General features: G+C 36.7%; 1 protein-coding gene and 1 pseudogene across 2 annotated transcripts; both read right to left on the minus strand.

Moving 5' to 3' along the window:
* Positions 1-2,973: 2,973 nt before the first annotated feature.
* PI15 (peptidase inhibitor 15) lies at positions 2,974-32,914 on the minus strand. Its single transcript, XM_011937175.1, has 6 exons — positions 32,782-32,914; positions 31,928-32,240; positions 13,724-13,842; positions 12,585-12,717; positions 12,348-12,463; positions 2,974-8,927 (listed from the first exon to the last, which is right to left on the minus strand). Exons 2-6 carry the CDS (start codon positions 32,198-32,200, stop codon positions 8,792-8,794), a joined length of 777 nt encoding a protein of 258 aa, XP_011792565.1. The 5' UTR covers positions 32,201-32,240; positions 32,782-32,914; the 3' UTR covers positions 2,974-8,791.
* A 24,827-nt stretch (positions 32,915-57,741) lies between these two features.
* Positions 57,742-58,161, minus strand: LOC105508312 (annotated as a pseudogene). Its single transcript, XR_001001240.1, has one exon. The product of XR_001001240.1 is annotated as a 60S ribosomal protein L34 pseudogene (transcript).
* Positions 58,162-72,089: the final 13,928 nt, after the last annotated feature.

Here is a 72,089-nt window from a genome sequence, read left to right on the forward strand (position 1 = left end):
AACATGAAGTCAATGACTATGTGAGGCACATTCACGAGTCTGAGTGGTCAGGGACTAAACAGTGGATAAGACAGTGGCTGTTTTGTGTATGCTCTTCTGGGCTTGGAAGAAGAGTAAATCTACCAGAGAAAGAAAAGATGATTGACAGAGCAAGATCCTAATGAAGGTGACTTCTCTGCCTCTTTACAGTCTATTTTAAGCATGGTGAAAATAGTGATCCTTCTGAAATGTGTCAAATCATGGCACTTTTCTGCATAAAACTCTCAAAGACTTTCTGTTTCACTCAGAATAAAAGTCAAAGTCCTTACAATAATCAAGTCCACACAGTATTTTGTGACCTCCCTGTCCTCATTTTCTTCTTTTTTTTAATTGACACATAAGTGTACATTTTTGGGGGCACACAGTGAGGTTTTTTGATACATGTAATATATTGTGATCAGATCAGGATAATGATCTCAAACATCAGTGTTGGCAATATTCAATATCTTCCTTGTAGTTATTTGAAACTCTATATTATCGTTAACCATGGTAATCCTATGGTGGTATAGAACATAAAACTTATTCCTATTACCTAGCCATAATTCTGCATCCTTTAAGAAATCTCTGGCCCCTTTTCTTTTTTCTTCTTTTTTTATTTTTAATTTTTTAATTTTTTACTTGTTTGTTTTTGTTTTTGAGACAGAGTTTGACTCTGTCGCCCGGGCTGGCGTGCAATGGCGCGATCTTGGCTCACTGCAACCTCCGCCTCCAGAGTTCAAGCGATTCTCCTGCCTTAGTCTCCCAAGTAGCCAAGATTACAGGCACCCACCACCACATCTGGCTAATTTCTTGTATTTTTAGTAGAGACAGGGTTTCACCATGTTGACCAGGGTGGTCTCGAACTCTGGACCTCAGGTGATCCACCCAACTTGGCCTCCAAAAGTGCTGGAATTACAGGCGTGAGCCACTGTACCTGGCCCCCCTTTTTAATACTATTTTATTCTCCCCCTCTGCTGCATACCTGCGGACCAGATAGGCAAGGTCCTGCCACAAGGCCTTTGCCCTCCATCTTCCACTGCCTGGAAACTTCTTCCCCAGAAATCCACATGGTAGGTGCCCAGGGGTAATTGCCACATGGCTATCTATCTCCAGCAAATCTTTCATATCTTTGTTGAAGTGTTACTTTCATTAGGGCTTTCCTGACTCCTTAGGTAAAATTAAGCATCCTCCTTCCCTGTTCTTCCTCTGCCTCATCCTGCCTTATGTTTTCTCCATAGTGTTGATTACCCTCTGACATATTCCATGTCTTACTTTGTGTCTCTTGTCAACCTCTCCCTGTCTAGAAGAGATGTTTTGCTAACACTATTACAAATAGTTACAAATCATGCTATAATGATTCACATTGCACACATATCATTTCATATTTTGCCAGTGTATCTCTGGAATGGATGTGTAGAAGAGCAATTGCTGAGTTAAAGCATAAATGCATACACAATTTTGCAGGATACTGATGGATTCTAGAGCCTGTAGAATTTTCACATACCTTTTCGCTTTTAGAATGAAGTATAGTTATACCATTTTCATGTGCGTATTTTCAGTAAAAAAATCATTTTTCAAATAATTAACTACATTGTTCAATGTGTTATGTAGAAAGTCACAGGATGAATTTCTGTCTGCCCTTAAGTTTGGTAAAATCCATGTGTTCCTTCATAAGCTGGCATGTTTCCTTCAATTATTAGACTATCAATGAAGGAAACATGCCAGGACTTCACTTGTCCTTCATCAAAGGAGAAAGTTTGGGTCACACATATTCAACTGAGGATGTGTGCCACCTCTCCATTTTGCTAAGACAGGACCAGGCAGGACCAATCACTCCTGCAAAATGTAAGCACGGCCCAAGAGAGAGTCAGTGCTCTGTGGGACCACAGTGCCAAGGTTGCTGTCTCAGAAGGACCTAGGGCAGAGTCAAATGACAGCAGAAATAGGTGTTGCTCATAAGAGCACAGTAATGCTGTATCTGGGAAAGCCAGTGTCTGCCTTGTCAGGGGGCATTGGCTCTCATGAGAGCATAGGCTAATTAGTGCTCACCAGTGGGTAAGACTGAATGGGGTCATCACCCCCCGCCCCATTTCTTCACCTTCAGAGCTATCCAAGAATAGAAGGATGAGATTTTGCTAGCATCAGTCAGGCCTCTGTGGGGCTAGAAGTTGCGGCACACACACCTCACACACCTGCACATGCATGCATGCACATACACACACACCGATCAGTGAATGGAACTCCACCGCCTCTGGAAATGACAGAACTTTGCAAAATTGTGAGTGGAAAACCAGAGGCTTCAAATAGGAGGAAGTGAAGTGAGCAAGGACAATTAGCAAGAGAAAGAGAAGCTGAGAGAGCTACAGGATTGGGGGGAGATGCTCTTTGAAAAGGCTTCAGTTTGTGAGGCTCTTAAGGAAAAATTTAAATGAAGTCCTAGATTCTGGTCTTTCTCAGCTGGCCTGTGAGATCAACCATCTCATTAGAGATGAAGGAGTTACCCCTCTACAAGAAAGAGCCACCCTGGGAGTCTCCAGCCTTGGGCAGATTGGTGGTCTGAGATGGTGCCACTCCCTTAGAGAGGCTTAGAAGCCCTCTCTAGGAAGGAACAAAAAAATATTCATGGTCAACTGCTGCAGTTTTCCTGAGTCAGGACTTCTTGATGTTCTTTTCCTCTCCCTCCATGGAAATATCTTTTATAATGATACCTCAAAATATTTTGGGGGATTTAGTGGCAAAAGAAGGAAAGAAGGAGGGAAGAAAATAGGAAAGGGAAGGAAGAAAGAAAAATAGAAAAGTTGGTGTTCAGTGATGCATTAAAGATACAATCACTGTTGCTTTAGAAAAGTGAATTATCTCTCATCAAAACTGGTAGATGGTCCATCCAACAGGCTAGTTCATCTAGTGTCTAATCTACTTTAAAATTATGAAAATAAAGAAAACAATTAGATATACTTCAAAAACAACACAATTAATTATACTCTTTTATTGAAAGAAAAGTAATACAATGGAGTTTAAAAAGCTACATTTGTTATGGTTCATAAGGACAGAGGTTTACACAGGTTTTATATATGTACACACTCACAACACTATATCACAACATCAGAGGCACCGTTTTTGCCAAAGCATTAGGTAATGAATACAACTCCAAATTAATCTGTTTAAAAAAATATCTAAAATGATACAGTATATTTGAGGATTATATAAATATATGAGACATATTTAGATATTTTTTAAAAATAGTGTTTACATATGCATCACAATCATCTCTAATTCTCAAAATATTATGGTACCAAAATTCTGTTTGTCAAATAAAACATAAGATGCTGCAGTGTGTATCCAAGCACCAGTTTAGCACAGTATTTAATTCTCCTCCAAACTAAAAGGCTGCTAACATGTACAAACTGAACTGAGTATTTCAAACAACCGTTGGAATAATTTAGGCCCTCAAAAATTTTTTTTTTCATTAGCTGATTGTTCTTACAGAAAAAAGAGGGAGCTAAACCATTTAGATTAATGTTGCTCTGTGTAGTAGAATCAATCCTAGGGCTCAGAGAAGAATATTCCTAGGCACTGGAGAAGGTGCGGGGAATAAGTAAGTCCATTTTATGTATGCTGCAAGTTGGAGTTTTGCATGGGATTTAGTTCATAAAAAAGGTTCTACTGCTTTAAAATAAGTTTGGAAATATCAATTTGGAAAGTGCTTCAAGGTAAATCTTACTTGAGGATGCTAACATAATTTCAGAAATCTGTCAAAACAGATTACAAAAGAGATTACACCCAGATCACAAAAGAGATACACCCAATTATGTACCTAAACTGAAGGTTTACAGGAAAGTATTCTCTATATTAATTACAGATGATATAATCCTAAGCTTTTACATACATTTTTCAATCTAGGAGGACTTTGAATGGAATAATACATTAGTTCAATAATATGACCAAATAACATTGTCAAATTATAAGCCAATAATCAAAGGTGGGGAAATAATCCTTCTATATATGAAATTGATTATTTTTCTATATGTTTTTTATCTTATGAACTGTGCTAAATAAAAATAAATGATCACTTCTGAAAGTGAGACAATTATAATTCTGTTAATTAAATGTAATTATAATTGTATTTATAAAGCTAACTAAATTCAAAAATATATTTTAGCAATACCTAATTCAGAAAAAAAAAAGGGGGGGGCACTTTAATAAGTGCCTCAGACCTGGAAAATCATGGAAGACATTAATTAGGAAAATGGGTGCCAGAATATATTAACTCTCCTTTCCTCTTAGATACATGTTAATATTATCAAACATTTTTAGGTGCTGTCAGATTTAGGAAATATATGAGAATTCTAATATCGTGCAACAAATTTTTATGGAACAGAAATGGCTTTTGCTGTCAAGTAGCCATTAAGAATTTGTCCTCATAACCACCAGAGGGCGCCAGTGCCTGCAACATTATTAGTTGCAGACAATCTAACCAGTTTAGGTGATACGTGACTTTGGACATTTCCAAGCTATCAAAAGATTTTAAAAAGAAAATCAATAACTCCCAAAGAAATATATTTACATTCTGTAACATCTAAATAATTTTGGACTGTTGAATTAAAACAACAGAGTTAACTTGCCTATTTTTGGTAAAGATTAATTTAACAGAGGATTTTATTAATATTTCTGAATCAGGAATCGAATGGATAACACTTTTAACAATGCATAAAAGGAGCATTACTAAAGCCATCAACACTAACAATTCATTTAGCACCATATATTTAGCACCAGAATAGACACTGACAGTTCACACTGAATAAAAAAACTTTAATTGCTAAGAAACTTCAAAACTGATAGCAAGGATATGTGGTGATTGTAATGTGTTTTCAGCACCATTAATCAGGGAAGTGTTAAACCTTCTAAGTTTTTTACCGATCTCCCATAAGTCAAATTTAAACAATAACATCATCTTAAAAATTGTTTTGCGTGTGTTCAAATGATTGGACGTGATTATATGTTTCACCAACACAAATAATGACAAATTTTTATGAAACATAAAAGCAAAGATAATGTTAGACGTTAAGACAAATGTAACTTTAGTCTCCCTAATCACTTTGGTAGGTAAGGGCTTCCATCTATGTCAAGATTGGCATCATTTGATACTGCAGAGCCTGGGTATATGGCTACACAGGAAGAACCAACACCAAAGTCTAAGCATTATTTTTCCTTCATAGTCCCAATCAAATTATATGTTTAGCTTGTGCATGTATTTCACAAGCACAGCATCAACACAGAACAAGTAAACTGGCTTAAATATGTATTCGATTTCATTATGTAGATAAGTTGGTTTCACACAAGTGCATATTATGAGAAAAATATCTATTGTTTCAATTCAAATATTCTGTGTAAATTGAACTTGCCCTAGTGTTTGGTCAACTCTGTGCTAAAGTTACATGAAACTTTCAAATGAATGTTTCCATGAACTTTTCAAATGAATGTTATGGCGCTGCCAAATGAAATTTGTAGGGCAACTCTGTTGGGTGATGGGCCACAGAAAGGATGATGCTTAGACAACTGAACAGAAGCAAAAACAATAAGAACAATAAGGACTTCATCCACATTTTTTGAGCAAACTTATCTATCATAACCAGAAACATTAAGACAGTGCCTACACAACTCACAGATAATTCTATAATGAAATCCATCAGTTTAATCATAAAATTATAATTTTTCAGCCTCTTGATGATATGGAAGCCCCAGAACCTGTATTGTGAGAATATTAAAATTTTTCTACTGGTCATATAAAAAAATCAACACCATAGGGAGGATCGATGCTATGAAATATGTATGCCAATTACTATTTTTTTTTTAATGATACCTTTCCACATGAAAACCTTAATACTGACAATTTAAAGCTGCGCTTATGAAATAGCTTATAGCCAGACCCTTTCTGCCTTTGGCAATTACAGTGAGAAATAGTTATCTTAGCACCATTGTTGCATGCTGTGAAAAATATGGCAGGCTGTGTTGATACTAGCAAACTTTCATTTGCTTTAGCCTGGAAAATAAAATATTTTACATGGCCACTTTATATTATTAACTTTAAAAAATAGAGTTAGAATAACAAATATACCCGTTATATTTTCAGCTGAGTTGTTAAATTATAAATAAACTTGTAGTTCTTGTCATGGTTTGGAAAGGACTGTTGCCTAAGTGTGTAGACGCTAGTCTTAATCTGATATATTTGATGATTTATCTGGATTTTTGATACAATCAAAACTTTGTATTTAAGACATTTTTGTCTTAAGCATGGAAAGATGGGATTTCTGTAAATTGTTGCCATTCTTGGCTTTTTAGTTAACTCTAAAAATCCATTCATATAAGCATTTATTAAACATTTATTATGTTACAGCCACCATTTAAGAAGCTGGGATAAATACAAAGAATTAAACAGAGTTCCTGCCAAAGAGGGGCTTGTGAAAAATTTAATTTAATCTCAAATAAATGTTTCATAATATCAATGAAAATTTTAATATTCATGAATTTTTATTAATCTGATAAATTTACCTTCATAAGAACTCCTGTGAAATATGTAGCAAATATTATTCTTCCTTAGAACTGAAAAGTGAACTCACAGAAGCAATTCAGCAACAAAACTGGAACTTAGTGTAGCCATCTTCTGTTTAATAGTACTTATTGCTGTTTCTGTAGAATGAATATAGCAAAATCGAAGAAGGAAAAACTTTCTAGATAAAATCAAGCAAATATCCAATGAATGAGCTTCCCCTACAATTGTCCAGATATATTAGAAAAAAGTTGTATTAAGACCTAAATAATGTAATTACTTCTAGTCTCCATTTTAATCTCAAAAATATTTATTTTTAGTAGCGTCTACTTATGTGCCCACAGAGGCAGAGTGGTATGATATCAAAGCATTTGGTCACCATATTCAATTTATAAGAATAATTGGGCCAGTCATTTGTTAAGAAGTAGACTCAATCTCCAGATGGTGTATTTCTTCACCATTGAATGGATTTAACGATCTGTTATCTTTCAAAGTATTCAACCCAAGAAACTGCAAATGTGTATGGAATTTTAAACAAGTAGCTTCCTTCTGTTATTTGCACTCTAGAACTAACCATATTTAATTGTTCTGTAATTCTATGGAAGCATTGCACAACCTGAATGAAACACACACACACGTACTTGAAGTGCAATATGTTAAATGTCTGGACCAAAATGTTGTATTCTCCTCTCTGAAAGAGATTTCATGATAGGAAAATGCTGCATTTCCAAATTGCATGAGGAAAATTTTCATAGTGACTTTGAATGGATTTCCATGATCAGACTCAGCGAAGAACTGAAAATGTCTCTTCTACAGAAACACAAAAATAAAGTTGGTAACTAGCCCTTAGAAAAGCATCTGAAGAAGGCTACTTTAACAAAATCATGACTGCGTGTGGTGTGCACGAAGGATCTTTTGTACAATACTCAAAGACCCAAGAAGATACATAGATTGATTCAATGACAGGCTAAACAACAAAGAGATAGAGGTGGCCTCAGCACCTCCACATCTCTTTCTGAAATCCTTCACCTCCTGCTGACAGGCCTCAAGATGTACTAGACCCTAAGGACAGCCCATTCTGAAGCTCTCCATCTGGTAGTTAGGTGCAATTACACTTTTCATACCTGTCCCCTGAATTTTATTTCTCTTGAACTTCATTAGTTTTCTGACGGTCTTACTTTCTCTTTTCCAAAGTCACAGCTCTAGAATCTGCTCCAGAAATCCTGGCATTTGTTAATTCTTCCCTTCCCCTTCTCATTCCAAGCACCGTAACTAAATTTCCATGAGAAGCAGAAGCCTTATGTATATATTGCACTGCATGGCTTATTACTTGCTCCACCTACAGGTAAATACTGTTGTGTCTGCTTCCTCCAAAAATAATTTCATAGCAAAATCACCAGTCAGCGTTATTTCCTGAATATTTTGTGAGCTTCTTGAGGGCAGGAACCATGTCTAATTATCTCTGCATTATCAGAACATAACCAGCAGAGTGTCTTGCTTGTAGTAAACGCTCAACTCATGATGACTGATTCAATAAAATGAGACTAAGAGGAAGGCGTGATTGGGGAACTTACATAAGATATACGTTGGCATTATCCTTTGGCAGACTCAAATAAGAAAATACATCTCCAGAATGAAATTCATGGTTACTTAATTAAGTTATTATTTCCAGATATCACTAAGTGCTATTTTACAAGTTAACATTTTGTGGGTATTATAGAAATGGGTGCTAAAGAAGTCCCATCACCTCATGTATATCTGAAAATAGCTTTTTAAAAATTTCCATCAAGTTGACTACTGAATCATATTACTATCTACGTGTAACATCACATATTATATGTCTGTGTGCATATATAAATCCATACATATATATGTATATGTATACGCACACACACTTACAGGTCAAATATATACTTATTCCTTAGGAACATAATGATATAATTCCTTTGGAATGTAAATTTTAGGATTGGATGCATCAAGTATGTCATCATTACATATACAATATCTTAATTTAGGCTTAGAGGTCAGAAAATAGAAATTGATGTTTCAGATATCTCAAAGGATTAAACAAACATGCTAGACAAATACTAATTTATACAAAGGAATACTAAAAGGAAAACAAGATTAGCACAAAATATGTATAATATGTGCCAAATTCAATATATATATATACACACATGCCCATGTTCCCAGAAATCATTATATTTCGTGGAGGATAAAGTAAGCTTATTTAAACCAGTACAGGTAGTTTGACGTAACTCCTGGAAAACACAGATTGTCAGTACAAGATCCCCCATAACTTGGAGGACAAGACGAACATGGTACCCCTACTTTATATGGTGCTTCTCCAATCCAGTTGCCTCTAGAAGGGAAAAGAAAAAAGATAGCCTGAATACAACCCATCCATGTTTTAAAAGTAGATTGTCCTTAAGCCATATGTTCATATGTATTAACACGTGATGACCTGTTTGAGAAGTTGCTTTAGAAAGTCACTGAAAGTTATAATCATTTCTTATTTCAATAGTAACTTATTCTGTATATCTTGCTTTTAAAATATAATCTGAGTATTGTTGATGATATGTTAATTTACAGATCAGAAGTTACTCCCTGCAATGCCTGATGACACGGAGTCCTGGGACACCAGGCTCATTCCACTCAAATCGCTCTCCTTCTACAGCAGATTTCTGGAGCATATACTCAGGCCATATTCCCTTAAACTTACTCCTTTTAAACTCATACTAATGCTCATCTAAGGATGATTCAAAAAAACAAGCTAGTATTTTTTTGGGAGACTTAAAAGTAATGGAATGAGTAACAAGTTATCATATACACAAAATATATATAATCATAAACAAAAGGAGATTTGCTTCTAAAGCTGTAAAGTATTTTAGATTCCCAATCTTCATAAAATGAGATGTGAAAAACTTCATATATGGTATAATGGTATAAACCAATATACCATTATTCTCATATTAAGAGAATAATGTCTCTCAGGAACAATTAAAAGTGATTTCAAAAGTTTTATTTCATATGCAAATTCATAGCTACTAATTGTTTTAAATTAGTGCTATTAGATTTTTGATAATACTGAGCCTATTTAGTTGAATTACTTTGTGTTATCAATATTTTTCCTTCACTGTGTTGATGACCATTATCATAACAATAAACCAAAATCTCCACTTTACAGAGTTAAAAACAGCCGTGATGTCATACTGTTATTTTGCTCTTTTAATTATAAAGGAAAAGTTAATAAATGTGTTTTCAGTAGCGTGGTAATAAGTAACTAGAATACTAAGAAATAGCAATATAGACAGCAATGTGAAGACAATTGAATAGTCGGGAGAAAATTTATTTATCGGTGGTAAAAAGTCAGGGTTGAAGATAAGACAACAATAGGTAAGAGGCTAAAACGTAAAACAGGTGGTCCTCATCTTCCTGAAGACCCAACTAAGACCCAGCAATGACTCATAAAGTCTGTAAGACATGAAAATATTTTGATCAACCAGTCAGTTAAAAATTCAGACTTTTATCTATAAAAAATCTATACAGGAAAATCGATCTTTAAAATGGAAAACTTTTATTCATATTACAAAATGAGATGGGATTTTAAGACTGCCCACCTCTATTAAATTTTTTCTACACTATGCTCTAAGGATAAGCTTCCTCATGCATACTTTTGATGCCATCACAGGCTTGCTCAAAAAGGTTCAAGGGGAACCCATTATCTTATGAGTGTAGCTCACTCTCTTATTCTAATCCTGTACCATTCACAATCTTATTTCCCTCTATTTTTTTTTTGTTTGTTTGCTTTGTTTTGTTTTTTGAGACAGCATTTTGCTCTTGTTGCCCAGGTTGGAGTGCAATGGTGCAATCTCAGTTCACTGCAACCTCCACCACCCAGGCTCAAGCAATTCTCCTGCCTCAGCCTCCTGAGTAACTGGGATTACAGACACACACCACCACACCAAGCTAATTTTGTATTTTTAGTAGAGAAAGGGTTTCACCATGTTGGTCAGACTGGTCTCGAACTCCTGACCTCAGGTGATCACCCACCTCGGCCTCCCAAAGTGCTGGGATTATAGGAGTGAGCCATTGCACCCGGCCCTCCCTCTATGCATTTACCAAAAGCTATAAAAGTATATGGGCCAAGCCAATGCTATCTTAATTTCATCTTTTTGTCGATTTGTTTTTCACACATTTTTGGAGCACATATTTTTAGAAACAGAAGCTTGGAAATAAAATTGTATTATAAGTAAAATTATTACATATTTTATATGATAAACTTTTACATAAATGTCAGATTTTATTGAGTAGAGGGTAATTATATTCAAAACAGTGAATCAGCCAATTTATACACTTATACTATTCATTCTTTTGTTTTATGCTATTCTAACTAAATTCTTTCTCTTTCTCTCTCTCTTTCACTTATCTCTTTGCCTCCTTCCATTCCTCCTTCTCTCTCTCTCTCTCTCTCTCTCTCTTTCTCTCTCTCCCTCTTTCTTTTTCCCACTGAATAACAGTTAGACTTGACATAATTTCATATTAGGTTTCAAAGAATTATTCAGCTACCAATCAGGATTTGAAAACCTTCTTCATTACTTAGTTTTCAGAAAAATTGTTCTTTATTACAACTGAAATGTAGCATGTTAATGTAATATCTTAATCTCTTGGACCTATAAAGCAATAATATATCTCACCGATAACATTAGAAAATTATAACTATGGGCAAAAAATGAATAGTTACATAAATGAAACAAAAATCTCTTAGACTATTTGAGTACCAATTGGCTTATTTATGTCAGGGAGAAAGGGTAAAGGTGTCACAGGAAAATGCAATGTGTAAAAGTAAAACTTTCATACAAATGTACAATTTTAATGCTTTTTTTAATAATGCAGACACAGTCTACTTTCCGAATCTTCCTATTCTAATAATTATGAAGAGGGGAACATAGGGAGAATCACTATTTTTCTGACTTTGTAAAAACACTGCCACTGGCATACTACCATATAAATGAGTAATGCAGTTATTTGTGAAACATTTTCTCATTCCCTCCCCATGCTGGAATAGCTGGAGAAAATCTTTGTTTGAGACTTACTTTGGAAGACACTAGCAATGTCATAAATCCTTTGCACATTTTGGTATTTATTCCAAATGGGAACAGAATTGTGTATAAATATTGGAACATTTTATCATCTGAAGAGCTATTGTAATCAAGAGGCATTTTACCAAATGCTGATAAATGTTTATCCTCATAAAGAATGTTCATGAATATGGCTATATCTTATAATGTCTGATAAATTTCCATAATCCATTTTATGTATGCCCTAGGATTAAATTATGAATTTTTTAAATATAAAAAATAAGAGAAGGAAGAAGGAATTGACTTCCAATGCTTTGCTAAAAAGGTGAGCCAACATTTTTGTACTGATAGATGAGCATATCATGGAAGATTCTTCATTTATTTTATATAGTTATTAAAAGCTTGTGTGGTACAGTGTTTATTTTACAATTGCCATAATTAAGACCTATGGTGAGGAGAATTTAGCGAGCCCCAGCATTTCAAATTGCTTTGCCTACAATTTTAGACTAGAATCCCCGTCTTTGTGAAAAGTAATCTTTCAGCTAATCTTTTTTTCGGAAATATTGGAAGGATGGTGGATTTGAAGATTAGAGGCCATTATAGCTAAGTCTTACTCGCTTACCTGTCACAGATACCTATCAGCCTAGGGATATTTACCATCTTTAAAGGATCCAGGAAACAGAATCCAACCTGGTACTTACTTTGGGGCATAGTTGCATACCAAGTAAACTGCTCGTCGCCAGACAGATCCCCAAACATTCATGTTTTGGCAAGTATGGATTGCACATCCTATCCGATTGGAAGTGGCCCAAACCATCTGTGAAAATAAACCAATATACTATTACAGACGTCAGAGCTAAGACAATGCATGTCCACCAAAATAGTATTAGCATATTTTAAAAGTATGACTCAAAAATTAACAAGGTCATTGAAATAACCTGCGTATAATGTGTGCACATGGGACCAAAACATCTCATAGGACATCTGGGGTTGCAATCCTGGGGATACGGAAAAGCATAATCTTTCACTTCATCATACCATGGCTTGACCAACTGGAGAATAGAGCGATATCTGCATATCAAGAAAATAAAGAAATCAGAGTGCAGCAGTGGTAATATATAAGGGACTCATGTTACACTGTAAATTGATTATTCTTTTTGCAGATTATTGATGATGATCCAAGAGCACATCCACCCCTCACAATCACCATCACCACCTAGTCAGGTCCCCTATTCCTCCAAGTAGGGCCAAGCATGGAAATGGCCAGGGCTGGAGTAAGTGATTCTGTATTTGTCTAAATATGTGTCTGGTCATTCCATAAAGAAAATGCAAATAATTTCAGGAATCATCAATGTCTTATTTAATCCATGTCGAAAACTTCCTCCATCAGAATTTTATAAGCAATTCAGAATTAGATGTATAAAAGTAGTCACAATATTAGAACCCAGTGCATTTTTTTCACTTCAGTTTGAATTCCCTTAGTTTTAATAATAGCACAGTTGATTTTCCTTCCTTATTTGGGGGAAATGGGTCTTCGAAATGTTGGATAATGACATTGCACAGTGGTAGAAAAATTATCCTAGCAAATTGGAATAGCTTTTCCCATAGCTGCATATACCTGCATGTATATGTGTGTATAAATATATGTAAATGCATGCATTTTTATTGTATACATTTATGTATATGCAGGTATATGCAACTATGGGAAAGTTTCATGCATGTACATATGCACACACATACACACACACAGCCTCTGCACAGTCATGGGGCTTTTTTCTGAGATGGAGGGGGCAAGATACAGCACAGGCATAACCCTTTCTAAGATTCTGTGAGCTCAAAGAAAAATCCAGGCTAAGGGAAGGTGTTCCAAGGGTGAAAAGGGGAACTGGCCCTTTAACCCAATTAAATAATTCTGGATGACATCTAAAATATTCATAGACCAAGCATTAGTACCTGACACATAGTGAGCATTCAATAGGTATTTGTTGATATTATTTGAAACTGATGTAATTCCCTCCTAGAGTCCATAATTAATAAAGCCATATGGATGAACTGCATCAGTGAAACTACTTCCTACCTTCCAGTGCGTACAGATAGATTTTGGCCCAAAAATCTCAGTAAGTAAGAAGGTCCATGGTCCCAAATGCAAGTAGCGGCCCAAGCCTCTGCCGATTTCGCAAGATTTTCATCCCAAACCTGTAGAGGCAAAAAATCTTCAGCATTACGGGATTTGCTAATAATAAACAAAAAGTAAGATGAAATAAATCGTGTTACTATTTCCTAGAGTGTTTTTTCTTTTTTCTTTTCTTTTCTTTTCTTTTTTTTTCCCCCCGGGCTGGAGTGGAGCACAATGGTGCAAACTTGGCTCACTGAAACCTCTGCCTTCTGGGCTCAAGCAATTCTCCTGTCTCAGTCTCCTGAGTAGCTAGGATTACAGGCGCACACCACCATGCCCAGCTAATTTTTGTATTTTTCTTAGTGATGGGGTTTCACCATGTTGGCCAGGCCAGTCTTGAACTCCTAGCCTCAAGTGATCCACCCACCTCCACCTCCCAAATTGCTGGGATTACAGATGCGCGCTACCACACCCGGCTAATTTTTGTGATTTTTAGTAGAGACAGGGCTTCACCAAGTTGGTCAGGCTGGTCTGGAACTCCTGACCTCAAGTGATCAGCCTGCCTCAGCCTCCCAAAGTGTAGGGATTACAGGCATGAGCCACCGCTCCAGGCCTCCTAGAGTTCTTTTAATTCTGATTCCTGAGACTGCTGCAACTAAAATAAAGCAAATTCAGGCCACTGTTATTCAAAGTTCTGTAATGCAATATGGTTATACTACAAAAAATTCCTACCTTTTCAGTGTCATCTAGATCCAACATTCATACATCAGTTTCAGTAAAGAAAAAGTTAACAAAAATACCGTAACTAGTTGTAACTTGGGGACAGCTCATCTTGACTACTGAAGTTTGAATCCAACAAAGTCCATTGGTTTTCCTAGAGATAATTTTCACAGCCATCGGGAGCCATTATATTAATATATTTAAAGAAACAAAGATGATCCAATTTATTCAAACTGATTTTACCAAAATTAACAATGTCTAATTTTATATTGCAGCTTTTAAGGTCATACTCTATTATGATATAATAAACCCCGTAGAGTCTACATACATAATTTGAATCATTAGTGGTAATAACAATAATACTATGAGAATTTACATTTTTGTTCGCGTAAACTAGAAACAAACTAATACAAGTAACACTGCTACATAGTGTTATAAAAACATGGTACTTCATGGTTCAATTAAATGAATTAAGAGAAATAGCAACTGTTGCTTTCCTTTATAGAGGAAGCTAAGTTAATAAGGATGTTAGTGATGTATGGTAAATTTTCTTTAATTGAAAACTATTGTAGGACAAAATTTGAATGAGCCATGGATTTAGCATACATTCATATTAGTTACCATGTGGATTGGCATACTCATTTCCATAGCCGCAAGACGAAACCAAGTCGAGCATTTGCGGACCTGCCAGTAATAAATCAGCTCTGAAATAGTCATCTATTTTCCAGCAAGTCATAAGGTACAAAAATACAGAATAGAGAATATTTATAATTCTATACATATTATAGAAAAAGAAGTTTAAAAATTTTCTCTTTTAACATAATTTAGTGATGTATTTACCTGTTGAGAATAATTATTTTAAAATTGGTTTCATAGTTCAATGTCATGGCATTATATCCTAAACTATTTATAATATTTATATATTATTATACCTGGAAAAATAGTATTCACATTGTGAATAGACAGTGGTTAGCAGTATATTCTAGAAATTGAGACCTTGTGTGAAGAAGGAAGCAACAGTTTTATAATCATTTATATTTACATGGAGCTTATATGAGGAGGTATGTAAATGTCCTATTGATCTTTTTGTCCTATTTTTCTTCCATCAGATTGTGTTCAGCTAAGCAAGGATTAGTAGCTATGCATTCACTGTAAGTTACAAGCTTTCAAGCAAACTCATGGGAATGCTTGACCATATCACTGAAAAGGCTTCATTTCCCTCAAGGATAATGGATTGCATAGATTTATTTAATAAAACAACATATTTAATGGAAAAAAACTAATTTAGTGATTTTAAACAAAATAAGAAAAAAAAAGATGAACTCTTCAAGAGACCCTGTTACCTCAGGAGGCCTACTTTCAAAAGACATTTGTTAGTTACTCAGAAATAGTTTTAAATTAGGAAAAACAAAGTCATCTTACACATATTGACCTAGGATGGCATAAAATAAACTCACTCACAGAGTTCATATAAAAGTTATAGCACTCTGGGGCTGAAATGAACTTTAAAAAACATTTCATTTGGTTGAAAATTGATTTATCAAATATTTTTTCTTCTGACCAAATATTAACAAAATATGGATTCATAAAATATTGATTGCAGTTCACCACAAAACAAAACACTACAATTAATTTATAAAGGCATTTCAGATGGAGTAGCTTCAACAAATTATGTCCCCTAAAAGGTCATTAACTAATTGTAGTTACTTGGGAAAAAGTACATGTATCCATTCTGTACATATGGGACTAGAGTGCACACTCAGATCTATAACTGCTAAAATCACTTCCTTATAATCCTACGCTGAAATACTAGCACACCATGCACACGTAGTGCTGACCTGGATCAGTGACTAATCAAGGATCCTGTGCTCTAACCCTAATTCCACTGCTAAGGTCATCTGCGACTGAGGCCATGTCAATTATGATCTCCCAGTTAACTCATCTGTAAAATGAGATTGAATGAGGTCATCTCCAGGGTCCCTTTCATCTTTAACTTTTTGTAATTTCGATACACTTGAGTAGCCCTAGCGTCAGAGCCAGGAAGATCTATGTTCTATTGGCCTGGGACTTCCTCAGTTCTAGTGTTTTCCATATCATGGAGAAAGCAAATCTAGATTACTTTCAAAATAACTAAAAATATTCAAGACATTTCTTTTTCCTTATCTCACTCTATGTATATTGAAACATCACATTGTGTACCTTAAATATGTACAATAAAAAATAAGTAATAAGAAATTAAGGCATTTAACAATTTTAAAAGTAATTTACCATATGTAATCCTATCTTTATACTCATTCATATATTTAAAAGCTAAATATTGAGTATGTCAAAAAGATAAACTAAAAAGTTCATGCCTGAAAAATATCTTACAAGACCATCCTTTGTTAACTATTATAGGGAATTCTGATATGAAGAAAATGTGTTCACTGACGTCCGTGCTTTTAGATATTTCTATGTACAAATATTGTATATTGGAGAAGGTAGTTACAGGGAAGAAGGGATAATTGCTTTCTCTCACTGTGTTTGCTTTTAGGAAACTGGGAGGGTTTCTACCTGTCTCCATGTCCCTAAAGGAAGATTCTGGAAAGTCTGGCAGGTACTGTCAGACTCCCACATGGAGACAAGACTGACCTACCCTCTGATGCTCACTGCGGGGGAAGTCAGAGGGCCCATGCTCTTTCTTGCCTGTCTGTCTCCAGGCAGAACTCACATCTACTCGAGAGAGAGGGAAGATCTGGCTTAAGCAGTGAGCTCTAAAATTTGGGAATTACATCATATCCTGTGGTAAAACTGAGACCTACATTTACTTTCTCTGTCTTTCTCCACTGGTTACAATTCCCAGGGAAAGATCGGTAAGTGAGTTATCCCCTTAGTCTCCAGTTATTTAAATTTATTAATATGAGTTTTATTATTAATATTAGTTATTAATATTAATAATTAAGTTTGAAACTGACAAGCAATGATAACTTTATTTAATAACTATCAGAACCACATGAAGAGAAGTTGATTAATGGGTACAAATATAGAGTTTGATAGAAAAAATAAGACCCAGTGCTTGATAGGTAAGTAGACTATAGTTTACAATAATCTAGTGTATATTTCAAAGTAAATAGAAGAGAGTTATTCAAATGTTTCTAGCATAAAGAAAAGACACAAATTTAAGGTGATGGTTATCCCAATTACACTGATTTGATCTTTACACATTATATGAATGTATTAAGTTATCATATGTACCCTAAAATATTTCTATCAATTATGTATCAATAAAAAATTTAAAAAATTAAGAAACAAAAAATATAGAAATTTTCAACAAAAATATGGGGTCTGTAAGAACCTATGATTAATTCTCTCCTATCTGGAAGCTTCAAGTTGTAATGAATGTTGCCACTGTAATTATGGGAAATATTTAACAACTTATGAAAGTTCAGAAAATGAAGATGTAAATTATTTAAACATTTCACTTTATTAATTTCCAGATGCTTAATAGGCAGCCTATCTGACAAATTTCTCTGAGTGTCTGCAGCATTTATTTAAAATGATTTTAATATACTCTACAGATGTATCAGTGGAAGAAAGAAGGGCACAGGTGTGTACTTATTTCTACGAAATGCCTAGTAAATATGCAACATATTGTTATCTATTCTTGAAAAAACTAAACACCTAATATATACGGAGCTCTTATTAAACAAGATTCAACATTCCGAGGTCTTAGTCCTTATCCCTCTAAATAGATAAGGTATTTTCACAGATAATTTGCTTGTAAACACTTAAAATATTTCAACTTAAAAATGAGGCAAAATTAAGAATATTATGCGTAAATGTGCAAAAATATTTACAAGACCCGCTAGAAGTTATATATTATGATTAAATTAGATAAATCAGATAAATTTTAATTCATAAAATGGTTCAAATGGTGTCAGACTATGCATATGCTTGTAGGATGCTTTATTGCTTCCAAGCAGTTTTCTTCCATTCTTTTTTATTAAGAGACATTCAGTTGGTCAGTTCATACATTGGTTGATTTAGCTTTGGACTAAAATATTCACCATAAGCTATTGTGCTTATAAATAAAATTAGAGAGTTTGAGGTAGACACAGTACCTTGTCTGAGAAGCACAGGAAGTTGAAACCACATAGTCAAACTAAGACATGACACATATCCAGAATTCACACTGAAGTCATTTATCTAAAAGAGTAGTGATGCCAAGAGATAGAAGGAATATGAAAAGAATGCAAGATTCTCATCAAGTTCAGAGATCTTTATAACTTGAGCTGTATACAAAATTGAGTAAAAAATGTTGCTGCATGGGCAAAGGTTGCTGACTTCCATTAGTAGACAGAAAAATTTGATGATACTGATCCAAACCAGATATGAGGCTGTCTTATCAATTGTTTTTCTAAGTTTTGGGATCCTCAACATAGTGGCAGCCAGGACCCTGAAGCCCACTGACATCTGAAGATGTTGTCCTAAATCCCAGCCACTATCTCTGGCTAATAAAAGCAATAAGAAATGGAAGGCAACCGCCAAAATTACTTGGGACTCTATTCCTAAACCTGATTGAGATGATTTCTTTTCCTTTTTAATTGGGTAAGATCCTTTAACTCCAAATATAAAAATTAAATGTAGAGATGTTTAAAATGATAAAATTTAAGGTAAAAATCCAAATAATGCCCATTCTCACTTATAAGTGGGAGCTAAACATTGAGTACACATAGACACAAAGATGCAAAAAATAGACACTGGGGACTACTTGAGAGGGGTGGGAGGAAGGTGGGAACAGTAGAAAAACTGTTGGGTCTTATGCTCACTACCTGTGTGATGGGATCAATTTACTCCAAACCTCAGCATCATGAAATATACCCAGGTAACAAACCTGCCCATATACCCCCTAAAATATGAAAGTTGAAATTACGTTTTAAAAAACATTAAAAAGAATGGGTTTTTAGGGTAAGGAATCTGATCTTATTTGATATTACTAATATATGTAATGGTCACAAAAATGCCCTATTACAGTAACATGTTAGTCTTACATTTTCAATTTAAATATATATGCATATAAATACTTGAATTTATGATTTTACATTGAAAATGATAAGAAAATCTGTTAATTTTTTCTACAGTTTTGCAAAATTTAGGTGAATTGAATCACTACATTTCTTAGAATTATATAACTTACCTAACTATATGGAAAGTATTACTATCAATAAATATATTGAAATACTAAAAAAGAAAATCAAATCTATTAAACCTGTACATGCAGTTTAAGAAATTTAATTTGCAAGTGGTAACAAACATTAAATAAATGTGATTGTCAAAACTTGCTATACTTATGAAAAGAACAAAAATTTATAAAGTTAAAATGTTAAGGAAAAAACAAGAATATTAATTTTGAAAATTAAAGTGACCTTTGAGAAGTCTATTCTACATATGGAAACCATTTTCAAATACACAAAATGCTAAAAATAAAAACATCAGACTTTGAATTTTGGGGAACAGATATATAGTTATTTTCTGGATGCCATACCAATGGCATTGGAGATAGTATGGCATGTCCTATAGACATTTATTTTTTCTTGGATGTTTATGTGTCATTTCACATATATAATATAAAAAGCAAAAACATCTTACATAGACAAGTTTTTATTTTTAAAATAATTTAGCTAGGGCTATTTGATCTTTTTCTTAGATTGAGAAAAAAGTGCTAACCTATAGAAGTGGGGAAAAAAAAGCCATTAAAAATTAAGTGATGCCATAATTATTTTCCTTTAGGGCAGCCAAAGGCTTAAAAACACTTCATAGGCATGATTGTGGTTCTGTTTTAAAATTAGTGGATTTATCCTCATTAGATAGAAATGCTTGTGAAATGGCCAATAAGGGAAGCTGACAGCTGAATACACAAGAACTTGTGTTAAACCAGACAGGAGGGCAGTACTGAGCCTTGTTAGGCCAGGGAAGGAGAGGGTGGCGCAGAGGATGAGAAAGGGCTTTCATAGGAGAATTTGAGAGTGGTGATTAGATTAATTAGATGATATTAAAATAGTTCTTTGTAAGAGTAGAAGAGGATTAAAGAAATTTGATTTAAAAAGCATTCCCTTCAACCTCAAAAATAACTACAAAATATGACACTATATTATGTATATCAAAAAATATAAAGGTGAGATCCAAAGGATTTTTGTAATGTTTGAAAAAAGATAATGAATTCTTTCCTTAAATAAGATGAGTATTATCTTTCATGTAAATTTCTTTATCTATAAAGATATGATGCAAGTTGCACTATTTTTAGGGGCTCTGAACTGAATCATTGCCAGTAACATAAATATCTTAAAAGCACATAGATAATTGTAAAAATCCTCTCTTGAACCCTTTTCCTATTCCAACTGCTATGCCATTCTTCTCCTTTCTTTTACAACAAAATTCCTTGAGAGAGTTGTCTTCACTGGGAATTTCCAGTTTTGCTTTCCCCATTCTCTCTTGAGCCCACCCAAGGCAGATTTTCCACCCTATCCCCACTCCACCCAAGCAGCTGTCTTCAAGGTCATCAAAGGTCATCTCCTGGTCATCACCTTCCTTGGTCTATCAGCAGCTTTTGGCATGCCTGACCACTTTCTCTTTCTGTACACACTTTCATCCCTTGGTTTCATGACTCTACACTTACCTTTTTTTCTCTGGCTGCTTCTTCTCTATCCCTTTGCTGATTCCTCCTTATCTCCACAACCTCTGTGTGCTGGAAAGTTCCCAGGCCTCAGCCCAAGTCCCCATATCCACTTCTCTTTTTTTTTCCAACCTTCTTTCATTTATATTCACTGCCCAGATAAACTCATCCAGTCTCATGGATTGAAGCACCAATTATATGCTGCTGGTATTATTCCAAATTATATTTCTAGACTCTCAGTTGAATTTCAGACTAATTTATTCAACTACCTACTTTTCCAAAATTGAACTCCAAATATTCATAACCTTAACCCCATCCCTCCAAACCAACTATTCCTGGTGTCTTCCTGGTATCCGTGAATGACAATGCCCTTTCTCTAGTCCGGGAATCAGCTAACTATGATGGACAGGTCACATCACCTCCACTGCCTGTGACATGTTGTCTATCATGTTTTCCTGCTACAGAGGCAGAGTTGGGTAGTTGCAACATAAACCATAAGACCTGCAAAGCTGAACATATTTACTATCAGGCCCTTTACAGAAAAAGTTTACTAGTTGCTGTTCTTTATTGCTCAGGCCAAAAATCTAGTCATCTACTCTATTTTTTTAGTCTATATCTGCTCAGCGAGCAAATCTTTTTTTTTTTTTTTTTGAGACAAAGTCTCGCTCTGTCGCCCAGGTTGGAGTGCAGTGGCCACGTCTCAGCTCACTGCAAGCTCTGCCTCCCGGGTTCACGCCATTCTCCTGCCTCAGCCTCCCGAGTAGCTGGGACTACAGGCGCCCGCCACTTCGCCCGGCTAGTTTTTTGGGGTTTTTTTGTATTTTTTAGTAGAGACAGGTTTCACCAGGTTAGCCAAAATGGTCTTGATCTCCTGACCTCATGATCTGCCCGTCTGGGCCTCCCAAAGTGCTGGGATTACAGGCTTGAGCCACCGTGCCCGGCCTCAGCGAGCAAATCTTGTTGACCCTATCTTCAAAATACTGTATATCTGGACTATAACCACTGATCACCACCATCACTGAATATCTGGAGCTCAATTTTGGAAAAGTACATAGGTGAATAAATTAGTCTGAAATTCAACTGAGAGGTCTCTAAATACAATTTGAAATATCATCAGCATGTAAGTGGTATTTCAATCAGTAAGACTGGATGAGTTTACAGCAGTAGTGAATATAAATGAAACAAAGATGAAAAACAATGAATCCCTTTCCATTATAACAACATCATCTGCATTTAAAACACACATTTATTTGACCTACAAGCAGCTTAGTTCATAAGAATGTGAATCATCAGGAGAACGTGCCCACTGAGTCTGCCAAGTTAGCTTTAGGATACCTCCACAAAAGTAGAGCAATTGGAGAGTAATTTGTCACATAAATTCTAGACATCTCACAGTCAGAAGAACACACACATGTTGTAACCCAACCAGAAAGTGCAACCCGTGATGGGAATTCCTTGCTCAGGGCTGCATGGCTTCCAGGTCCCAAGATGATCTCACTGTCACTATTCATTCGTGCATATGTAGAGTAAGAGGCAGGTGAGGAGTGCCTTGACTTTCCATTTCCTTAATTATAAACTTCTTACCTTTTCCAGGATCTTCAGAAATCCACTGTCTTTGTGTAGCCTCCCCTGACAGCTTATATTGGCAACATCTGAATGGAAACGATTGTGTGTGTAGGTGTTTAATACAAAGGGTCTTGAGGCTAAGAAGGGTTTTGTGACAGGATCCACTGAGTCAAGGATCTATGACATAGAGGTTCTCTTCCCCCTTAATATCCATTCTGAGACTGTATGCTCTGGCCTGTGAGTTTTTCTGGCCTGTGAGATTTCCAAGGGTATATATAGTACAAAGAGAAATATTTGATTCCACAAGAAGAAATTCTTCCTAATATTCAGCAATGCCCTCAGATGAAATGCCTATAGGGAAATTCTCTATCCAAAGGGCTCAGAAACAGGAGAGATGAACATGGGAAGAGGAACAGGTACTTTATATTACTATTTAAAGCAGCACTCCCCAATGTTTTTGGCACGAGGGACAAGTTTTGTGGAAGAAAATTCTTCCAGGGAGGAATGCGGGGAAGGATGATTTTGGGAAGAAACAGCTCCATCTCCGATCATCAGGCTTTAGAGCATTAGATTCTGATAAGAAGTGCACAACCTGGATCCTTCTCATGCACAGTTCACAATAGGGTTGGCACTCCTACGAAAATCTAATCCTGCTACTGATCTGACAGGAGGTGGAGCTCAGGCAGCAATGCTCACTCATCTGCTGCTGTGTAGCCCAGTTCTTAACAGGCCACAGATGGGCACTGGTCTGCAGCCTGGGAACTGGGGAGACCCCCGATTGAAAGCATGCGCTTGTCAGATAGAATTGTGTTCTTAACATTTTTCTTTACTTGCTCTATGACCTTGGGAAAGTTACTTATGCTCTCCAAACTTAAGATTCTCTATCTCCAAAGGAGGAAAATGTTCTCATCTCGCAAGACTTGAGAGGGTTAGGTGAGACAGTGACTGAAGCGTATTCAGCATAGCTCTAGCAGGGCAAAGGTATATTTAATGGTAGCTATTATTGTTGTTGGAGATTTGGGAATGGTGGTAGAGTCGGTCACCTAAAATGAAAAGCAGTGAGGTGCACTTTTGATCACATTATCTGGCAGTCTGAAGTTTAAGAGACATTAAGAATTAATCTCAACTAAGCAGGCAATCAGCTAAAGTGAAAATGGATAAACCCTGAAGCAACTAAATAATCAGAAACAGAATTGTAAGGAGATTCTAAGGAGCTTGCTTACAGGTAAAAGAAGCTGAAAATTAGAGAACATTTTAGATGTTTTAAAACACATTAATTCACCTCCTTAGATCCTTCTTTAACATATGTTTTATCTTTACATTTTAATACCACTTGTTGATAGAGTCTAACAATCATCCTACTCTCCAGGGAAATATAATACCCACCGGCTATCATTTAATATTAAAATTATAAGACAGGAGATTTATACATGTGTTTGTTTTCACCAACTCAATATTATATTTTAATAACTAATTTCCAGATTGTTGAGCTCTCCTGTGATACTCTTGCAAACCTCATATCTTGCCATTGCCCACTTGGTCAGAAGGATTCAAATGCCTTTCCGCCTACCTACGGCCTGCTGAAAACATGATCTCTCTGGAATGCAGAGAGACAGATTTGATAGAATGTTCATAGTTAACTAAATTATGGAAAGTAAATTCGATGCACTTTTTACTAGAAAACAATATTGTGTCCTTAAGTAACATTTTTGGACTACTTCAGTTTGGAGTATGTGGTGTGAAATTTTAAGAGATTTTATGAAAAGTTTAGTCTAAAAACACAACTTGTTGGGCATTCTTCCATATGTGTGTCAAGAAAAATGATTGGCACCTGATTTCAGATGCTATGGATAACATAGACTGGAAGAATTCAAATCCCATCCCTCCAAGCCTCAGTCTAGGTTGCATTTTATGCCAAACATCTTTCTTGACCATTTTAAACTGTTACTTTATTTCTTCTGTGCCCACTTCATAGTATTTTTCAGAAATTCTTATAGAGAAGTAAATACCTCAAGTTCATAGCTATTTAAGGGTAAATGGTTTTCATAAATACTAAATTCATGACACCATTTAAAAAACAGAAGGGGGTATTTTCTTGCATATTTGTTGAGTAGATTCCCAGGTATAAAATAATGCATCTATGCTGTCTCCATGACACTACCCAACCTCTATTATGCAAAGTGATTCATTTTGACTACCAAAGGATATACCCATCCAAAATTCTTTAGTAGAAGAATGCTCCTTCCCCCACACTAGCTACTTTTTTCAACCTCCAAAGGTATGTATCCTGGGTGATAAACCTGCAGCCACTAATGGCTTCCAGAATTCTGCTCTTTATTTTGTGTTCTCTAACTCAGAGGAACTTAATTGTCTTTGTCAAAAATGGAGGCGTCCTCCTTTGCTGCCTCATCATATAAATCTTCATTCTATTTCATCATGTAAACCACTTACTCCTATGGACTTGTACCTTACATATTTCACGGCTCTAATTTATGTTTTTTTAAAAATATCCTTATTGCCTTAAATGTAGCTGAGGCTACCTAGACTATCCTAAGAGCCTCTTGACTGCATCTTTTCTTCACTTCTTTGATTACATAACTTCCCTGCTTAAAACCTTCAATGATTACCCTGGATCTTAAAATGAAATTCAAACAAATTTCTGTGTGCCTTCTTCAACCTCATCAAACATCAGTCTTTCTTCTCTACACTAATCCAAGCCTCACTGAATTTTTATCCATGTCTCCAGTGTACTACATACCCTCTTAGAACATCCTCCTATACCCACTACAGATCCCTCTTTCCTTAACTCACGCCTGTATAACTTTATTTATTTTGTATATTTCCTATTTAAAATCATTCCTTCTGGAAGCCTTCCCTACCTTCTTACTCCCACTCCACATCTGAACTAGGTCTTCGCATGGGATTCCAAAGCACCCTGTATCTATCCTAGTTCAGCATTTAGCATGCTGCCTTGCACCTGACTTGTCTGTTCACAGTACTTCCTCCCAAAGAGAGTCCCTTTGCTCCCCACTGACTCCCTCAGCACACAGTGCCAGACACATGAGTAAAAATTATGGAGTGAGTGATTGAATGTTGTACCACTCTTGCCCCTCAGAGCACCACAGTTACACTCTAAAAAGAAGAAGTTAAAGGACCTCATTTAATTGTTCCACAAATAGTTACTGAGTAGTTACTGCATATTCTCTGTGGAGCCGACATGATGCTAGGCTCCATAAACATTCAGGAGAAACACAGTAAAATTATTTTTCTACACTGTTGCATTTGGTCAAATATCATTTTCCACCAAAAAACTGTGTCCAATATTGGGAAGGACAGTCACCACCTATGTGATTCACAACTTTTCTGCCTGCCTCCTGATGCCGAGGTTTCAAATCACATCCTGTTACTGCTTTTACATTTGCATGTTTTAGAGCTTATATTGAAAATGGTGACAAACAAAATGTTCTCACCTTCATCGGCTGGCTCCCTATGGAGAGAGCAGAACAAAAGGAAAGAACCTTTAAGGTTACTACCTTCTTCAGGCGTATCCAAGTGATACTAAGCAACATGCACCTTGGAAGAAAATTCCTACAAAATGTGCCCAGTCTCTTTCTGAAGCCAAGACATTGAAAAGGTTTTGCATCCAGGAGAGCAGGAATGCAGAGTTCTGAATGTGCTGGAGAAATGCCTCCTGCCAGCAATTGTTCTCAGTACATTGCCTGCTGGCAGAGGCTCTCAGGAGGCCTTCTAGTGGTCATGAAAGCATGCATTGGAGAAGTTTACATTATACGCATTAAAATTCTCATGTTTACAGCAAGAAAATTGAGTTATTCTTCCCAAATGACAGGAAGTGTGCCATGTGGGATGGTATATGGCTTTGTTAAAAAATAGATATATACATGTATATATAAAGATAGACACTACAAGTGTTCAACTACCGAAGAAAGAAAAACAAAAAGTAGTTTACCTTATCCACATTCTCTTCCACATGAAGCCCAAATAAACAAAATCAGCATTTTTCTTTATTCCCGAGTCATAAATTATCATCCTAGGCAAATAGTTCACGGACTCTTTTCAAACATGGATTAATATGTTCTCCATTCATTCATTTAAGTCATGCTTTCTGTAACTTTACTACCTGCTCTGATTTGGTATCCAGTATTTTTCTTTTTTCCAAAACACTGTAGGAAACCTTATATCTATAGCTCTGCAAATAATATTTGTGGGCACCAAATAAATAAAATAGATACTGTATTGTCAATATAGTTATTTTGGCTTCTTAAAATTACATTACATATTTTTTTTTTTCAGTTTTAAAGTGATCAGTTCATTTCCATCATTATATTCACATTGCCCCTCATCTGCCTTTCCACCACTCCATACCATCTGTGAAGGCTGCCATCTCACCCATGACACTTCAGGGAGTAGTCTCTTTATGTTCATATTATTCAAAAATGAATAAATATAGACACAGCACCCGGAAAGCTCAAAATTAAAGTTTGCAAGAAATACAAAAGTAATGGTAAGTCACATATGCCTACTGCTTTATGTTGGTGCAGCTGTGTGGTTCTTCCTTACCTTTGGCTGAAGGATTGGCATTGCTTACTCAGGAGTCATCACCTCTCTGGTCACTTTCACTGCCAATATCAGCTCCATCAACTGCCAGGATCATCTTTCTAAAATGCATCCCTAATCCTTCTCTAAAACCTTCACAGTCTTCCTAATTGCCTTTGGAGTAAGGAATCCTCAACCTTTTCTCAAACTCCTCAAAAATACAGCTCAAGTGTCATGGTTTTTCTCTGCTGGAGATTTTGTTCATGCATTGCTTTGCCTGCTGTAACAGCCAACCCTGACCCTTCCTGGGCATCTATTTCACATGCCCCTCCTCCAAGGAGCCTTTCATGATCTGCCAACTAGAGATTATCACTCCCTTCTTCAACTCCTCCATAGTATTTGTCTCTACCTCTTTTATTACATCAGTCTTATACAGCAGTATATTATACTGAATTATATCCTTAGTGGATTTTTTTTCCATTTGTTTTGTTTTTATCACATTGTTTAGACTCTAAAGACAAAAATTTTGGTTTTCTTTGGATCTCTTTCTCTCATGCAGGGACCTCAAAGTTTTTCAAATTAATTTATTCAATTGACTTGAATTCAGAGAACATCCTACAAATTTTACTCTACGTGTGGGTCTTGCAATTTTATTCTTTTGGAGATAATTCTTATTCTAAGAAACTAGTGTGGTTTGTGGTTTAGAGTCATGGTTTAAGCTACCCTCAGGAAGAATAAAAAACAGCTGGTGTCCAAGGAGCTCTGGAAATTAGTCAATAAACTAATTGTAGAACAGAAGCCAAGAGTTAAAAAGTTTTACTTGCAAATTTTAAGTTCAATCTATATGTTTTGTTTTTAGAATTTAAGAAAAAGTTTTTAATTCAGGTGTGGAATCAAATATATTATAAATGATGAGAAAAACTCTATTAAAGCATTTATAATATCAAAATCGATGCTAATTATAAACATATAACAATTCACAAGGATTTCAACTAAATTCAACAGATAATGGTTGATCACTTTCCATACACAATAAATTGCCCAAGAAAACACAGACACAAAAATGAATAAATATAGACACAGCACCCAGAAAGCTCAAAATTAAAGTTTGCAAGAAATACACAAAGTAACGGTATGTCACTTCATGAGAGCAAGACATGATGAAAGTAGACATGAAGGGCTACCCCAGCTCAAAACTAGGAGAAATCATCTGTGGTCATGGATATTAGAAGCATTCTGACATCAAAAGCTTGAAGGGTAGTATTATAAATAAAGGAATAAACTAAGGAAGAGACTTTAGAGGGAGAGAAAATGGAGTGGCAAAAGGCTCAAAGAGTTGTAGGTGAAAGGAATTACAAACCAGGCTGGTGCAATTCAAAGCCCTGAGCCAAAGACCATCTTTTATTAAGTTCCCTTGGGTGATATCACTCACTGAGGAGAATTTGCCAACACATGGCTGGTGATCAGAGCACATATATTTGTGAAATATCAAGTGAGGGGTGTCCTAAGTTTCTGAGGTACATAGAACAGGTTAGGAACTCTACTATCTTTCACATGTTCACAATCCGAATCAATGTTGAACAAGTATAACTAAAGGAAATAGTGTCTAACTAAGATCCGCATTTTCTCTCTAGCCTAGAGAATTCAAGTCACTTACAGTCCCTACTTCAATCTCCAAGCTACCTACTATACTGTACTTCCCTCCAAGTTCCTCTGGGTCTTCATGGGGGATTTAGATGAACTCTTTCCAGTGATCAATTTACTCAAAGAGTCCTTCTAACTTATGATTTCACTCAATTGAGCACATTTTTCTAACTGAACTGATGGATGTTCTCCCACCTCCAGGCCTTTGTCCAAGACTCCTCACTCTGTCTCTCTTCCCTCATCTTTGAGAGTGGCTCACTCCCTCGCCTGCCTCCAGGCCCTTTCAGTGAGCTCCTCCTTGACCACTTATTAAAAATCAAACCCTCACCACAAACCACTTTATTTTTCTTCATAACCTCATCATCTTACATCCTATGTAACTAACTTATTTATTTACCTGGCTTATTGTCTGATTTTCCCCCATCCCCCAAGGAGCCAAAGATGTCTGTTTTACTCATGATTGTATCCCCAATTATGTAGCCTAACATATAGTCAATGCTCAATGAATATTAAATATTTAATAAACATTAAATTAACAAATACAGGTGTGAATGAAATGTAGCCACAGTATTTACATGAGTATTTGAAACAAACCCTATTTTAATTTCTTGCACTTACTGTTCTCATCACTCTTACCGAATTAATGAGGATTTACAAAGCATCTACTATGTAATCAGCATTGGAACTAGTTCTTACAAAATAAATAATAAGAAGAATGGAATAATAAATAGAGTATGAATATTATAGGACTTCAGCTGGCATTTTAAAGAAGGAAAGAAAGATACCTTGACATCTTCAGGGGTCCCACCATGGGGCATTTCCTCAATGCAGCAAATGAGAAGATGCTCCCCAATAGAAGCATGGGCTTTGAAAGTACACAGATCTAAATTCTAATTCCAGCAGTGCCATTCATTATCCTTACCACCTTGGCCTAGTCGTTAGCATCTCTGGGTCTTAGTGATTTCATTTGTAAAATGAAGATCACAATGTTAACCTCACACGGAGAATGTGAGCTATCAGATGAGATCATCTATGGAAACAATTAGTCAAGTTATTGGCATACGGAAGCAATTAAATAAATGCATGTGGAATGAATTAATTCTTGATAAGTGAGGGAAAATTGAGCTAGAAAAAAATGTGGCTTTTTTCAACCTACTTATACTGTGTTTACCTAACTATGCCTTTCCTCACGGTGAACCCTCTGACCTCAATATGATAAAAATAGTGAATTGCATTCTTTGGTTGGTTATTACATGTACTGTTATTCTCATTTTACAGATAAATAAATTGGGTGTTAGACACATTAAATAACTTGTGCAAGGCCACAAAGTAAGCAGCAGAGTTAGGATTTGAACCCAGATGAGCTTGCCTTTAAAGCTGGCTGGGCAGTCTTGGTTCTCACTTTAGAGTCATGTGATTGCTACAAATTCTCTAAACTCATAGTTGGGATATTACACCTTTCTGAGCTTGCGTGGTATCTTAGGCATATTTATTTCATCATTTTAGTGATTTTAAAAACGTATTTGTTCCTCTACTTTTTACATATTTACATCACCTTCTAAAAACATCTCTTCTGTACGGGTAACTTTTTGTCTTTAGATCTCGAATGAGTTTTCACTGGGCACCTTTTACAAGAAGTTCAAAGAAACCATCAAAACTAATGTTTGTTGAACATCGAGTTAGTGACAGGCTCTGGTCCGATTACTCCCCAACTCATACACTTATCACAACAACGCTATGTGGCAGATGCCACCTTTATCTTCATGTTAGAGATGATGAAAATGAAGCAGTGTGGTAATGAGTTCATTCAGCATATATTTCAGGACTAGGATTCAAACCCAAGCATTTAGATTACATAGCCCATATTCTCAATTATGAGACTATACTATCACACCAGGACTGATTACATCTTCTCTTTCTTTATTAATTTTTTTTTTGTATTTTTTAGTAGAGACGGGGTTTCACCGTGTCAGCCAGGATATGCATTTTTATGGAGTCTAAATTGTACTTCTATGAACTATGACTCTCTTACATCATTTAGCAAGTCTTTAGTTTTCCTGTGACATTGGCATCTGCAACTAGCCAAACTTTTTAATATAAAATGTATTTATATAAAACAAGTAAATCTAGAATATGATAAAAATCCCAAATTTTAATTCAGCACATATAAAACCGTTAGTGGTACCCCCTCCCCTCATCCCAATTTGGAAATACCATATTGATGGTCTTCATTGCCTTAAACAGGCTCCAAGTTGTACTCTTGTAAGACGCTGGACTTTAAATCGTAACCTTGCATAAATTCAAAGCCAAATACAAGCTTTAACAAGACTTTTTCCTTTCAATACTAACTTTCTTTTTTCCTTTTTAAGTAAAATGATTTAAACATTGTCTATTTTTAAGAGAGAGCAAAGAATGTGTTCACAGCAAGTTGGAATAGTGTGGAAGTGAACTGGCTTCACTGTTATCTGGACGGCAAAGCATGAAATCACAAGGAGAGAAAAGTCAGCATGTTCTCTAGAATACAAATAGATTAGCGTCGGTAAGAGCTTTGCCCAAGAAAGGGAAAAGACACCTACCCAGAGAATACATCATGAACATGAAACCTATAAATTAAAGAAGTATTTTCAAGAAATGTTATAGCTGATAATATGACTATGAGATAAAGAAAGCACAGAAAAAAGTTCATATGACTTTTCTTTTAAGTGGACCTTCCAAATTTGATCAGTCAACATACCCCAGTTTTTATCTATGATTCTTACATAAGATACAATTCACCAGTAGCTATGGAACTCACAGAAGAAAGTCTATGTAGACTCTCTCTCTCTCTCTCTCTCTCTCTCTGTCTCTCTGATTCTATGATGCAACAATACTCAACATTATTAGGCACATAAGAACCTTAGGTTAAAATATGTAAAAAGTCCATATACCCGGACATAGAAACACTCGTGGTCGTTTGATATTCTGCTAATGTACAATATAAAACTTTCTCCCTCAGAACGTAAAAAAGAAAAAAAAAGAATTCTTCTTACCATATATTCCATATTTGCTGCCGGTGGGAACACTTTGCCCCGAACTTGATTATGATAATCAAGAATGGCGATCATGTCATTCTGCGAAATGTAGCGCTTCCGCCTGGCTTTGGGAATATCCGCCGAATCTAGTTGTGCTTTCAGAGCTGCTTCAATATCAGTGAAATTATTGGTTGGCGGGGATGAGTCAGTGGAATTGAGTAGGACGACGGTACTTGCTTCACAGAGAAGGGAGAACAGGAGTGCACTGCTGACGGCAGAGATTGCTATCATTTTGAGGGGTGGAGAAGAAGAGGCCACCGAGTTTACTTTGCTTTAAAGCAGAAAGGTAGAGTTAGGGTCTATGAAAAAAAAAATAGGGCCAGAGGGTATGAATTTACAAAGTCATCATTTGGGAGCATTGCTTGATTTGACTTTCTCCAAAAATCCAAACAAATGTTGAACTCAAGCTTAGAAGATAACTTACAGTAGAATCTCTATTCATTTTGTGTAGTGTCATGAGGCAGACCCCTAAGAGGAACTTTGCACAGCAGAGAAAAATAAACAGCATGACCACTAACCCTAAAATGAATGTGAACCATTTGTCCCAAATGTCTGAACCACAAAATGCATTACTACATATTTATTTTCAGTGGGAAATTTTCAGAAATGAAATTCACCTTGAGAGTGAAGAATAAATGAATCACAGGTAACAACAGAGAATGTGCTGAAAATGTCTGCCAGACATACAGACACACCAAGTGATAGAACACATACAAAAAGTCATAGTACTCCAATCTCATTTCTTTAAAAGAAATGTGAGCTACTTTAAAATCAATGCATGCAATATAAACTTGTTGAGCTAAATAGCTTACCTCTGCACAATGCCAAAATGAATATATGGTTCTTCCAAAAATTTAAGGTTCTTTGCTATGTTGTAGCATGAACTCTTGTAAGAGGAGTGTGTCTTATTACAAACTCTCTGACAGCAAAGCTCTGCAAAGTTTGAATGCTGCTGGCTACAGGAGCAGCTAACAGCTTTTATATGTCACAGTTTGCAACGTCCAGAAAGGGCAGTCTTTCTAAGGGTCTCTCTTAGCCAAAATCAAAGGGGAGGGGTTTTGGGTAGAAAAAAAACAGTGATTGGGTGGCAACCTTTTTATGTGGGTGGTGAGGAAATTGAGTCACACCCACAGCTTACAAAGTACAAGCCATAAAAGACAAACCCCTTTTTCTCTGGGCTTCCACCTTTTCTGTGAGTAATTTCTCTCATTTTATGCTTTCTAGTTCCTGGTTCCCATACAAAAAAGAAGAAACAAAGAAAAAAAAAAAGACTGTGGGTTCATGAAAACACAGACGGTTGAGTAACAAGCAGTACATTTTTTTAAGACAGTAAATGACATGGGAGCTAAAAAGAACAAGCTGATATTAAATCAAGAGATCAGCTAACATAGTTAATCTGGGTGGCCACAAATATGATTTGAGAGGGATGCCAGGCAAATCAGTAGTAACCAAACTATAGCATACAATATTAGGATAATAGATGCTCAAGTGGCTGTGCTCTCTGCTTCCATGTGGCTGCATTCCTGTACTCTATATATTTCTTCTTCTCTCTCATTTTACCTTCTCTCCCTTTTTTCTTTCTCCACAGAATGAAGTCAGAAATTACTTGCCTTACATAAAATGTATAATTTTGTACCTGCCTTGTATAAAATGTGAATAGAGAAGCTCATGGCAAATGACAGCAGCCAAGATAACATCTGTTTCAGGTTTAAAAGCATATAGCTGAAATTTTAAGCAGAGAATAGCTCAGCCTCTCAGGAAACATATTAGAGGGCACAACACAGAGGCCATGAAGAATTTTAACAGCAGCAGCAGCTGCCAACAATTAGAAGTGCCTTGTTAGGAGGATGTCATAGGGGCAAAATCTGTGTCCGACAAAGCAAAAAGAAGAATGTGAACATTGGTGCTCTGTAATGAAAGGACCTTCCCCCAAATGCTTCATGATCTCATTAACAAAATGTGGACCATTTACAGTCAGTAGCAATAGGAATCCTGGAAAATACACACTCTTCAGTTTAGAAACTTATTTAACTTACACTGATTTTTTCCAGCTTGCTACTGTGATTGTCTCCCACATGTTTCAGCAGAAGAAATACTATGTGAATTTACAGTCATCAGAAATGATGGTCATGTGGCACACTGGACAGGGAGCCAAGTTTCCTAATCCTAGTTCCTAATTCCTAATCCTAATAGGATATATCCTATATCCTAGGATATATTCCCAGTTGGATCACGAGTAGTATGTGTGGCCAAATGCATACTGTTTAACTCTTCATTGGTGCACCTAAAAATGGGAGAGAAAAGATTCATGTTCTGTGGTGAGACAGACATCATCAAGTTCTTTAAGAGAGTAGTGAGGTATACCAGAAGTGTCACTAAAATTCAAACGACAGTGAGATACAGACTTGACAATAATATGTACCAAAGTTCAAGTTTTGACACATTTTGATGAGTATTCAACTCCTAACTAAAGTGAAATCATTTTAGGACAGCCGTAGGTGAAATATTGAGAGCTTTAAACAAGGAATTAACACTAAAATTGAAAAGGCATAAACAGATAATATAAACTCAGGAAGTGAACAAGGATATTATGAAACATTGGAGCAACTAGAGGAAATTCACGTGGTTGTTCACAGCTGCAGATCTTAACAAGTGGAGCTGTCCAACTAGGGTCACACCACTTCAGAAAGTATTCATGGCACCTTAAATGAATCTCAAATATGCTTTATTAAGGACTCCTGAATCAAATCAGAGGTTGGATGAGAAACTCTCTGTAGGCCATCCAGCTCTAAGATCTGTGGGCTTTTTGAGAAATTAGTGGCAGCACACATTAGCCTTTACTCTCTACATATCTCATACAGCTTCCCAGCTATCTGAGGAACTAAAGGACTTTTAATACCTGAACAGCAGTCATGAGCCTTTCATTCTCCAGGGTGACTGAGTTCTTGCTTAGAACCTCATAAGAATCAAAAGTTATATTTAAGACTACACCCTTTGTCATACACACAAAGAGGTATTGTCTACCTCTTGGGGTTTGACTTGAAAGATTTCCATAGGGATAAAAATGTGATGCTTGAGAAACTTGTCTAAACCAAAAATGGATTTCCTGTAAGTGCAGGAAGTGGTGGGATGGAGGAGGAGGAGAAGGAATTTCTGAGATACATCTAAACAGGAGATCACCTCTGAGTCCAATTACATAAGGGCAGAGCTGATAGTTGCTTAATCCGGAGACCCTGAGGCATGTCAATGATTTCAGATGTCTTTCAGCACACATGGATTATATTGTGGAATTTCGGACTATTAAGGAAACCCACAAGGCTATGGAATCATAAAAGAAAAGACCTGTGGGAGGAGAGTTAAGAATTCTGCTTCCAAGCAGACATTATTGCCAGAAGAAGTATTTGAAATGCTTTGGAAGTAATTTTAATTTTAAAATACTCACAATTAAGAGGCATACATCCAAGTTGTCAGTAAAGGGACTATTAATGAACAACTAACAATGAGGTGGTTTTTTATGAGGATTCTTCTTGAAAAAGACCATTGACATGTTTTGAAACCTTTAGGTCCTGCTTGCCAACAGAGACAGAAATGCAATTTAGTTATATTACTGAGAAGAAATGCATATACATTTGGCAGCATCTTGAAACCTGTGAGAAGGTGGTTGAGTGGTTGTTATTTTAAAATGGAAATCACATGTAAGCATTCCAGAATGGTACACCTGCTTAAGCAAAGCTACTTTGATGTGTGTGTGTGTGTGTGTGTGTGTCTGTGTATGTGTGCCACATATGCATTTGACTTTAGTCTAATTCTTTTCTAATTGAAATATGTTCTGTGGACTAGTACCCTTGAGATCACCTGGAAACTTGCTAGAAATGCAGAATTTCAGGTCCAGCCAAGACCCACTAAATCAGAATCTTCATTTTATCAGGAACCTCAGATGACTCATATGCACATTAAGGTTTGAGAAGTACTATCTAAATCACTTTGCTTTCAGAGACACAGAGACACAATCGACTACACACATGCCCATTGCATCAGCTATTGGAAAGGTCGATCTATCTAGTAACATGGAGAGAACTAAAGACAATAGAAGTATGCCCAAGTGTCTTTGAAGCGGAGAACACAAGTCAACCTTTATTTTATATGAAAAAAATTGATTGGGCACGGTGGCTCACTCCTGTAATCTCAATACTTTGGGAGGCTGAGGCGGGAGGATCACCTGATGTCAGGAGTTCAAGACCAGCCTGACCAACATGGTGAAACCCCGTCTCTACTAAAAATACAAAACTTAGCCAGGTATGGTGGCAGTGCCCGTAGTCCCAGCTACTTGGGAGGCCAAGGAAGGAGAATTGCTTGAACCTGGAAGGCAGAGGTTGCAATAAGCCAAGATGGTGCCACTGCGCTCCAGCCTGGGTGACAGAGGGAGACCCAGTCTCAAAAAAAAAAAAAAAAAAAAAAAAAAGACCGGGAAAAGAACACACAGCGTCTTACAAAGAAGTTATTTAGCAGTGGTGAGAATCTTTGCAAGATTACTATGTAAGCCATATTTTTAATTTAATACATATTAATTCATCACAAGATTGCTGAAACAACAAAGTTCAGTATATGTGAAAGGACTCATAAACTGTGACGTGGCATATAAATAAAAAACTATTATTTTATTCGGTCTCCCTAAGACAAAGGCCCAAATCATCCTTTTTTCCTCACTCTCTCACCTTGTTTCATACAATCAATAACTCTGGAAAACATGTGTATTTTTATCTCTGACCTCTTTTGCCAATCTACTGTTTTTATCATCATCATTATTATTGTGACTGCTTAAAGTTAATGCCATTATCTTTTTCTAGAATTAGAATAATCACCTTCTAGCTGATATTTCTCACTCTAGTGACTCTCTTATCCGTTATCCACACTGCTTTCAGCTACCTTCCTATAAAACAAGCTGAATAATTTAACTTATCTACATATAACTCTCTACTGGCTCTCCATTGTCCACAGGGCCAAGTTCAACTGCCTTGACCTGCCTTACAAGAGCCTTGACTATTAACACAAAAGCATATTTTTAAATTTTGAGTGCTCTGTGTAATTCATATTATATATTTTAGGGTATAAATATATTATATATCATTACATATTTACATATTATATATATTACACATTTATATAATAGATATATGATTATAAAATGCCAAAATACGTATTACCAAAATATTTGAGAAATTTTATAAAATATATATATTACAACCTATTACTATGCATGAAGCATAAATGGGGCTGGAGAATTAACTTCCAGGATGGCTCATGCACACAACTGGCAACTGAGTGCTTCTGGTAGGAAAGCAGCATACATGGACCCAACCGCATAGACCTCTCCATTGAGCTGTTTGATCATCCTCACCACATTGAAGCTGGCTTCCTCCAGGGTGAAGTGGGAGCAAGGTAGAAGATACAATGTGTTGTATGGCCTGTAGAAGTCACACACCAGCATTTTCACAACATCTTATTGTTAACATGGGTCACTCGAACCTATTCAATGTGAGAGAGTACTATACAAAGCCATGAACCAGTAATTGAGAACTCTTGAGGGTCATCTTGAAGGCTGGCTACAACAGGGAAATTTTGGAAAATAGCTGAAACAGAACTACGATTAAACCCAGCAATCCCATTACTGGATATATACCCAAAGGAAAACAAAAATCTACAGAAAAGACACATGCACTCATATGTTCATTGCAGTACTATTACAATAGCAAAGAGATGCAATCAACCTAGATGCCCAACAATGTTGAACTGGATAAAGAAAATGTGGTCCATATACTCTATGAAATACTACCGAGGCATACTCCGTGAAATACTACCCAGGCATAAGAAGAATGAAATCATGTCCTTTACAGCAACATGGATGCAGCTGCAGGTCATTTTCCTAAGCCAATTAACACAGTAACAGAACACCGAATACCACGTGTTCTCTCTTATAAGTGGGAGCTAAACATGGAGTTCATATGAACATGAAGACAGAAATAATAGACACTGGAGTCTACGGAAGAAGAAAGGGAGACATGGGCTGAAAAATTACCAATTGGGTACGTGCTCACTACCTGGGTGATGGTATCATCCATACCCCAAACCTCAACATCACTTAATAGAACCATGTAAAAAACCCTCGCATGTGCCCCCAAATCTAAACAAAATTTGAAAGTATTTTTTAATGAAAATAGCTATCTAAAAAAATAAAGAAATATCTATATTACTTGGAAATATGGAGTTAACTACCAATAAGAAAATTTTTAAAGAGGTAAAAGTGGTTGCTTCCTGAAAGCAGAAATATAGATGGGATTGAGCAACATGGGATTATCATAATTTTTATTTTAACTTTACAGAACTATTTGACTTTGAGAAATATATGTATTTGCAACTTTAATGTAAAAGGTAATTACTAATTAATAGAAATTAATTTGGTAAACAGTGCAGATTAAAGTATGTTCAATGAACTAATAAACACATAACTGAACTGGAGATGTAGACAAAACTGAAACCACATTTGAGTTTGCCTGGTATCTCTCTCACTGGGTTTGGTTATGTTACAGAAGTTTCTAACTGACTGGAGCTTTAATCTTAATTCAGTCGCCTTACTCTGAAAATAACCCTTCAATGTTTTAAATGATCCTTGTCTAACTTCCTTGTTCTACTGAGCTTGAGACTATCCTTTTATCTTCCAGTTCAGTGGAGGAAATGAGGCCCTGAATTAGCACGTACATGGCTGTTCCTCGGTACAGTAGCATGGCCCCAGATAAAGAGGGGGTAACCTTCACTCTTCAGTTTTCTAATCAACACTTAAAATGCACACATCTTTTTCTCTCTGTTTACTAGACATCCTTCAGAAAGCCTGGGCAATAAACCAAAGGCTCTTAAAAAGAGCAAAGTGTCTGGTGAGTCTAGCAGAATCTCAAAGTTGAACTAAATTTGATGAATCTGGATTTTGCCAGCCCTGAAGAAGAATAAGCATGAAGGAACTCTTCAAGTAGCTAGTGCATTTGTGTTGCTGTCAGCAAAACAGCCAGTTGGAGAGCTATGCTGTTCTCCACTGAACTGATTGTGGAACCATTGGGCTTTAATAGGTCTGAAAGACTGTATAATTGAATTTATAATCATCTGGCTTAGAAAATATGCAAAATCGCACTCATAGTGAGTAGATGAGTTATGGCATCAGTGGACAATTCTGATAGGAAATATTGGTTATATCTGGTGAAACCCATGATAAACCAAAGGCAGTTTAAGGGCAGATGGTTGGAGTTGGGGTGTGATTGTTGGTCATATGGTGGAGGGGAAAAGACTAGGATGTTAGGATCATGCAGAAATTATGTGGTTACCCTACAGAAATGATAAGCCGTAAAGTTCTACTCTGGCCTGTGCTTAAGATAAAGTCGATGCTAGAAAAGAAAAGCAATAGTGACACGAGGATAGGGTATTTGTTTTCCACAGGCCAAGAATATGTCAAAATAAAGCCCAATAGGATGTCTATTCAGTGGTCAAGTAGACTGAGAGATGTTAACGCACTTATTCATGGCATCATTTCAGATTTTGCCTATAGTAGGCATTCAAAAGATGTTTGTTAAATTTTATAAATAAATAAAAGCTATATCAGCATGGCCTTTTTCTAATCCAAGACCTGGGCACACAGCCAGGGTAAACTTAGGCTGTCCAAAAGCCATGTGCACTCTCGCCAGAATCATCAATTCTCTCCAGTCATTTCACTATGAAGAAGGACTGGATGAACTTAGTGGGAAAGTCCCATAAGCTGCCACTCTAGGATTGCATATCTACATATCCTTCAGATTTTATGTCCCCCAGTCTATTTGTGTTCTTGCTAGTCCTGATTTTAAATTATTGCTTTTCCTTTTAATATTGTTCTGATTTATTTTTATATGTTACTCAATATTCTTTAATGACAGCAAATAATGATACAAATAATAGCTGCCATGGCATGTTGAGGCTTCCTATGACAGAAACTCTTCTAAGACAAAATTTCATCCTCATGACAACCCATAACCTTTGAGAAAGTTTCTATACATTTCTATTTTTACTAATAAAAATACTGTGGTTTAGTGAGATTATGCAATTTACTCAAATTCACAAAGCTAGAAAATGCTTGAGCTGGGATGCAAACCTGTATCTAAGAGAAAAACCTGATTCCCTTGTTGCTATATATTCTATTAATTTGGAGCAAAGCAAAATCACTTAAAAATCCTTTTAAGTGATGATTAAATAAATCATCAATTATTAAACAATGATTAGATGCTTAATTATTTTAATTCATTTAGCACTAAATATAACAACAATAGTAGCAATAATAATAATGATAACCCGTCCACCTGTGTCCTTAAGTGTCTTATATATTAGTTGTGGAAATAAGATATATATGGTGAATTGTTAAAAACCATAGAAGAGAATTTATACCTAAATATGTTGTTCATGTATTAAGTCATACAAGAAAGTCATCTGAAAATTTTAAAGTGAAATCTGCAAATATTAAGTCAACTGGGCATTTCTTCTCAGGAAATGAAAATTAAGCTGAATCTGAATCTGAAGGATCCTAAGAATAAAACTGATGGAGGTGAAGACAGAGACTTCCACATAAAGGAAATAGTTAGAAATTAAGCACAGAGACGAAAGTAAAAGACAGTGTTTTTGAGGGGGAGAGTGATTGGGCATATCCAAGAAACAGGATTTATTAAGTAGATTGATAAGAAGGTTTAAATGCGTCAAAAGTTCTAAGCCTAGATGCTTGGAAACAAAATTTGACCAAGAATTTGGGTAATAAATTTGAAGAATAAAATGAGAAGCTTAATTTGTATGTGTTCAGTTTAAAATGATATCCGGTTGGAAATACCAAGTTGCAGAGCCAGAGAGATTATACTGGGAATTGAGTATGGTTAGGATTTATTACACTGGGACAGATGAGACCAACACATAGAATACACTGAAGGTCAGGTTCTGTCTAGAAACCAGTCAACACTAGAGCATTAATGAATATGTGAATAAGTAAGTACATCTTCTTAGCTCAGGCAGGGAAACGGATTTAAAATGTAAGAAGTCTATATGGGTGGGAGAAAGAAGTGGAAATCAATCTAAGGGGAAAAAAAGCATAATCAGAATATACAATCTTTCACCTGAGGCCCTAGTCATATGTTGCTAGCTATAGAGGAGTGATTAAATAAAAGTGTGTACATTTGGAAGCAAACAAAGACTGCATATGAGAGTTCAGAAGCTATGATTATGATAAAGAGCATTAGACTCTCAAAAATACTCTTTTATTATTTTTTTTTTTTGAGACGGAGTCTCGCTCTGTCGCCCAGGCCAGAGTGCATTGGCCGGATCTCAGCTCACTGCAAGCTCCGCCTCCCGGGTTTACGCAATTCTCCTGCCTCAGCCTCCCGAGTAGCTGGGACTACAGACGCCCGCCACCTCGCCCGGCTAGTTTTTTGTATTTTTTTTAGTAGAGGCGGGGTTTCACCGTGTTAGCCAGGATGGTCTCGATCTCCTGACCTTGTGATCCGGCCGTCTCGGCCTCCCAAAGTGCTGGGATTACAGACTTGAGCCACCGCGCCCGGCCGAAAATACTCTTAAAAGAGTATACATAAAAATAGCTAATATTTAAAGGCTCATAAAATTCTCGAACAGGTACTAGCCATTTAAGAAGTGATGGTAGAAAGAGAAATGTATAGGTCAGAGAACACTCCTTGGAAAATGAAAGGAGTTAGGAAGTAAAAAGAAAATCAAGGGAAATAAATGAAGGAATGGCAGAGAAGAAGGAACTATGTTGGCCTTTTTGTAACTGTGATCATACTCATTATGTTTCACTTTACCTTATCTGCATTTAAAGATATATAAAAATAAATAAATGTAGTTTACTAAGCTATTTAATACAATATCCTAGAAATAATGGCCTTGAATATTGTGAAGATGTCATTGTGTTAGGCTGGTGATCCATGGATATATAGTGACTAATTGTAATGTGTTTTGAAGAAATTTCAAGATTCTACTTACTACCTAATCTCCCCACTATTCACCCCCTCCCTCCCTGCCCTTTCACCAATGACAATGCCCAAATTTAGAGTCCCTCATGACATAGTCAAGAAATACAATGCAAATGTGTACAAAAGGCCAATATTAGAATGCATTTATGATACTTTCCACCTTTTTTTTCCCATCCATACACAGATACCATAAGTAAATTCCTCCTACATACACCTTGAAAGCCATACATGATTTGCCCCCCGAGGACCTCTCAATCCCCACTCCACCCGCACCTTGTAATTGGCCTTACCTTTTCAATTCTCTTAGAGCAGAGGCTATCAAACTTGAGCATTTATCAGCATTACCTGGAGGGCTTAACACACCATTAACTGGTTTAGAGTTTCTGATTTAGTAGGACTGGAGTGGGCTCAAGAATTTGCTCTTCTAACTTATTCTCAGTTGTTGGTGACACTGCTGATCTGGGGACCACAAGAATAACTGGCTTAGAAGAATATTGTTGTTATTTATAGGGAGAGTCACCAGTTAATTTCACATTTACCTCCTTCACCAGATAATATGATAAGGAGAAGACTGTCTCATTTATCGCTGGACTCCCCCTGGGCTGACATACACCTAGCACAATAATAAGCATGGGCTGAATTAATAAATAAACGAACAAATTTACTCTCATTCCTATCTCACAACATGGTTTGTGTGTGTGTGTGCCTATATTGAATTTAGTATCCCTCATCTCCATTCTTAGAGAAATACATCTTTTTTTCTCTTAAAATTAAATCTTCAAACTTGCAACCTTGATTTCCTGCATTTCTGGAAGAAATAAATGTGGAAGGGAGGCATCTCATTCACAATGAGGCATATCACATCTACAAGTATTCCTTCCCTTTCTAGCCTTTTCAGTATATTTTCTCTACAAGTTTTACTTTTCCCTGACTGAAATTTTCTGAAATAAGTTCTACTTATTTCAGAACAGTTTTTGAATAAGTTTAATTTGTCCCTCCTCACTTTTACCTTGTAACTTTTGGTATGCCTTAAATCAGGGTTCCCCCACTGGTTCCAGTCCATGGCCCATTAGGAACAGGGCCTCACAGCAGGAGGTGAACAGCAGGCAAGCTGGCAAAGTTTCATGTGTATTTACAATGGCTCCCCATCTCTTATATTACTGCATGAGCCCTGCCTTCTGTCAGATCAACAGCAGCATTAGATTCTCATAGGAGCGTGAACCCTATTGTTAACTGTGCATGCGAAGGATCTAGGTTGTACACTCCTTATAAAAATCCAATGCCTGATGATCTGTCACTGTTTCCTATCAACCCCAGATGGGACCATCTAGCTGCAGGAAAAGAGGCTCAGGGCTCCCACTGATCCAACATCATGGTAAATTGTATACTTATTTCATTATATATCACAATGCAATAATAATAGAAATAGGCCGGGCACGGTGGCTCAAGCCTGTAATCCCAGCACTTTGGGAGGCCAAGACGGGCGGATCACAAGGTCAGGAGATCGAGACCATCCTGGCTAACACGGTGAAACCCCATCTCTACTAAAAATACAAAAAACTAGCCGGGCGAGGTGGCGGGCACCTGTAGTCCCAGCTACTCCGGAGGCTGAGGCAGGAGAATGGTGTAAACCCGGGAGGAGGAGCTTGCAGTGAGCTGAGATCCGGCCACTGCACTCCAGCCTGGAGGACAGAGCAAGATTCTCTCTCAAAAATAATAATAATAATAATAATAATAGAAATAAAGTGTACAATATGTCCTTGAATCAACCCCTTCACTAGTCCATGGAAAAATTGTCTTGCATGAAACCAGTCTCTGGTGCCAAAAAGGTTGGGGACCACTGCCTTAAATCTCAGGCCTTGGGTCTCTCATCTCTCAACAGTACTTCTCTAAGAAAGTCGTCTAAAGGTCTTTATCTTTAGACTAAACTTTTCACTCAAATCCCAACCTCATACTCCACACTACCTTCTAAGAGATAACTTCAAACTCAATAATACCAGAATATACTACAGGCATACTACTAAGATATTGTACGTTCAGTTTCAGATCACCACATTAAAGTGGATATCACAATAAAACGAGTCACATGAATTTTTTGTCTTCGCAGTGCATGTAAAAAGTTATGTTTACACTATACTATATTATATTAAATGTTCGATAGCATCATGCCTAAAAATGTGCATACCTTAATTTAAAAATACTTCATTGCTAAAAAATGCTCCCTACCATGTAAACCTTCAGTGACATGGAAAAATTTTGGTGGAGGGTCTTATCTCAATGTTGACAGTTGCTGATTGATCAGGGTGGTGGTTGCTGAAGTCTGGGGTTACTGCGGCAATTTCTTAAAATAGAACAACAATAAAGTTTGTCCCCTCAGTTGACTCTTCATTTCACAAAAGATTTCTCTGTAGCATGCAATACTGTTTAATAGCATTTTACTCATGGTAGAACTTCTTTTATAATTGACGTCAATTCTCTCAAATCCTGATGCTGCTTTATAAACTAAGTTTATGAAATATTGTAAATTATTTGTTTTCATTTCAACAATATTCACATCTTTCCCATGAGTGTATTTCATCTTAAGAAATCAGTTTCTTTGCTCATCCATAAGAAGCAACTCATCTGTTCAAGTCTGATCATGAGATTGAAGGAATTCAGTTATATTTTCTGGCTTCACTTCCAATTTCAGTCCTCTTGCTTTTTCTCCCACATCTGCAGCTACTTCCTCTACTGAAATCTTGATTCCCTCAAAGCCACCCATAAGGGTTAGAACCAACTCATTCCAATTCCTGTTAATGTGACTGTTTCGACCTCATCCCATGAATCATAAGTGTTCTTAATGGCATCTGGAATGATAAATCCTTTCCAGACGGTTTTTAATTTACTTTGCACAGATCCATCTGAGGATTCACTATCTACAGCAGCTATAGCCTTACAAAATGTATTCTTGAATAATAAGATGTGAAAGTAAAAATTACTTCTTGACCTATGGGCTGCAGAATGGATGTTGTGTTAGCGGGCACGAAAGCAACATGAATTCCCTTGTGCATCTCCATCAGAGCCCTTGGGTAGCTAGGTGCATTGTCAATAAGCAGTAATATTTTGAAGGAAATCTTTTTTTCTGAGCAGTAGGTCCCAAACGTGGGCTTAAAATATTCAGTCAGCCATGGTGTACACAGATGTGCTGTCATCCAGCCTTCACAGTATGTCTCCCCAGTGGTATAAACTCATTCTGTCTTCACCTCTGCAGTTCTTTTCTACAAGCTATCTAAACACTTCCACAAGTTGTCTCAAGTCCTTTGTTTCAAAACCTTTTTAGGGACAACATGAAGTAGTACAAACCAATGTTTATCTCACTTCTCTGAATTATCCGATAAATGACACCACTCTAGTTTGTATTTGACTAAATACTTTATTATTCCTTTTCTGTTTTATGTGGATCAGTCTGCAAACTACCACACAACCACAAGGTTTTTTGTTTTTTTTTTTTTCTTGGTGGACAAAGACTATACTCATCTCTACCCCTATAGTATCTAGAAAAGTAATTGGTACATAATATAGACTCAATAAATACTTTTTGGTTATTCAGTTATTTATACATCTAAAAGTTAAAGATAATAATGACCATAGTATGGGTGAAAGAAAATGATTTTTGCACAAGTGCAAAAATCCTTGCATTGTGATTAGACTAAACTCTTAAAAACTCAAATGAAAGGTACCTTTTGTGTATGCCCCTTTAACATCTCAAGTCAAATTGTCCTTCACAAACCACAATGTGTAATATCTCTGATTAACTAAACCAAAGAGTACAATTTCCCAACATTGTGGTGGAAAAGTCATCCCATATTACCCACTTTCCTTGTAATTTTAAGTCACTTATTAAACAGAGGTTTATTTGCTTTTTTTTTTTTAAGTATACATAGTCTCACTACAATGTAACATCAGCAGTGTAATCTCTTCACTCCCCCAAATTTGTATACTTGGCCAAAGACCACATCTTCAAGCCAACTTTTCAAGGATCTGAAAAGTAACAAGTGGTACACAAAGCTGAAAAAACCTGTAACATAGAAAAATACATTTTTTTTTTCCAGGAAATGGTGGCAATTAAGCCATAATAATTCTTTCTTCTTTTTTCCTAGCTCTAGGATATCTCCAGCTTGTTCAAGTTTCATCCTCACATTTACCACAATCTTTTCCTATATTTGGGGAGGGAAGTGAAAGGCAGCCCAGCAGGGCAGTTGAAAGCACGTCCTCTGGAAACACACAGCCACCTCCAGCATATGTCCAGCCCCACTGCTTCCCAGCTGTAGTCTTGTCAGCAAGTCACCCAACCTTCTAAAACCTGATTTTTTTCCTCTTTAAAAGAGGGATAATAATCTACCTCCCTGGGTTGTTGTGAGAATTAAAAAGAAGTAACCTACAAAAAGCACTTAGCACACAATTATACACACGTGTACATATGACATAGCACATCTAGGGCATTTCTGCTGGTGTTCAAGAACCCTGATGGGAGGGGGAAATTGTGAGAGTGAGGAGGTGGGAGGGCAAGGGATGAAGGGAAAGAGAATGTCCAGATTTTTGAAGGAAGAGGAAAAGAAACATGTTCTGACAGTTTTCTAACTTTAAAAATTATACCTGGTTGGGAAGGTCATCATAAAGGGAGTAATAGAATTACATTTTTGAGAAACGTGAACTTAGTGTAGAGAAAGAGAGAATAAAAATGGGTTGAAAGGAAACAACTGTCTATAACTAAGGGTCACAGTCTCCCACACTGTCCATATGCTACTGTCAGCCTCAGTGTGAGTTGGTCAGACCAGCTGCCAGAGGAGCCTATGCCAATTCCTGAAGAAGGTGGATACTTGGAATAGTGGAGGAAGAAACTGATAAGGAGAAGGGAAGAAGGCTTGTATAGGGTAAATAGGCAGTAAAGAGATTCGGTGGGAACATCTGTGAAATCCCAGATGTCTAGACACATCAATGAGGTCTCGGTGTCACACTGTCCCAGCACATTGAGACATTTAGAACTGGACAAACACAAGTGTCCTTTGGTCTTTATCCTTGCTTCTTTTTCCCACCAATAGTGATTGCCTCTGTGCTCACAGAATATCTGTGCATCATCTGAGCTACATTAGTCCATCGAATGATGCACTTGTTCAGAAAGAGGTCCATGTGATTGTCCAAATGTTCGGGCCAACTTCAGAGAACGCCAAGCAAGATCCACTTCAACAGATCATAATTTATACTGGCAGCTGGACAAACAAAAGCAGAGTGACGCATGAACCAGCTTAAGAAAATTGCCAATCCTCCACCAACTGCTTGTTATATTACTCTTACATGTTTCTAAATAGGTCAGTTAGAATAACAGCATGTGGGCCATAGTAAGTCAGAAGAAAATAAATGTCACTTTTAGCAAGTTGAATTCTTCTAAATACCTTCACTTTGGTCCTTTTATTTAACTATCATCCTGCTGAGGGTAAAAAACAAAATTGTCATGGTTTTGTAGTGCTCGGCAGTTTTCAATGATTCACATTTCAATGTGGCCCTGAGACAGCTATGGGTCTTTTCCAGGTGGTTTTTGGCACTACCTACATCACTGGTCACACAATGTATTTTGCCTTGGAGACTGGAATAATAATAACAATGACCCTATCTCTCAGAGAACCACAACTTCACTCTGGCAGAGGTTCTGAGCCAAAAGCTCTGAGATCCTGGGCTCTAGGATGGAAAGGAGGTCCAGAGTCTTGGGTCACCCAGCCTCTCCTTCCTCGATATTCAAATGACAAGATAATCCCTGGAAGTGTCCCAAATCAGTTCTCTGGCTGAGGTTGGACCTCATGTCAAAAGTGATCTCTAATGAGATTTTAGCCAAATGGAGTTGTGTTAATGGCCTCGCACATTTGGAAATGCAACCAAAAGAAATTCGTCAGCACTGAAAACTGTAAAGGGCAGCTGCTTTTTTTTTTTTCCTTGGCTTGTATATACTGTTCTATCTGTGATGCTACCAAAGGGAAGAAATTAGTAGGATCCGGTTTTGAGGTAAGAAAATAGCAAAACTATAAAGGGGAAAAAAGGAGCTGAAGTGGCATATTTTTCTCTTGATGTTTTGATAGTGTATGATAATCACGCCTTCTTTCCATATAGAAAACAGTGGTCTCTAACCACTCCCAAACATCAATAATATTTGCACAAAGACGAAACATGAACCCATGGAACTAGTTAAAAACCCACATCATGGGCCTGCTCTTGTCTTATCTACAGTAAAGAGGGTACTATATGTTGGTCAGTTTGTTAGTGGTGGCAGATATCTGAGTCACCGGCCATTAATCCGTATGGGTCTGCGGCAACCTCAATTCTTGCCTCTTCAGAAAAAAGAATACAACTGAGTGGCATAAGGTAGGAGAAGAGACCAAGGCAAGTTTTAGAGCAAGTGAAAGTGTATTAAAAATCTTTAGAGCAGGAATGAAAAGAAAGTAAAGTATACTTTAAAGAGGGCCAAGTGGGCATCTTGGAGGACAAGTTCAGGATCTGACCTTTTGACTTGGATTTTATATGGTGGCATACTTCTGGAGTCTTGCATCCCTTCTCCCCGATCTTCCCTTGGTGGGGTTGTCTGCATGTGCCATGGCCTTCTAGCCCTTGGGAAGGGAGCATGTACAGTGTGTTTATTGGAGTTGTATGCGTGCTCACTTGAGGTGTTCTTCCATTTACCAGTGGAATGTCCCCAGAAGGTCACATACCAGTTAAACCTAGCCATTTTGCCTCTTAGTGAACAAGCTTCAGCTTACTGGCCCAACTCCTGAGATCTTATTGGGAAGCTGCTGATCAGTTACAGAGGTTTCTATCTATTATGAAACTGCCTTTCCGTGGAGCTGGCTGCAACCAATTATTGTTGTAGACGTCCAGTGTGAAAACCACCTGACCATCCCCTGATGGTTACCGCACATTCCTAGTGGGGTGGGGGGCAGCCCTCTCCTGCCCTCCTCATGCCAACTAGCTACCTACTCTAACATGTTCTTCACACATCCTTTTAGGTAAAATCAAGATCATCAGTGTGGCTGTTTTTCAATAGATAGCTATCCTTTAATATATTTCTAGCCAAATATATTTTATATGTATTTCAGAATATGATACCTTTGAAAAGTATTTAAATAGCAGTATAAAACCTCTGGCAAACATTTATTGAGACCCTTCTATGAATTTTAAATAAATGCTGGCCACCAAAGATTCACACATGGGTAGACCCAGTCCCTTCCTTCAAGCAACTCATGCTTGAGTCAGGCAAAAGATATACACAGTAGTCATAGCTCAAGAAAAGGTTAATCAGTAAAATTTTAAAAGTAAAAACATAGCATTATCAAGTATGGGAATGATCATTTCTAACTAGCACAATAGAGAAAACTTCATAGAAAAAAAGCATTTTATCAGAATCATGAGGGAAAAATAGAATTTCAACAGAGAGGGGTGTGGATCTGAAACCCCCCCACCAAAGGGTTCTTCTTGCCCACTGTATAAAGAAAAACCACAGCATTGTGGTAGAGAAAGAGTAATTTGTAACCACCCAAGGGGTTCTCCTTGCCTGGTGCCTAAAGACAGACCACGGTATTGCAGTAGAGAAAGAGTTTAATGGACATGAGGCTGACCATGCCATATGGGAAATGGAGTTTGTACTCAAATCATCTCCTCCAAAGCTGTTAGGTTAGGGATTTTTCCGAAGGCAGTTTGGGAGAAGGGGTTAGAGTGGCCAGGTAACAGGTACTTGCTGTTGATTGGTTGGGACAGAGATGAAATCAGGGGGAGTGGAAGCTGTCCTCCTGAGGGCTGAATCGCTTCTGAATGGGGCCACAGGAATGAGGCTGGTGGGTCCAGTTAGAGCCATGGGTGTCAGGCATGCAAAAAACCTGAGAAGTGATCTCAAAAGGCCAATCTACAATAGTGGTATAATTTTCAGGAGTAACTGGGGAAGTTTCATGTCTTATAACCTCTGCAATAAGGGCTGACAATCATTTATGTCTGCACCCCAGCAGCACTCAGGCTTCTCTCCTCTCCCCAGCCTGATGGCCTCCCATTAGCTTTACAAAAGCAGTTGAGTTTTAGGCAAGGCCTATTATCATTGAAACTACAGCCTAAATGTCTTCCAAAGTTAGCTTGGCCCAATAGCCCAGGAATAATTAGGGGAAAGGCAAGATGCCTGGCGGGTGGGTTAGCTCAGATCTCTTTCACTGTTATTATTTTCCCATTGACATAATTTTTGCAAAGGTAGTTTTTTTCAGATTGTTACAGGAAAAGGGTCAGGATCCAGACCCCCAGAGGGGATTTTTGGATCTTATGCAAGAAAGAATTCAGGGCTAGTCTGTAAAGTGAAAGCAAGTTTATTAGGAAAGTAAAGGAACAAAAGAATGGCTACTCCATAGGCAGAGCAGCTCTGAGAGCTGCTGGTTACCCATTTTTACGGTTATTTCTTGATGGTATGCTAAAAATGGGGGGGATTATTCATGACTCCCCTTTTTAAACCATGTAGGGTAACTTCCTGACATTGCTATAGCATTTGTAAACTGTCATGGCACTGGTGCGAGTGTAGCAATGAGGACTACTAGAGGTCACTCTCATTGCCATCTTGATTTTGGTGGGTTTTAGCCAGCTTCTTTTGCTACAATCTGTTTTCTCAGCAAGGTCTTTATGACCTGTATCTTGTGCTAACTTCCAATTTCATCCTGTGACTTAGAATGCCTTAACCATCTGGGAATGCAGCCCAGTAGCTCTCAGCATCATTTTACCTAGCTGCTCCTATTCAAGATGGAGTTGTTCTGGTTCACATGCCTCTGACAAGCTCAACAGCAGAAATAAAGGCAAGGGGCTTTACAGGAGCTGAAGTGTTCATGGCACAGAAAGTAGAATAATAAGATTAGAAGCTGAACTGTATGGAGGAGGAGAGGATGGGGAGTTGAGGCTGGAAAATAATATCAGGTCCAAATTACAGAAAGTCCTTAATATTATGCTATGAAATTTGAATTTTATTTTCTTCTATGTGAGGAGTCTTTGAAGGTTTTGATCAGTAAATGGCACGAAAATAATTGTGTTCAAGGAAGATGCCTTGTGACTGTCGGGCATCTGAGCCCAAGCCAAGCTATTGCATCCCCTGGGACTTGCACGTATACGCCCAAATGGCCTGAAGTAACTGAAGAATCACGAAAGAAATGAAAATGCCCTGCCCCGCCTTGACTGATGACATTCCACCACAAAAGAATTGAAAATGGCCAGTCCTTGCCTTAAACGATGACATTACCTTGTGAAAGTCCTTTTCCTGGATCATCCTGGCTCAAAAATCTCCCCCACTGAGCACCTTGTGACCCCCACTCCTGCTCACCAGAGAACAACCCCCCCTTGACTGTAATTTTCCTTTACCTAACCAAATCCTATAAAACGGTCCCACCCTTCCCTCCCTTCGCTGACTCTCTTTTCAGACTCAGCCCACCTGCACCCAGGTGATTAAAAAGCTTTATTGCTCACACAAAGCCTCTTTGGTGGTCTCCTCACATGGACACACATGACACTGACAACATAAATGATGGACCTAGAGGGAAGGAAACAAGCAAGAAGGCATTTTGAAGAATTATTATAATAGTACAGGTGACAGACCATGAATGACTGAACTAAAACAGTAAGAGAACGGTGTTCAGAAAGACAAACTCTAAAAAGCTTGACTTAAGGTAATTGATTTAATAAAAAGTATCTGAATAAAGGAAATAAAGACAAGGGAAGATTTCAAGCAACAGCGGTGTGAAAAGACTTCTTAGATGAAATGCAGGAGGAAAAGCTGATTGGGGAAGGGAGGTCAAAATTTAGTTTTGATCATATTGGGTCCAGTTTGAAAAAGGGACAATTGTACCTAGAAATAGCAAATTCTTTTTTAGTATTTTGGAAATAGCATCAACGAATTATTGGGACAAAAACTAGATTTCAGTGAGTTCACTCAGGGAATGAAGAGAAGATCACAAAGGTGGTAGATGTAGGCTTCTTTTGAGATAGGTGGAGCTAACTGGGTTGGTAATACATTTATTAGACCTGTCTGTCAAATATATGTTTTTTATATTAAAGAGGATTTGCAATATGACTGTTATTGTCCACAAAGCGTTAGAAGAGGTTATGGGGTTACACAAAAAGAAGGTAACACACAAAATTAGTATAGACGATGAGTTTAGGCAGACAGTGATAGCAGAACAATAACTGATTAGCTAAAACTATTGAGTTTGTTTGCATGTTATTAAAGATGGAAAATTATTGTACTTTTAGAGAAAGTCAGGAGACCTCTTTTGCATTCACCTGAAACAATTATATGTGGCAGGTGGAAATTTTCTTAGGAATTACTTCATCTCATTTTATTTGAGAACATGAAGGCAAGCAAACATCTCTACACAATTCAATTTAAATTTCTCTTCATATTATAAAAACTACATACGATGCAGGCTTAATAATGTTAGTAAATGGAAAAAGTAAACAACATAGAAGTTTCTGAAGGTTTCTTCCATTTTTATCTGTAGGTAGGACATGAATGACAAGAAGGCAATCAGATATATGCATATGATAAGAGACTAGGAGAAAAATCTAAGATACAGTCTCAAGCCATGCACTCCAAAGAAACAAGAACTTCAAAGAAAACAATGTGATACAAATAAAATGGCAAATCAAGGTGCTGAGAGACTAATTTGGGCAACCAGAACTTGTTTGATATCATATGATGCTGAAGTTTAATCTAGAAATGTTTCACAAAGGGGTTAACTTACACAGAGTTGGGATTTATTAATTAGAGAAGATTTAGTGATAGGTTAAAGGGACATTCCACATAGAAAAGATAAAATGTTTATAACCCAGATGGGTGGAAAACAAATGAAAGATAATGAGCAATAAATTACTAATCTTTGTTCTAGTTTAGAGTGTGGAACAGGATAAGATCAGATGAGAAAAGATTACTTCCACATAGTGTCAATAAACAGAAAGTTACAAAGCAGATTACTGGGTTAAAATTAGATTTGAAAGTTACCCCTAAATTTTCAGCAGAACCAAACTATTTAATATAAAACCCAATTGATGGGGCAACTCTACTAAGTTAGAAGATGTCAAGGGAAATCATCACAGTTAAAAAGGAAATGGTCTAGAGAAAGAGCCCGAAACAGAAAAGCAGACCAGTCTCAAAGGATTCCCAATAAACACTTTTAATAAAAAAAGTCATTTAAAACTATTAACAAAAGAGTATTGGATTTCAAAACCAAGGAACATTTGGCTTCTCCCTTCTTCATTACTGTCATGTTTTGACCTTTTCACAACTCACCCTTAGTCACTGAGAAGTTAGTACTCGATTTATTGTCTTTCTTTCCATTCAGATTTCTGGCACCATAATAGGAGAGTCTTTTATCTTCATAGAAAACTCATCCTAATAATTTAGTATATTTCTTCCTTGATCTTAGCAGCTTTAACTTTTATTTCACATTCTACAACTTCCCATTTGCAGTGTCACATTTTGGGTCTTGCCAATGAAAGGACATCCTTAAAGTGCTTTAAAGAAACCATATCAATCCAAAATTCTGTATCTATTAAAATCACTCCTCAAAAATAAGGTGGAAATAAGGACATTTTCAGGAAAAAAACTTGAGAAAAATGTACTCCTGGCAGACCTACTCTGTAAGAAATAATTAAGGAAGTTCTTTAAGATAAGAGGAAATGATACCTGATGGAACCTCAAATTCACAGGAAGGGATAAAAAGCACTGAAAATGTTTAATTTGGTTCTAGAGGTTAAGACTTTGTGACAAGCAATTGTTAAAAAAGAAATTTTTAAGGTAATTTTTCTCAGAGTTAGTGGAGTTGTGAGGAGCTCTCTTATGAATAAATATGTAATTAATACAATTGATACATGCTGGTGTTCTACCAATAAGTACAAATTTTTAAAATAAAAATTGAAAAGTGACGAGCATTTTTTTTCCAGGCACATTGGGACAAAGCTGAGCAAATTAATTCAGAAGTCCAAGAACCTGTGTTACAGAGGATCTGAACGCAGCCTTCTTAATTTTACTGTGGATGATACCCAAAGCTTCCAGAATTCAAGCAACCACAGAAAAGAATTCATACATTATGCAGATCTTGAAAACCTAAGACATTTTCTTTTGTGATTTTGGGTAGCAAGATTAACTTGAGTGATTGTCAAGAGTCTAAGGGAAAAACCCGGGCCTGGTGCAAGGACAACAGAAACTATACCTACTTTGAAATAAGTGCAAAAAATGTCAGGAATGTTACAAAGGCCTCTGAGCAAGCAACTTGGAGAGTTCTTGATACAGAGAATAGACTAGCCACTTATTCCTGGCAGACTGTGAATTCCACTAAAGCCTAAATCTAGCTCCTCCTGTTGTTGACTGTTAGGGAGTGCCAATCTGTTCTAACTCACACACACAGCATCAATACAAAGATGGATTATATAATATGTATTTGTGGAAATGTGCCATTTACTAATGCAATTAAACTAATCAAGATTGCCGCTTCATTAGTGTACAGGAAAAGAAAAATCTTCTCACTGAATTATCTATTTCCTGAATCGTAGAAGCTTATTCTTATATATTTTAAAGGGTGTTTAATAACAATATATCTTCTGTTTAATTATTTAACTAGATAATAACAGTAGAGGTAACTAAAACTTTAATTATAATTAAAACATGAACATCCTAAAAAAACACATAAAACCATGGCACATACACATTTAACACAGAAAGGAAGGTTATGTTTGAATTTTGCTAAATGGTATATTAGGTTATTGCTGGGGTGTAAAGGCTCAGTTTGGTTTTCAGGAAGCCTATCCAGAAAGGTGGTTTTCATGATGTGATAATTATCTGAGCAATTTATAGCACACTTGTTAATGATGTCCTTCAATTTAAGTGGGAATTCGTCTGCCTGGGCCCACAAGCCTAATCAGTAGTGGTGTTTCATGATCATTTTTTTCTAGGTTGCTTACATTTTTAATTCTTCTCATCAACTGTTCATTCAGAAAATTTTTAGAATATAAAGCATACTATAACCACTTTAGATGTGAACCTCTGGTTAGTAATATGTACATCACATACCATTTAATTTCATCCAGATAATCTGGAGAAAAAACAGTGTATTAAGGTATTGTTCCCACCTTCATTCTCTCTTTCATTTACTAACTAAATCTCAGATGTTGGTATTTAGTCTTGTTCTCCCTCCGTTGGGAAATTACCTCATACCTTCCTGACTCATAAGCTATATACACAGATACTATAGGTCATTTCCTGCTCAAGTATTATATTTTGGGAACAGAATACCAAGGGGTTTAAAATAACACAAGTACCACAGTCCAAATATATGAAATTATCTTTGGAAAAGTTCTATGATATTTTGCTTTGCGAAAGTAAAAGCACGTTTACCAGTTAATCAACACTTTTATTAAATATTTACATGTACTATTAAGTATAATACATAGACATTGTATTCAGGAGGAGCAAAGAAAACAAATATGAAATATTAATGTAATAATACATAAAAATATATGATGAAGTGCTAAGGGAGACAGGTTATAAATGCTATAAAAATTCAGTGATGACCGAGAATCTAAATGGTCAAAGAAAGTTTTCATTGAGGCAGAGAGGTTGACTTAATTAATGTTTGGCCTTAAAAAGTGGATTCAATTTGGTTCATGATTAAGGAGGAAGGGCATTGCCAAAGAGCATCATGAGCAATGATAAGGAAGGAAAGTCTATATGCAGAGGTAGAAAGAGGAATTAAGAACAATTGTGAAGAACATATCAAAGGCTTAAGTTAGTAAGGCTGGAGAGAAGAATAGATCAATAACTGTATTAGTCTGTTCTCACACTGCTTATAAAGACATACTTAAGACTGAGTAATTTATAAAGGAAAGAGGTTTAATTGACTCATAATTCCACATGATTGAGGAGACCTGACAATCATGGCAGAAGACAAAGGAGGAGCAAAGTCACATCTTACCTGGTGGCAGGCGAGAGAGTTCAGGGGAGCTCCCCTTTATAAAACCATCAGATCTCATAAGACTTATTCACTATCACAAGAACAACACAGGAAAGACCTGCCCCCATGATTCAACTACCTCCCACTGGGTCCCTTTCATGACACGTGGGAATTATGGGAGCTACAATTCAAAATGAGATTTGGGTGGGGACACAGCAAAACCATATCAGTAACTAAGGTCAGATTTTTGAGAAACTAAAAAATTTCATGAAGACAGTAGGCATGATAGTTTTGGCCATAGTAAGCCCTGAGCATTTCCTGGGGCTAAAGGATCACAAGAAAGAAATTGTGCTGTAGGAAGTCTGGTCTGATATTTCAACAGATTACCAATAAAATTAATGACACAAGGTTGGATCTGGATGCTGTTATAATAATCCAGATACAGAATTATAAAATTGTGACCTCACATGATGGGAGTAGGAATAAGTGGGTAAATCTGAGATACTTAAAAGTAAAACTTAATACAATCTGGTAGTAGTTATGATCATGAGAACACGAATGCAAAAACTGCCAGAGGAGTTTATAAAGCCAGGAAAAGAAAAAGATTAATATTGCCACTAATCAAGATATTGACAGAGATAAGAAGGTAATTACAACATTATTTTTATTTAAACATAAGGAATTTTGAGTGAACAAAGAATATCCACATAGAGGTGTTTTATGGGAAGTAAAGAATATAAGACTGGAATAGAGATGAGAAGTCAGGGCTGCTGAAGTTGATTTGAGCATCATTTATTCAGAGCTACTAAATGGATTGCACTCGCTAGCTCACTGGTGGCTCATGGTTAACTTATATATCAGCTCAGCTGGGCCACAGGATGCCTAGACATTTAGTTAAACATTCTGGGTGTATCTGTGATGGTGTTTCTTAAATAGATTAATATTTAGATCAGTAGACTGATTAAAGTAGTTCATCTTCCCTACTATAGATGAGCCTCATCCATCCAACTGAAGACCCAAATAGAATAAAATGTCTAAGTAAGAGGGTCTTCCTCCTGCCTGACTGCTTGAGTTGCGACTTTGGTCTTTATTCTGCCTTTGGACTCAAACTGAAACATCTACCCTTCCTTGGTCTTGAGCCTACTAGCTTGCAAACTGGAACTACACAACAATCTCTCCTGGGTCTCCAACTTGCCAATTACAGATCTTGGGACTTGTCAGCTTCTATAATTGCATGAACCAATTACTGATAGCTAATCTATCTATCTATCTATCTATCTATCTATCTATCTATCTATCTATCTATCTATCTATCTATCTCCTATGGATTCTGTTTCTCTGTAGAATCCTGATTTATACACATGGTTCTTTGGGTGATACACTTTATTTTTTCTATCAGACTGCAAATATATAGATAACATAAATCATGAATTCTTAAACTTGTCTGTGACATTGCCTAGCAGCAATAGAAAATGAGCAATTCAGTTTTGGAAAACAAGTCAAAAAATGTAGACCTGAAGTTGAATATGTCCTAAGGAATAGATATAAATGGAAATAAAGAAAATATGAAAAAAAAAAGCAGATGCTGTGAAAGTCAGCACAATATAGAAAGTTCTATGTGTTTGTTACTGAAAATTGAAGAAAATAGGAAGTTAGTAAAAAGACTAGGGCAGAGAAGAATGGAGTTGGGTGATGTTTGGGGGTTGATTGTTGGTTTCTCTGCACTTATTTTTTCTTTTTTTTTTTTCAAGTCTTTTCATTTTTATTACTCAAAAAAGTTTCATTTTTTTATTTAGCTTTCTGACTCTGTGCTTGTGCCTTCAACAGTTTCACAACGATTTTCTGCTCCTCGATAAGGAAAGCACGCTTGATCCTGTCACGAACACATTTAGCACACATGGAACCACCATAGGCCCTGCTGACATGTTTCTTTGTTTTGGACAATCTCATAAGAACTTTAGGTCTTACAGCACGAACCCCTCGAAGTCTGCCTGGGCACACACCACGTGCAGATTTTGGTGCTTTCCCAACCTTCTTGGTATAAAGGTAAACAATTCTATTACCAGGGGTTCGGGACAGCCTAGTTTTGTTAGAGGCTGTATTGTAGGAAAGCCTACGTCGGTATGTCAAACGCTGGACCATTCTGAGTGCCTGCCGACAACGTCCCCGGAAGAGCTATTTTTTCTTTATTATGGAGGGGTGATAGTGAAATTTCTGAAACAAAGAATGAAGAGGAGAGAAAATGTGAAAAGAAAAATTTAAATATTTACATAGACATTAAGTCAGTAATATTCTCTAATTTATTTCATATTCAGGCTTGGCTCTAAGGCCTTCTTTTAAAATGAGAGTAGTTTCTTTCCATCATAGTAAATAGAACTGCCCTAATGCTATCTGGTGTTAGCAATATGACAAATCATGATTCTCATTTTATAATATCATATCATTATCTTAATGATACTGGTCCATTTTTTGTACTGACAATATAGATGCAAGAAACAAAAATTACTTAAAAGCCTCTAAAATTCTGGAAATGATAATGGAAAGGTTGAAAACAATAGTAATAATTATCTATCTAAAACCCATGGATTTCGATATAGATAAAACAAATGTCCACTATTCTTAATTCTTTAAACCAAATATAAATAATTTTAACTTTGGAGACAAATATGTTTATGTCAATGAAATTTAATATTTCAGATGACTCAAAGTAAATAATAATAATACACAAAAAATAAGATTGACTATTTTCAATTGCATTTCATATTTTTATTGTGCCAACTTGACATTAGACTAAGATTGAAGTACCATATACTAAACATCTAATATGTGCTTAGACCATCCTGAAAATCACCCCTTAAGGTAAGTTGTTATTCTAAATTTACACTTTAGTGTACTAAAGTTTCAAAAGGTAAATTAACTTGTCAATTATTAAATAAGCTAATAAATTTGAAGCTGGGATTCCAGCCAAGTTCTTTTGACTCCAAGTCCAGTCATTTTTCAGATTATATCTTGCTGAACTGGGTATAACTGAAAACTTTTTAGATGGCTAGGTCTCTTTTGAGACCAGAATGAGAAATTGTTTGATATGTTTTGGATAACTATGAGAACCTTGCCTGCTAATTAATTCCAAACCATCTATCGACCTCTGTACATTGCTAATCCTAAATCTCCACTATTGGGAAGCTATGTTTTCCAACTGCGTTTTTTGCTTGTGGTCCCAGACATAGGCAATAGCCAAGCAATAGTATATTGGCTGCCCCCAGAAAAACTAAAGGTTGAAGGACAATTATTTATTTGATAAGTAATTGTTGCTAGCTTTCAAAAAATATAAATAAAATACTGGGAGCATTTACAATTATTCGAGACCTATAATTTCTCACAGGATTATTTGGGCTAGGGATAACAAATAAAATGTTAAGGAAAAACACTTAAAATAAAATTTTCAGGGAAAAATGCGCTAACTTTATAATACAGTCTATATAAAACATATACATTTTCTCCTCAGGTCTTTTCAGGAATTGATCATTCTGTTTGACAGAAACAAAAAGAATAATGAGTATCTAAAAAGCAAACACAATGGCCAGGCCACCAAATGTACCTCAAAAAAGTTCACTAGCAAGACATTAACATAATCGAGCTTACTGTGGTCACTTAGATATGTCAATTAATTTGTGAGTTGTTTTTATGTAGAGTCTATTAAGAAAATAACACTGACTTTTAAATAAATGCAATCAGTGACTACAGGAATAACTGACTTAGGAAAATAAATGATTGACTAATAAATGTTTTCATTCTTTAAAAACTACTTTTGGCTGGGCACGGTGACTCCTGCCTATAATCCCAGAACTTTGGGAGACCAAGGCAGTTGGATCACCTGAGTTCAGGAGTTCGAGACCAGCCTGACCAACATGGTGAAACCCTATCTCTATTAAAAATACAAAATTAGCCAGGCATGGGGGCACATGCCTGTAATCCCAGCTACTCAAGAGGCTGAGGCAGGAGAATCACTTGAACCCAGGAGGCAGAAGTTGCAGTGAGCTGAGATGGCACCATTGCACTGCAGCCTGGGCAACAGGAGTGAAACTCCGTCTCAAAAAAAGAAAAACAAAAAAACACTTTCACACCAGAATGACTAAATAATAGGAAACAATCAGGGTGGGGGTGGGGGAGAATAAAGCTACTGAAATATGGAAAGAAGACTAACACTACTTTTTTTTTTTTTTTTTTTTTTTGAGACAGAGTCTCGCTCTGTCGCCCAGGCTGGAGTGCTGTGGCCTATCTCAGCTCACTGCAAGCTCCGCCTCCCAGGTTTACGCCATTCTCCTGCCTCAGCCTCCCGAGTAGCTGGGACTACAGGCGCCCGCCACCACGCCCGGGTAGTTTTTTGTATTTTTTAGTAGAGACGGGGTTTCACTGTGTTAGCCAGGATGGTCTCGATCTCTTGACCTCGTGATCCGCCCGTCTCGGCCTCCCAAAGTGCTGGGATTACAGGCTTGAGCCACCGCGCCCGGCCACACTACTTTTAAACTGATGTTCTATTAATGTAGACCCATACATCATATCACCATTACATTGTTTAAGCATTGAAGTCTGCACTGTAAGTAGCTCTTTAAACCGTTCCCTCCATTTCTTTCCTCTCTCTTTTTTTTTCTTCAATTGATGTGAATTTTTATTTTTTAATACTGACTCCAGACACTGCATTCTGAAAGTGCTTGGAGGAAGGGCATAATTCTTCCTATTCCAAAGTCAATTAAGCAACATGAGGAATTTGTATCCATCTAAGAAATATTTTCCTCAATATTTCCTCAGAATTTAAGATGAATATCATTTTTTCCAATAGGAAGAAACTTACATTTCATTAATTTGATGATAAGACAGAGATATAATACAATATATTTAATTCTGAAATATTTGCATAATAGAAGTAAGATGTAGTATCACTAATCCAAATAGTGACTAAAACAAAAATAATTTACATTCAGCTTGGCATTTGTTTTTGTATTTTTTCATGTAAAAGGCTTATTTTCTTATTTCTTGTTTATGCAAGTAATTAAAATTAATGTTTTCTTCCTGAATTGGATCAGACCAAATAGAGAATTCAGATTTTTTCCTCCACACACAAAACGTCCATCCAGCAAGTAACTTTTTGTATATAAGTTGAATATGAAAATTTAATGGAATGGTGGTTGCAGAAGCTCTCAAAGAGCAAGTACTGACATTAGGAAAAGCATTGTGAGAAAACCAAAGAGAAGCTGTAACATGTAAAGCATAGGTAACAAGACTTCAGAATTTCAGGAGACTAGATGAAATCTCGAGAAACAAGAAAAATAGGGGACTCACGAGAAGTGCTATGAATTGCTTAATATTTTTAAAACCTAGCTTTCTCAATTTCTTCTGAGAGATACATGATTCATTCTTTTAGCTCATCTACTTATCACCAGTGGATTTGCAATATACATGGGAAAATACAGATCTCAAGAGTTAGAACTAGAATTTATCAACCCACAGATATCTGATGACATGATGGGAAAGCTCTCTTGGATTTGGAAAAGCTGTGTGAGCTTTTCAATGCTGTTCAGAACCAGGAAATTACACTAGGTTTCTTTTTGTTACTAAAATTTGGCTTTTAGTCAGAGTTAAGGCTGATGTTAGGTGTAAATCATAAGAGAATTTGGTCCAACTAAAATATTATTTTTGAACTGGGTCTTAGACTAGACCCTCATATATATCAGCTGTTCCCAGGCAGAGTAGCAAAAAAAAAAAAAAAAAAACTGTTAAAAAAACACTGTTTACTTAATCCTATCTCCTAATATTGTGCTTAAAAATGATTATGACAATACTGGGAAAAAGATCGGGCTTTCTGTTTTGCATTCATAGAATTGAACTTTAATTTAAATAATAAAGCAAAGGGATATAGGATCAAAAACAGTTTTTTCATTGCTTAGTTTCTACAAGTTGTGACCTTTTAGTTTTAGGTAAGGGGAAATCTCTGTTAACACTTTCTGTTATCTAAAAGCTTCCTAGGACTCTGTCCCCTTTTCTCTCCTTTTCCTCACTGCCTGTCCCTACCTTGTTTCCTTTACTTTTTCCCAGCCACGCTGTGTCAGTAGGATATTTTCATTTCTCTCTATGGGCCCAGATGGATTCCAGATTGGGACACTGAGTACATCAGAAGTCCCATATCCTGTATCTAGTGAGTATTGAAGTTAGATCTTGTGGCCCATATCAACTCTATTCTTCAGCCTCAGGATTCTGGATGATTTCTCTCCAATCCTCTCATGACCTAGCGCACAATTCCTACCTCATGCTCCTGCTTGGCAAGCTCATTCTCCTTAAGGGATTGTCATAGCTGTTTGAACCAGAGAGACTCCATCTTGAATAGGGGCTGGATAAAATAAGGCTGAGACCTACTGGGCTGCATTAGAAGGAGGTTAGGCACTCTTAGTCACAGGATGAGATAGGAGGTTGGCACAAGATGCAGGCCACAAAGACCTTGCTGATAAAACAGATTGCAGTCAAGAAGGTGGCCAAAACCAAGATGGTGACAAAAGTGACCTCTGGTTGTCCTCACTGGTCATTATACACTAATTATTATACATTTAGTGTGCTAAAAGACATGCCCACCATGGCCATGACAGTTTACAAATGCCAGGGCAATGTCCAGAAGTTACTCTATATGGTCTAAAAAGGGGAGGAGCCCTCATTTCTGGGAATTGCCCAGCCCTTTCCAAGAAAACTCATGAATAAATCACCCTTTGTTTGGCATATAATCAAGAAATAACTATAAGTATAATCAGTTGAGCAGCCCATGCCACTGTTCTGCCTATGGGGTAGCCACTCTTTTATTCCTTTACTTTTTTCTAAATAAACTTGCTTTCACTTTACTCTATGGACTCGCCCCAGATTCTTTCTTGTGTGAGGTCCAAGAACCGTCTCTTGGGGTCTGGACTGGGACCCCTGTCTGGTAACAGAATGAATCTTTGCCTTGAGCCCAGGCTGTTTATTGTTCTGCCAGCCTCTTTCCCCAGCAGGCTGGATTCTGCACCCTGCTTCTCTTCCTGTGAATCACGGGTATTACCTTGACTACGGCATGCTGCCTCCATGAGTCTGCCTTGTAAAAATGTATCTCCCACCACTGCTGATTATTTCCTATATTCATGGAAGCTTGAACTAGGTCTGCAATTTCATACTCAGTGTGTTTTGTGGAATTGCTCATTCTGCTGTTCTTATTAGGGCCAGCCTCTTAGCTAGGTTTTCCCACTTCCCATGGGCCTGGCTTCTTTGTTCCTTCCTGCGCACTCCTCTCTACATAATCTACACACCTAGACCCTTGGTGACACTATCAATTTTTATAACCATATTTAGGAAATATGTAGAGCCCTCTGCTTTCCATTGCAGCTCTGTTCTTCTTGCCTCAAACTCAAACAGCACAGCATATCTTGTGTCCAAAGCCCATCAAAGGTAATGAAGAAAAATAATTATCTCCTGTTCATTTATTGTGCTCAGTTTCCCCATTACCCTCTCCAACAATGCACAATATAACCACCCTCCAACCAAAAATCACAGGTTGGTGAACAGAGTCTAATAAATGAAAAGGTGTCAAAGAAGGCCAGAGTGACTGCAGCCGAGAGAAACGTGGAGTAAGAACTGAGCTTAGGGAGGCATACTGAAGCCAAAGAGCCTAAGCCTTGTAGTCCATAGAAAAGGAGTGATGTATAACTTGTTATCCAAATGGACACTATTCTGGAGTAAAAAGGAACACTGTCAATAATTTCATCAAGACAGTGATGTAAAATGTTACTATATAGGACTAATTGGAAAGTATGGTCAACTTATGAATAAAGGAATTTTGTTTCTGGTCTAACAGCAATAAGGAATCTATTAGTGAGTTTTAGACTTGTTGTGCATGATTTGATCTGCATTTCAAGAATGCATCTGTGGAGGAAGGATCAGTTCACAACATGGCCACAACCCCTCTCTCCAAATGGTCCCCTTTCAACGGAGGGTCTCTTGGTCATTACCACTGCCACCAACATGCCTGCTCCACGGCTATGCTTCCACCTGGTAATATTCTAAGACCACAAGACAATATGATTTCACACTTTACAGAAAAACTGAGTTAAACAGGAAGCATTTAAAGATGGTGTGGCCAACAATGGTGGTAGGCCTTAACAATGCAGACAGCCCTTTTTGTATTTGTGGGTTCCATATCCATGGATTCAACCAACTTCACATCAAAAACACTTTTTAAACCCCAATAAAAATAGCAATACAACAATAGAAAATAACACAAATAAAATAAAGAATGACAACTATTTACATAGCATTTCCATTGTATTACATATAAGTAATCTAGAGATGATTTAAAGCATATGGGAGGATTGTATAGGTTATATGCAAATACTGTGTCATTTTATATTAGGAACTTGAGCTTCTGCAGATTTTGGTATCCACAGGAGGCTCCTGGATTCAATGACCTTTGGGTATTGAAGGACAGGGATGAAAGTACTCAGTTTCAAGTGACAGCTTATGCCTTGTAAAGAAATAATTATTATGTTAATTTTTCATAGTTTTAAATACAGACATCTTGAAAAAAAGTTAAAATACAGATAATTACAAAAAAGAAACTAAATGTCACTATGATTATAGCAATCAAAAGTGTAATGATGAATATTTTAGGTGCACTTTCTTTAGCTATTCTCTTTCTCTGTCTCTCCGATAATACTAAGTATAATTTTATTTCTAGTTTTTTCACACTGTATTACATTATTTTTATTTTCCTATGTCATTAATACATCTTGGTAAATATTATTTTACTTTCTGTGTAATATGCCATCATATGGAGATATCTCTTAATAATTTCTCTATTGTTGAAAATGTTGATAAAAACTTTGGCAAAGATACGTATCTATACTTCAGAACATTTGTTTATAATAGTTTCTTAGAAGTGGAATTACTCTTAAATAGATAAAACCATAATCAAACTTCTTGATAGATATTGCCAAACTGCTTTCCAGAAAGTTTCACGTGATTTACAACCATATCAGCATTGTGGGAGAAAATCCAAGTCACTCTCTCAAGTTCCCAGTGTTGTCACTTGCTAATCTCTGAAAGTGGCCTGTACCATTACAGCTTTGTAGAGTTTATTGCGATTTTCTTTGCAATCTTTTTGTAAATGTCCCATGGACAACAGAAGCATTTTTTTCTTTTAATTTTGAAGTTTGCCCAGAAAAATTTTATACCCATTAATTAATCTACTTTACCAAATAAAATTTTCATCTTCTATGTTATCATGGATCTTATTTTTCTGCAATATACTCAAGGACGATCTATTTTGGGTTCGTCGATCAGGAGTAGATTAAAAATATATTTTAAAAATTTTCATTAGAATTAGTTTCTCCTCATATTTCAGACACTTTTGATTTGTCCATGTTTATGCTCTTCTAGATACATGAATATTGAGTCTCATGATTGTTGAGTCTTCCTTAGGAATTTTGTCCTTTAGAAATAAAAAGTATTCTACATCTATTTTCATTAACATTAGTTTTTCCTTATTATTTTGTACATCCTTGCTCGCTTATTCCTTTTTTACCTTAAAGTTTTAATTTTATTTATTTCAAGTTTATTTAACTAGTTCAAGTAGCAAGCATAAAACTGAAATTAACTTAATACAATCTAACACAATTTTTTTTTTTTTTTTTTTCAGACAGAGTCTCGCTCTGTCGCCCAGGCTGGAGTGCAGTGGTGCGGTCTTGGCTCATTGCCAGCTCCGCCTTCCGGGTTCCAGCCATTCTCCTGTCTCAGTCTCCTGAGTAGCTGGGACTACAGGCACCCGCCACCATGCCCGGCTAATTTTTTTTATTTGTAGTAGGGACGGGGTTTCACCGTGTTAGCCAGGATCTCCTGACCTCGTGATCCACCCGCCTCGGCCTCCCAGCGTTCTGGGATTAACACTTTTACTTTTAAAATTTTGATCCTTTCATCTATTATATTTTTATATTCATTCTTGCATCTGTCATTTTGTATTATGGTCTTTTTTTCAATGTTTTCTGTCTCTTTTGTCGTTTTTTTGAGTTCAGCATATGTGTGTGTGCTATTAAACATCCAATTCTAGCAGCATAATTTTCTCAAAGACATTTTAAAAAATCTGTGTTTAACTAAATGCCAAGGCCAATAACATATAAATAATTTTAAATTAAAGGTGTAGTTTCAATATTATGTTTTACCCCTCTCCTTTTCCAGATTTTACAAACTCAATTAAAGTTGTAAATACATCCAAATTTCTTTTTTAAAAAATATTTATCTTCTTTTTTTAAAAGGGGTCATTTTGTTAGTTACCTCTATGTGCTTATGTCAATGCTCAAATTATTCTAACCACGACTATCTCATTCCTGAGTTCCTTACTTCGATTTGTCTTTCATCTGCTACCACCAGAAACATACCAACATCTCTAGGCCTTAGGGCTTAGGTTTGGGTACTAGAAGAGGTATACCTCTCATCCCATCTAAAATCCACATCTCTCCTATAATCTCCTACCCCAGGTTGACACTGGGAATATGCACACGTTTTAGAAGACATCTCACTTGTCACCCTGCCCCTTCCGGGGGTGTGACAGAGCCTCATGGCAGGTTTCAGTGTCATTTTCTCTCCCTGAGGGCTGGAAACATGGTGTAATTTGCATTTAGGATCTAAGTTGGTGCACTTTATTATCAGGGAAATATTCTGCTATTCTCGAGCCCGTTGTTTTTGTTTCATCGGTGCTATTCTTTCATCCATTCGTTGGGTCTTTGCGTTCTCTATACTTACCACTTTAACACTATTATCCTATTTTGTTTGTGTGCTTTTTTTCCAGAAAAGGAAATTTACCAGTATTATTTTCCATGACATCTAGCCTGACTCCTTGTTGTTTCACATCCTTCGACAACTGTATTTTTCATATTTCTTGTCCAGGCTCCTAACCTTTCCTTTTATCTAACTTTATTGATATTCTTGTTGAAAGTCCTATTATTTTGTTGTTGTTTTGTTTGTTTTCTAATAGGTGATCCACTTTCTGTGTTCTAAAATGAGAAATCAAATCCTTTGGACACTCCACAAGCATCACAGTGCCAAAGCTCTGTGGTACAGTTCTCATTCGTACTCTCCCTCCTTCCCCACTGCTGCTCCCAGTGCTGTATCACCAAGGAGGAGCTCGTCACGGATTATTCATTCTTTGGGCCTGAACCTGGAAGTACCTTCTTGAACGTTTTTGACTAGAATCTTCAGCAGTTCTTAACATGACTCAGCATATTTCCTGTGAAACTTTACAGGCTGAAGAATCACAGATGAACTTCCTTTTCCAAGTATGACTAAATAAAACATAATCATCAATGTATGCCTCTCATACAAATAGGATTGCTTCAAACTGGCCTCAGTGATCAGTCTTTGCTCAGTGTTGGCACTATTGCCAATCACACACTGTACGCCGTTTATACATTGCTGAGTGGCATGAGGTCTTCGAGTAAATGCTGGCCAGATGGAGAATGTGGAGTGAGTCTCCTGCCTAACTCTCAGGACACTCTTATCTCTGACATTTAGCCTTCTAACCTAGACTGAATCCCCAGCACATTGCTCAGTTCAACTCCCATTCTTTTGCAGATGTGCCAGGGTCATGTATCAGTCTTCTAGGCAAATAGTTTCCATTAATCTAATACTATTTGTGATGGTTAGTTGTATGGGTCAACATGGGAAGGCTCTGGTGCTTGAACAAACACCAGTCTAGATGCTGCTGTGTTTGTACTTTTTAAGATATGATTAATATTTACAATCAGTTGACTTTAAGTAAAGCAAATTACCTTCCATAAAGTAGGAGAAGCTCATTCAATCAGTTGCAGACATAGTGAGCAAAGACTGAGGTTCCCCAAAGATGAAGGCATTCTGCCTCACAACTGCAACATAGAAATTGTGCCTGAGTTTCCAGCCTGCTGGCATGCCCTGAATATTTTGGACTCAAGAGTGCAACATCAACTTTTAGCTGAATTTCCAAACTGCCAGAATGCCCTACAAATTTTGGACTTGACAGCCCCTACAATTGCATGAGCCAATTCTTTAAAATAAATCGATCTTTTCCTCTCTCATTTTCTGATGGTTAATTTTATGTGTCAACTTGAATGGGCTAAGGAATTACTAGATAGCTGGCAAAATATTATTTTTGAGTGTCTGTGACTGTGTTTCTGGAAAAGATTAGCATTCAAATCAGTAAAGAAGATCTTCCCTCCCCAAATGTGGGTGGGCATTATCCAGAATGCAACAAAAAGGCAGAGAAAGGGTGAATTCTATATCTTCTTGAGCTGAGACACACATCTTCTGCTTTTGGACATCAAAACTCCTGGTTCTTGGGTCTTCAGACTCTGACTTACACAGATTGAATTTCCCTAATCTGAAATTTCAAATCCAATTGCTCTAAAATGTGAAATATTTTGAGTGCTAACATGGCCCTCAAAGGAATTGCTTAGTGGAGCATTTTCATTTTGGGATTTTCAGATTTGGGATGATAAATTGGTGAATATAATGCAAATATCCCAAATTCTGAAAATATTTGAAATCTAAAATATTTCTGTTCCCAAGCATTTTGGATAAAGGATACTCAGTCTGTACCACAGCACCGCACCCCTTACTTGGTTCTCAGGCCTTCAGACTCAGTCTATATTACAGCACTGGCATTTCTGTTTCTCTCATTTGCAGATGGCAGATAGTAGGACTTTTTGGTCTCTACAATTGATCATGCAAATCAATTTCCATGATCTCATTCTCTCTCTCTTGCTCTCTCTCTCTATATATACACACACACATATACACACACATATATAACATATATGTGATATATACACACACCTACACACATATATATGTATATGTGTATATACACACACAAAAAAGCATACACATATATATGCATATATTCATGTGTATATATGTACTCATCTGTAGATGTACCTACACATATGCATATATGTATATGTATATATGTATAAATATCCTATTGGTTCTGTTCATCTAGGGACCCCTAACAAACACAAAACAGTTGAAGAATAATGGGTATATTCTAGTATCACAGCAATATTTTCAATTTCTTACAAGTAGCAGCACGCGGCCCAACTTTCTAGTGCTGGCGCTAATGTAGATTTCCCTCTAATTCTATATCATATTGCATATCTCAGTAGGAATATGGGAGAGAAGAAATAATTACTGCACCATGCTGGTTTATTATGTCAAAGTATCAATTCAGCTATAATTTTTTTAGTTTTTTTTTTAAATACTCTCCATTGGATAATTCAGCCATTCCCTTATAATACAGTTATTTACCTATTTGAAAAAGATTCTCAAATGTATATCTCAAGTGTCAAAAAAATTTCCAACTACTTAACTAAAGTTCCATCAGAACTTGAAATTTTTTCCTCAAATAATATTCAGTTTCTGCTCTCTGCAGAATACTAACTTTGACCAAATGGGACATGTAAAATGATTATGAACTGAACACTGTTCTTAGAAAGTATATGTTTGAGGCCGGGCACAGTGGCTCAAGCCTGTAATCCCAGCACTTTGGGAGGCCGAGACGGGCGGATCACGAGGTCAGGAGATCGAGACCATCCTAGCTAACATGGTGAAACCCCGTCTCTACTAAAAATACAAAAAACTAGCCTGGCGACGTGGCGGGCGCCTGTAGTCCCAGCTACCTCGGGAGGCTGAGGCAGGAGAATGGCGTAAACCCGGGAGGCGGAGCTTGCAGTGAGCTGAGATCCGGCCACTGGGCGGCAGAGCGAGACTCCGTCTCAAAAAAAAAAAAAAAGAAAAGAAAGTATATGTTTGAGATGATGGGTATGCTAACTACCATAATCTGATAACCTTACACTGTATGAATCAAAAAATCACTATGTACCCCATAAATATGCACAAATATTATTTGTTGATTAAAATATAAACAAAAATGCAAACAAATAAATAAAAGCAATATTGATTTTAAAGAAAGAAAAGAGTTATTGGAAGTTTATACTTGAGAATAGGAATAAAAAAGCTATGGTAGGATTTTTTTTCTTGTAAGTATATTTCAAAATACACTGACACTGAAAGACAGGCTACCTATCTTAATGCATCATAGGAGATTTTATAGACAACACAACGGGGACCAGACAAGGCTCTGGGTCCATCATGACTCAAAGAGGCAATTTCTCACTGAGATTTCACACACTTCAATGACCCGTCAGTTCTTACTTCTTCAAACCTCTCTCAATACCACAGCAATTTATACAACTGCAAGACAGTCAGAAAAGTTGTCAGAGCTTATCTTGCTCATGTTTTCTGAATTTTAAATCAGTTGGAACAGATTTCTATTAGAAGACAGTGGTTAGGCGCAGTGGCTCACGCCTGTAATCCCAGCACTTCGGGAGGCCAAGGCGGGCAGATCATGAGGTCAGGAGATCAAGGCCATCCTGGCCAACATGATGAAACCCAGTCTCTACTAAAAATACAAAAATTAGCTGGGCATGGTGGCACGCACTTGTAATCCCAGATACTTGAGAGGCTGAGGCAGGAGAGTCACTTGAAAGCAGTAGGTGGAGGTTGCAGTGAGCTGAGATTGTGCCACTGCACTCTAGTCTGGCAACAGAGTGAGACACCATCTCAAAAAAAAAAAACATGGAAATACCAGAGGTGTTGTAAAGAATTTAACTGAGTCAAGGAAAGGAAAACAGCATAATTGGAAAACATTTAAGGAAGTATCTGTCCATTCATAAATATTATGCCATAATATTAGATCTGAGGCAGATAATTAGGGAAAGGGCATTTTGCTTGTGCTGTAGGATTATGAAATACTCTATGTTGTAGCATTTGAAGAATCATTATTAAAGATACGGAAAGTAGCTGTGTATCAACATGACATGTCCAATTCAAGGGTATGAGTTCTTCTCAGATGGTGGATCTATAATATTATTTAAAAACCTAACTACTAGTCTTTCCTGGGATCTCAATTAAAATGATATATCATCTTGAAGCCATTTTTGACATCTCTTTATCATATATAATGAAATAGTTGATATTATTAAGTAGACTTAATATTTTTAAATGTAATTATTGACTTGCATATCCAGCGTAATATACTGAGCACTCTCTTAGAATAATGACAATGTCTTATTTGCTTTTTCATATACACAACTCAACCTAGTGATTAGAATATGATAAGTGCTCAGTAAAAGTTATAAAATAAAAAAGCATGAAGTTTACTGAAGGAAAAGACAAATAGCTGAATAAATAAACATAACACAAAATTGTAAATGTTACATACCACAGAGTAAAATGCATAGATATAGCAAAGAAATTTTAGAGAAAGGAAAGAAGAGAATACATGAAATTCTTTATAAAGCTTGTATCTGAGCTGGACCTTGAAGAATGGCCTGCTTTTTAAATATATGAAAATGAAGTAAAGAATAATATGGAAAAAGGCAATAGTTTAAGTTAAAATAGATTATGGATAATATATAAGTATCAGTGAGTAACATACTTGGTAGAAGTGTAAGTGGTTTAGAGAAAAATAATGGGGAATTTATTTGGAAATGTAAATGGAAGCTAGATTATACAATGCAAAGGCAAAAAAATTTTCTGAACAGGAAGAAAAATGGAGAAAGCTACAGAACCAGTATGCATTGAGTGTATACTATGTACTTGGCACTTCCATGTTATTTCATTGAATTCTCTTCTTTGATGGCCATTTGTTTACCAAATATTTATTTTAACCTCTTTCTCTATGAAAAGCAATATTCGACGCATTAGGGTAAGATAAATCAAGAGAATACAGTAGTCTCATTTTATAGCCAGAGACATCAGTCTCACTGACTTTAAGCAGCAGACCTAAGGTAGTGTCTGCTGGTAAGAGTCAACGCAGAGATAGAAGCTGTATCCATCTGACAATAAAACTAAACGATCATTTGTTTATTGTTTTCACTATAACATGCTAGTTTAAATCATGCCCATATTTGAATTTCAGGAAAGTTCATCTCACAGTACACGATTAATTTTCCATTCCTAGACCCCCATCTTGTCTCCGGCTTTTATTATTATTGTCTCTAC

The sequence above is a fragment of the Colobus angolensis genome, unplaced genomic scaffold, assembly GCF_000951035.1.
Source record: "Colobus angolensis palliatus isolate OR3802 unplaced genomic scaffold, Cang.pa_1.0 Scaffold16, whole genome shotgun sequence".
Classification (NCBI taxonomy): Eukaryota; Metazoa; Chordata; class Mammalia; order Primates; family Cercopithecidae; genus Colobus; species Colobus angolensis.

Bases quoted from the DNA above. Each gene is read 5' to 3' on its own strand.
- PI15 (XM_011937175.1), bottom strand. From the start codon at position 32,200: ATGATAGCAATCTCTGCCGTCAGCAGTGCACTCCTGTTCTCCCTTCTC. The intron at 13,843-31,927 runs GTAAGAAGAATT...TTGCCTCTACAG, and splicing joins CAGCAAATATGGAATATATG to GTTTGGGATGAAAATCTTGC. The intron at 8,928-12,347 runs GTAAGTACCAGG...TTTCCCTTCTAG, and splicing joins GTATGCAACTATGCCCCAAA to AGGCAACTGGATTGGAGAAG.